We start from the raw sequence: 72,089 nt of genomic DNA, 5'->3' as shown, positions 1-72,089 counted from the left end.
CCCTATGCTCAACATAGTCATAGTCCAGTAGGATACATAAGTAAATCAAGTGAAGGAAGAAAAACAACCTGGCAATGCTGTGAAATTCCCTCCAACGTCTAAGGTCTAAGTCTTACCTGAGAAGGTAAACCTCATAGTGAGATAAAGAACAAAGTTGCTATTCCTGGGAGCTATTTAAATATGTTTTTGAACTCCTCAACAAGTCAAGTGGAAGCAGGTCATATGGCTGAAGCAGGCGTGGGACTGGGATTTAAGGGTGATGCTGCCGAGATTAGACATTCTGGAAATTAATCACAAAGGGTGTCAGAAAACACAAGACTTCCTTCCTTCAATTCTTTTATCACCTATAAAACTAAAATACTGTGTTACTCTTCCTGCAACTTAGCAAGCCACATGAGATGACTAAGGAGTATTACATAAACCTAAGATTTTACATATGTATATATATATATATATATATATATATATATATATATATATATATATATATATATATATATATATATATATATTTCATTATTATTCTGACACCTGGTTTCCATTAGATGTTGCTCTGAGTAGTTTTTCCTTTGCCTCTATCCTCTTTCTGAATACTTCAGTGTCACTCATTGCTTCTCCTCTGTCCCCACCCTCTTTTTCTACTAGTTTTTAATTATTTACTAGATAAAGAAGATGAAGTTTTGAAATTAGGGATATAATATAGGTTTTTACTAGATAACTGTAACATAGTCATCCTAGCAATTTATTTTATAATGAAACGTGTTTTAGAGACATAATATACCTTTCAGGCTTTAAGATTTATACTTTTTTGATTACTACATTTTAATCACTATTCTCAGCCTCCTTAGAACATGTAGCTACCACTTCTAGGGGAAAATAAATTAAATATTGTTATGTCTAATAAGGGCTACTATCTATGGTTGCATAGATTACTTTGGGGGTGCTATTCACAATCAATTCACATCGTAGTCTAGTGAAAGACACCTTGCACTCATGCAGTGCACAACTTGGGAAGCTATGCATGATAGAAATGTCTAGGCCTACTCAAATATTTTAGTAAAACTCTGCTATAAAATTAAGATTGAACATGATGATATCTAAGCCGATTCCTGATGTCTCAAGCCAGACAAGAAGTAAGTAGCAGTGAGATAAAGTCAGTGGTTCGATTTTGGCTTTGAGAAAGTGAAATGGCATAAGTGAAGTGACTAAGTGGTAAGCAGAATATTCCACTCAGCAGAAGTATTTGCAGACTATTGCTCTGATTGGATTACTCTTCTCTGTCTTTCTCACTAGACTGGTCACATTGAAAGCAGAACCCTGTATTCCTTGTCCTGCAATCTTGCCCTCTTCCTAGCTCTTTCCTCTAGGAGATTAATGATAAACATTAGCATAGTAAGCATCTGAGAAATCCTACAGTGATTAAACTGATCTCATTCTGCTTAAGTCACTGTTTCCAGACTAATAGGACCAGAGAAACACTTCTTCACAGACCATGTATTAATATCTCACAAAACCTCAAAGGAATAGCCTGGACAACACTACTCCAAGTGTTACTCTATTTGCTGCAAGTGAACTATAAATTCCTACAACTAGATCCCATTGGTGTGCAAGGTGATTCATAGATGTAGACATGTAGTTGCTAAGAATAATGATCTTTGTTTATCTCACGTACCAGAACACCAACTAACCGGCAAAATAATCAAGTCAACATTGCAGAAAGGGACTGGAAATCTCCCTACCTGCTCTCCCATTCTTCCCCATCTCATTCTGAATCAGGCTTCAGGCCAAAATCACTCCACCCGGGGCTGCACTTATCCTAAATGACAGTATATGAGAATTTAGACTGCTCTTAAAAAGCTTAGAAGTGGACAGAGAGAGTGAGATGGTTACACATTTCAATGCATTTTCCTCCTCTGGTAACTGTTATTTGTCATTTAGCCATTTTTTTTTTTTTCATTTTCTCTAGTTCTCTTTGCCTGTTCTCCTATACCCAGTTAAACCTGCTATTTAATACTAGCCTTTCTAACTCTCATTCTTAAGGGTCCTACTTCAGTCCCATTACCAAGCTACTTGTGTTCCTCCTCCAAGGCTAAAACAGTCTCTTCAAGCAATTATATATATCATTATCTAGTCGCAGACCTTAACTGATACTTCGTTATGCCTCTCACCTGTTTGAAATCACCAATGTTTTTCATGGAATTGTGAGGGTTTTTTTCTCCCTCCCAATCAAAAGAGGTCAGAAAAAAAATCAGGAAAAATGACTTTCTCTCGAGCCTAGCATGCCAATCACCCTGTAGCATCTTAAAGAAACAAAACCTGCTCATGTCACTCTCTCCCTTAACATTCTTCAAAAACTTTCCAGGGTATAAAGAGCTAATAGGAATGTTATGTTAACCTTTATTGTAAACTCACATGTGTGAAGCTCTGTACTAAATGCTTTAATTCTAAACCTCACAGCAACTCTACAAAATATTAACCCCATTTTATAGGTGGACAAGCTAAGGTTTAGGCTTTCCTACAGCTACAAGCTGGTACATAATGTATCTAACATGCAAACCCCGCAGTCTGACTATCAACTGGTCTTAACCACTTAGAAATACGGCCTTAAGTCTGGATGAAGTACTAATTCCGTCCTTAACATATTAAGACCCTTTTTATTTAGGTACCAAATTACCTTGCACATACTTTCCAATTGCTCTTACTCATGCAGCCTACATTTATTCATCACCAAATATAGACTGAGCACATACTATATGCCAGAAACTAGGCTAAATATTATTATAATAGCCATTGCAATCTGCTTATACACAATGAACTACATTTGTTCTGTGCTTGACTGTGATTTTACATGTACAGTAAAATTCTGTCTGTAATGAGCTTATTTTTCTTCCTTTCACCCACTCCTTCTGGAAGAGTTTCTATATACCTTTCAAGACTCAATTAAAATGTTATTTTCTCCGTGCAGCCTTCTGCAGCTCTTCTAGTTGCAATGTCTCCTAGGGTATCATTGCAGTTGGTACCCACCTCCTATACTCCTTAAGGATCTATCTATCTATCATCTATCTATCTATCTATCATCTATCTATCTATCTATCTATCTATCCATCTATCTATCTATCTATCTATCTATATCAACTATCTACCTATCTACCTCTCTACCTGTCTAGAATGTAAAGAGCTTAAGCCATGTCATGCTAATATTTCTACTTCCTTGAAGAATGTCTGACAATAAATATTCTGGAACAGAATCAGTCTGCTAATCTAAAGTCTGAGACAACTTGCAACTTTGCTTGTGTTTGCAAACATCCTTTACTCTAGTACATTTTTAAGAGATTTAGTCGATAGGAACCGATCTTAAAGGGTCTTCCAGTCTAGTGAGAACAGTCAAACAAACTATTAATTGCCACAATAGAGAGATAAATATCATGGTAAAGGAGAAAGGAGGAGGAAGTCATGGATATCTTCTGGAGGAATCTAAAAATGCTTCTTAAAGAAAATGATAAACTGCTAAGACACAGATGATAAGGAGGTATAACTAGGCCAACAATAGGGTGAGCACCTTTTAGGCACACAAATATCTAAAGACATATGTGAACGAGATCTATTAGGGATCCAGGAAGTTCAAAATTATGGGAATGAAGGTATTTAGAGGAGAGTAAAATGAAATAGGGTTAAAGTTCAAAAAGAAATTATAAAGGGTCTGACATTCCATGCAAAAGAGTTTTGTTTTCTCCACTGAAGTAATGAAAGCATTTTACATTTCAGATGGAGTAATCAGATGTTCAGTCATAAAGATAACTCTCGCAATAATGTGAAGGATAGAATTTTCATAGTAGATTGAGTTTAGCACCGAGAAGACTGTCATCACCCCTCTCCTATATGCACATACAGTTGATTTAAAGGGGTAGAGAAGACTCTTGTGTTAAGAAACACAAAGCCCATGGCCCTTCCCTTGAGTGATATTTCTCTGTGAGTTTTTTGTTCTAAGCCAGTCTCCTATTTGCTCTGCAGTCTCCTCACTTATTTTGCTTCCCAAGGAAACTTTGGGTTTTCTTATGCACACCTTCTATATAAGGAAAGCCTAACCATCCTTATCTGGGTCCCTGAAGATTTCAAATATTTCCAATCTCAGAACAAAAAATATAGATTTCCTATTCTAAGACATTCTTTACCCTTTAAGATGAAGGTTAATTTTGCTTGCAAGTGACAGAAAACTGACTTAAATTAGCTTGTGTGAAAAGTGAATTCATTTGCTTATATAATTAGAAAGTCCCAGAGGGCTGAATATGGCCAGGTAAAAACAGAACAAGGGCCTCAAATTGCCAACAGGACTCTCTCTCTCCACCTCTTGTCTCTACAATTGTCCCACTTTATTTTTACATACTTTCTTCATATGGTAGCAAAAGTGGTGACTAGCAGTTCTATGTTTACATATTCCTCAAAGTCTTCATCACAGAGGGACATGTATGACCTTCTCCCCACAAGCTTCAGTACCAAACCTCCACAATGGTGTTTATCAGCATTGTTTGGATTTATGTACTTGATTCTGAACCAGTCTCTGTGTCCAGAGGGATATAATGTATCAGGATTGGCCTGTGGGCAGTGACTTGATGAAGTGGGCTTACATCAACTTGACAGAGCCAATACTATAATTTTCTCCACAACTCCACATTTAGTGATGTCATGTTGGGAGCTTAAAGTCAGCCATGGTGGGAGAGTGGGAGAGGCTACAAATGCAAATGCAAATATTAGGACTTTCTTGTGTGGAAAGACAGATTATCAGCACACTCCTGCCTATGTGTGTCATATGCTCAACTTTATCTTAGGAAATAAGATGTTACATGCCTGGCTTTTCCATCAGGATCACATGGAATAAGGAAAGTTCTAAAAAGGAAGGCATAAAGGACAGAATAAACCCGAAAAGTAGCTAGTATCTATCACATTTAAAATTTTTTCTTTGTTTTTAGTCATTAGTGGTAAACCCTACCCTTTCTGAGGGGTGAAAATATACTTTTCTATATCATTTCAAATACACACATCCCAGGGATTTGCTTATAATTGTTACTGAACCAAAACTTGGCTCTGCTCACCTGTGCACAGTAAAGGCAATATACTCTCACCAGGTTATGGTGAAGAAACCTGCAGCACTTACTGCAGAGTGCCAAGCAAGGAGTCCAGGATACTTAATGCTCAAAACACTTGAACTCCCAATGGATTTCAGGGAGGCATTTTTTAAAGGCAAGGAGAGGGAGGGAAGTCACAGGGTATGTGATCAGCTTGTGCACAATTCTCTGATTGGCTGATGGTAAGGCAACAGGGGTTAATATTATCAATCCTTAGGCTCCAGTAAGCCTGGAGACTATGTGCTCATAGTAATCAAGTAGTTAACTTCTTCCATTTGGTGGGGGTTTTAGCATCGGTAAAACAACTCAGGAAATATGCATCAGACACTGCAGACCTTGTTATCTAGGTACTTTAGAGAGGAACTAAAGCAGAGGACATGGGAGGGAGGGGTCTGTATCGGAAATGCCCCATAATGTTATGCTCAGTTACAAAGTTACCTTCAGAAAATAAGGGAAGGAGAGAAATAAGAACAAAACATATTCTTCCCACCCTTGGAGCTCTCTCCCTCAGAAGTGATCTACTGGAAAAGATGAAGATCCCCAACAATCATCTTACTCAATAGAAGCACTACTTAACACAGGGTTAACACTGTGTACATTTAATAAATATTTCTTAAAATACCATGACTAATAACCATCTTAGGTCTATCAGCTGTGTTATATTTTAGGCTTTGTTAGCTCAGCCAGAGCTAAATTAGCCATTACGTAGACTAAGGTAAAACCTCTCTCTAAGACATCTTAGAATATCCTAACTTTCAAGCAGTTATGGAAATAGTGAAATCGGTAACAGAAAAATTCATTGCTTTGATTTGGAGCCCAGGAACCATATGGAAAATAAGGTAAAATTTATCTTTAATTGTCGTTCCTTTTGATAAACTGTGTTCTTATTTTTCTTCCACAACTGGAAAAGTGTGCAAACACACAAATATTATTTTAAACTATAGACTGACCTCAGGGTGTCAGCAGTGAGTGGTGGCTTGAAATGAGATCTTAATTCCCTGCTTGGGAATTGAACCTGGGCCACCTGGGTGAAAACCAGGAATCCTAACTGCTACACCACCAGAGGCTAGAAGCAGAGACCTGGCTCTTGTCTTCTTTGAAAAGTGAATTTTACAAAGAGGTAGATCGTTGTAAAACAATCATGGAGTTTATTAGAAGCATAGTACATATAAGAGAGCACACAAAGAAGCAGTTTATTTAGGACAGAAGCAAAGCAGAGCACAGAGAGTAGAAGTCAGAGAGAAGAAGAGTATGGGCGTCCTCACTAATGAGGAGCACTAAAAGGATGGTTTAAATTGCTTATATAGGGGCCGTCTTCCAGGTCTTTGTTTTTCTGGCCAATCGTCTTGTTTGTTCCCGTATCTGATCTGACTCAGGGCCCTTCCTTATGTGTGCATGCATCCTTCAGCCAAGATGAATTCCAGTGTGAGGTTTCTGGGAGGTTGACAGAACATATCACAGAAGATATTATGGGCTAGCACTCCCTCTCTTTTTTACCCCTGAGGAGGATTTCTGTGCATGTGAAGTCGGGGAGGTCTCCTTGACCTCAATGAAAGATATGGCCATCTTATCTTCTTACTCCATCAGAGCTTAGTTCCTCTCTGCTCCTGCCTTTATTGTTTTTCTTGAAATGTCAGGAGGAGACAAGCTCCAATTGCATATCGTCACAAACTCCATCTGCTCAGCCTGAAGCTCATCTACCTTCTACCTCAAGACTGTCAGGATCAGGCAGATTCACTTCCCTGGCCTGCATTACTACACAAGCTTATGCTTATTCTCTGACTAGCCCTACCATTATAAGTGTTTGTGCACTCTTGAAACCACACATCACATGGGACTTGAATGCAGTCATACCTCAGATGGGACTCGAACCCACAATGTTCCAACTGAAACCACACAACTTGTCTCAGGACTTAATGAAGTTCAGGTTCTTTATGTCTTGGCACAGAAGGAATTCAGCAAGAGGTAAAGTGATAGGTAAGAAGTAGATTTATTAATATAGGATGTTTGTGAGGGATACAAGTTGGCAGGTAAGAGGGCTCTACCCTGAGAACTAATTTTTATAATTAAAGGAAAAGTGGGGAGGGAAACAAGACCAATTTCTCCCTCATTCATTGAATAGATGGCAGGCTTACATCATTAGCTCCTCCTTCACATCAAGTGGGAGAGTTTTTGACCCTAAATGGTCAAACCAAGACTGTCATGGTACTATTTAAATCAGCAGGAGGGTGCTTACATATACTAAAATATGTTAAATCATCTCAAGTTTCACTGTAATGAGGGTCTTCTACTTTGAAATGTCACCTTTCCCTTATATTCCTGTCCTTGTTATGTGCAGAAGTGCATGTCCTTAGGATCATTATCTTGCTGACCTCAACCAGCAGGATGCAGGTCCTATTTTTTTACTTAATGATCTGGGGCATATCTTGTGCTTTTATTTATGACTTTATTGTTGAGCAAGCCTGATTCCTTTCATGATATTCTGATAGCTTTCCCAAGTAATCATTAACTTGGGAACAGGTTAATGGTTTAACAGTTGTTTCCCCAGATTCCCTAAATTTCCCTCTCTATCTATAATCCCTTAGTGTGATTTCTAAAACTACCTGTGTAACTATTCTAATCTACCCCTATCACTCTGAAAAGAGAATAACTCTCACATGCAAACATAACTGTCCTTAAGAAAGCAGATTTGCTGTTGCACCCCTCAATGAAAGGTAGACAGAAATGGGAAAGAATTTGGTGATACAGAGTGAGCACATCTGAGGACTGCTTGGGGATAGCAGTCTAGGGAAGACAGCAGTGATGGGGAAGATGGTCTGAAACCAGCAAAGTAGCACTGGGCATATGATCAGAGGAGCCATAGAACACCAGTTAGCAAGACATCCCTATGGTGTTAACCAAACACCAGAGACTGCAATAGAAGGAAGTAGCCTTAGCTAGTTACCAAAATTGGGGAAAATACCTAAAAAGCCCTCTGGATTATCAAGATTAACAGAAGGAATTTTCTAGAAATAAGGGCCTACCTAATAGTTAGGGTGTACAGATGTGGAACACTTAGATTCAGTTTCTTACTGTAAAATGTGAGCACAGTTTAAATCACCTGCTGTAAAATTTGTAATATTTGAGTTAAAATTAACTTAAATTTAATAAGGCTTAAAGATTGTGAAAACAGTAATTTATTATAAGATTCTCTTCCCTAATTATGAAACTTCATGCTACAAATTTTTATAACTGATTGTGCAACTCTTTTTTTAAAAACCCTTCACAACTTGTGTATTTCTTATTAGGCAAAGGCTTAACTCTGATTTGGTATATCTTTGTGGTCTGACCCTGCATCTCTCTCTAGTCTAATCTCCTTCTTTCTCCTGTATATCCTGAAACATGGTTTTATAGGAATGAATGTATATCAAGGAACATAAGCTGTGTATGCCTCCTATGCTGTTCCCTATGCCTGGGATGCTACACAAGGCCTTGCACTCTCCATGTGGTAACATTTTTAAGAAATAACTCAGTTTTAGATTTTTCTGAACTTATTTCCTCCTTGCTCACTCCCTTCTGCCCCAACCTGTCTATAAGTGGTATTAGGTCTAACCTCTCCTCTCTCCTCCTAAGTAACCTAATAAAAGTATTCACCATGATGTTGACATTTTGAATTTATGCATATCTTACTGACTAGACCATGAGTTCCTTGATAGTAGTGGTTTCTGTATAATCCTTTTTTTTTTTTTTTTTTTTTTTTGCATTTCTGGAGCCTAGCACACTGTTAGGTGACGAATACTAATTTATTAAACATGAGTTAATTTGAAGAATCAACTATATGATGTTTAAACTTTGAAAATATTAGAAACTCTACCAAGAAATATTTTAAAGTTCTATTTTTAAAAATAATTATCAGTATCCAGACTTTTAAGATTCATGTTAGAATATTATAATTTTTGCAAAGCCCTACATAAGTAGACATTATATAAAAAAACATAAATTATTTTGTTTTTTACACCACTACTCATCAAGCAGGAAGAACATCCCAAAGTAGAGTAAAACAAACACATTACCAAATACTATAATTAATTGATTCTAGATAAAGGAGACATATTGAATTGTTAATTATGATATTCACATCAACAGAGCAATGGACATTCAGTAGATAAGTAGGAAAACATATCTTGTTACATGAGGAAAACATGACCAAAGTAATTCCAGGTGCACCAACAATTAATCACAATAATTTGCAAATCATTTCAAATACCAAAAGTGCAGTCATTTTTTTCCCAAGAAGAATAATATTTTCATTGTGGAAACTTTCTTGTAACAAAGGGGAACGTTAAAGCATAATTAATTTATCTTGAAGAAATACATATACATATGTATATATATAATTGGTATTTACCCAAGAGTTACATTCATCTTATGAAAGATAGTTATGAGACTGTACTGATCTCACTGACATTTAAAAATCATAGTGTTAATTTTCAGAAGCAAACTATGCTGAAATTAGAGGCCTTGAATATTTATTTGCTAGTATTATTGTCCATTAAATGTTATGACTAAATATTGAATGTGGGAGGAGCATGAAATACAGTAAATTAATGGCTCACTGAGGCATTGTTGCTGAATATTTAATCAACACTAATCAATCAGAGTGAAAAAGAGGTGGAAGCTCACTAGTCATATCTGATGGCCCAAGAACTACACCTCCCCAATTTGATCACTGTCAGACTTACTTGCTAAATTTGAATTAAATGTTTGCCAAGATTCTAATATGAGCAAAGCATTGTATAGAGCTCAAAAATGAAACAAGACACAGCCTTTACTCTCAAGAGGCAAATAATGCAAAAGAAAATATGAATACATTTACAAGTTCATTCCAATAAACATGTTTTAAGCACCTATTGTTTCTAAGTCACTGTACTAGGATCCATACCAGAGAGGTAAAAATGACCCGATTACTAGAAATGTTACTCTCATCAGGATACCTAATTTCTAGAATGTGCCCTTGGGTAAAACTGACTCCTTTTTTCTATACTGTTTCTTTTTTCTTTCAATGGCAATGAGAGAATTTCTCTTAAAATTTGAAAATAGAGTCACAGAAGGCAGCACTCAGTAAAGACATGGAGGAGCCCAGATAAACAAAAAGAAAGAAGTTTTGTAACCAATGCTACAGTCTACATGGGCTTGGACAAGGCCTAATATGATCCTAAATGACTACAAGTCTTAGTCACTAGAAATACCTTGTAGACAGGTTATGTCTCGTGAGTTCAAAGTCAAATGGTCAATAAAGAGAGAAAAAACTCATCTGTATCACAAACTCACTAGAACCACAAAGCACAATGTGGCAAACCAAATAAATTCATATGTACACCAACTATGTTAAGGAGTATACGTTAGACTGAGTTGTAATAACCTTAGTCCTGTAATCTCTGTTCCTTAACACAATAAAGATTTATTGCTTGCTTATACAAATTCTGATGTGAGTTGGAAGACGAGATCTCTAGTGATGTTGCCCTGTTTGAAGTGATTTTTTGATTCAGGCTGCTTTGAATTTGTTAGTCTGCCATACCAACATGTTGCTTCTATAGGAAAAGGAGAAAAGAAGAGTTGAGCATCAACTATTAAATGTTTCATCCTGAAAGTGACATTTATTATTTCCCTCACAGTCTATTAGCCAAAGAAGTCACATGACCATACCTAACTGCAAGGGGGCTGAAGAATATAGAGGAGTATATATAGCTATTCAATAATCAGTAAATGTCTGTGCAGCACTGACAATTAATGCCATCTCCAGTAAAGAGATGGAGATGTCACCAACACTTACTAAGATGAAATAGCAGAGACCTGTTAAAGTAGAGCATACACTGTGTGAAACAAATTGTAACCAAGGAGGACTGTATGGGACCTTCTTGGAACATAACCTTCTCCTATATCCTCTGCTTTAACTCCTCTATGAAGTACCCAGATAATAGTATCTGATGCACATTTCCTGAGTTGTTTTACAGATGTTAAAACCCCCACCAAATGGAAGAAATTAACTACTTGATGACCATGAGCACATAGCCCCTAGACCTGCTGGTACCTAAGGATTGAAAACATTAACCCCTTTGACACCACCCTATTACCTCACCATCAGCCACTCAGAATTGTGCATGAGCTGATCACATACCCTGGGACTCCTCTTCCCTCACCTTGCCTTTAAAAATATTTTGCTGAAACCCATTGGGGAGTTCAGGCTTTTGAGCATTAGCTGTCCTGGACTCCTTTTATGGTGCCTTACAGTAGATGCTGCACTTTCCTTCACCAGAACCCAGGGTCAGTGGATTGGCTTTACTGCACATGGATGAGCAGACCCAAGTTTTGGTTCAGTAACAATTTTTGTGCCCAACATGAAGCCCAGTTCCAAGTGGGCATCTCACCCATAGCACACCAGCCCTTGTCCAGCAGCTGCCTGAGCACATTTGTGCCAAGGACAGTTCCAAGTACTCACTGCTGACTAGGCATTGTTGGCCATGATGCTTTTGATTTTTGTGGTAAAGGGAGCAAGGCACTGGAATTGGCTGTTTGAGACTTTTTTGGTAAGTAACACAGCTCATGTGTGACAACATTAGGGTATCCTTCCATATTGCATTGACTTTGCCTATGATGGAACATTGGTTGCTATTTTCTTTTTTGGACTAAGGCTTAGTCATCAACTTCATCTCTGATGGGGGATTGATTGGGGTTCTCCACTTTGGACTCAAGCTTTGTTTTTGGTTTTGCTTCTGACTGATGAGGCACTGATTGGGAATCTCTCTTACTGAGACTAAGGAACTGTGACCCTGAGAGACAACTTTGCATTGCATTGGTTTGTTTGTTTGCTTGATATTTGACACCAGCCCTAAGTAATTAATTATGGGTAATCAGAGCTCTGTTCCAGCTGCTAGTCCCCTTAAGGTATATTTTGCAAAACTGGGAGATCTTAGCTATACTCCCATAAATGAAAGAAAATGATATTTTTATTGTAACACTGTTTGGCCTCAGGACTCTCTGAGATCTAGAGAAAAATGTCCCCTAATGGCTCTGCTATTATATCAGAATGAGCATTTTGGTGTGTGTGTGTGTGTGTATGTCTTGTTACCTGAGTCCAAATCCTGTTCTCTCTTCCTGGTTTTGACCTTCATTAAATGGTCTTAGTAACTTGAATGCTGATTCATGTTTCTCTGAAAGTGAGGCATGTGAATGTGAGTGAATAATATGTATTATTTTCTATTACCGTTTTTTTTTTTTTTTTAATCCCTGAAAATGACCATGATGGCTGGTTTTAACATATGTAGTTAGAGGAAGCATGTTTTCTGGGAGGAACTTGCATTTCCTTCCCCATGCCTTTAAAATGTAAATGTTCTACCTGGGGTCTCAGGAACTCATCTGATCTTGTGTAGTCCCTAAGACAGAGAAAAACAGAGAGAGTCTTTTAAACTTACAAATTAAATACTTCTAAATATAAAAGAAACTGGCCAGAACAAATTTCAGGTTCACTTGATCTAGGAAATTCTCAATATTAAATTAATATCTGATATTAAACCTTGTTTAAACTTGTTGGTTTATTTAACAAAGACATGTCTTACTTTTATTGAACCTAGGTTTACCAAAGACCAATAAGTTCATGTTATTCCTGTTACAGAGTTTGTCAACAAAAACCAAAAAAAAAAACCCACAAAAATTAAATTGGTATGATTTTCATAAGTCATAAAATAAAGGTATATGAGACATGATTTTTCAGGTGAACTCTTTTAGGAATAATTATGTTTTGGGTATGTCTATTTAAAATATTTTCTGTGATTTTTGGTAACTTGAGTTTTGCTAAGTTAGGTTAAATGATGAGAATTCATTGAACATCTAGGTCATTTCAAATAGAGGTTATAGAATATGTTCATAAGTTCCAATCAGGAAGTGGTGGTATGACAGAGAGTTCACAATTGCTTGCTTCTTGGTGTTTGCTAGAGATTAAGGTTTTTAGGGGTTAAAATTATATGTAATTAAAGCTACTAAAATAATAAGGGAAATATTTTAGTATGCCAAGAAGGTGGGATGTGTGTTTTTGGTAAATGAAGGTGTGAGGAATGAAAGTGCATTTTTGTCAAAGGAAAAAAATGGTAGATTTATCCTAAATCTGGTTGTTTCTGAATGGAAAAATAAGGGACAAACTAATATGGATACAGAAAGTTGTGGAAGGTTTGTGGAAAGGGAGCACTGATAAAGATGTTTTGTGCATGGTTGGGCTGTGATTAGATTAAATTTATTAAGTAAATGGATTTCGTTATTGAAAGTACGCTGATGCAGAACTAGATTTGATTCCGCTCTCTGTTAAGAGAACAAAGTTTTCTTAGAATAATGCTTTTGATAACAGATTGTGTGAATTTTCTTGCTTTTAAGTGATCTTGCTTAAAAGCAAGTTTTCCTTGCTTTTAAGTGATATTTGCTTTTGAAATCTTCTGTCACTTTGGTTAAGTGAATAAATATTCACAGTGACCTATTATCCTATTTGATGAAGTTTTGAATCTTTTTGATATTTTTGGCAAACTTTCTATCAAATTCTAATTAAAGTTCTTTTGACCTCCAGCTAACTTTGGGATGCTTCAGAGGACCCCTAAGTCATCTCAGGGAGAAATAATAAACTAGGTTTTTTTTGCTATGTTAAATTACACAGGAAGCATTGTCAAATGAATGATAGCCTTCTCAGATTATACTGTATGGGTAAATGTTATTAATATAGACAGTCTAGAAATTATATTGTTTCCAAAATTTGGAAATGCCCTGGTATAATTTTATCAGTCATAATTCTAGTTATCTTAAAATGTATGTCACAGAAACTTGGTTAAGCCTCTTAGTCAAAAACATTGTAATCATATATTTAACCTTGCCTTTTAAAGTATTTTGTCATTCATAGACAGTTAAGCTGATGCTCTGCAAAAATGCTTCATCTTCAAGAAGATTTATAGAAAGGATTTTGGACAACTACAGGTTTCTGATAACTTTCAGATCATACTTCTGAACTGGGTAAGAACTTTAAAAAGTCTAATAGAAACTCTGATTTCATAAAACTGTTAGCAGAAAGGATTAGTTACATGCAATTGAGTAAACTGATAAATGTGTTTATAATTATTGGGTATTGTCTGAAATCTTACTGGCTTTTAATCTGTGTCTTCCAAATGCAGGGAGACTTCCCTTAAGCTAATTATGATTTGCAGCAACTTTGTAAATTTTACCTTCATAAGTAGAATTGAAACATTTTTCTTTTCTCTCTACCTAATCTCTCCAGGTATTGGAAACTCTTAGGTTCCCAGCAGTACCAGGTAAATAAGGAATGCCACCTCCTAACAGGCTCAAGAATCTCAAGGTATTTTGGGAACCTCAGAAAGAGAGAAATTCACCCAAATCTATAAGGCAAAATCTGTGACAAGCTCTTGGTGTGACTTTAAGAGTTCAATCTGAGATTCCTATGAAAAGTTCCAGCACAGTGAATTTAAAAGAGCCTATGTGCAGACAAATTAGCCTGAATTTGATCATATGGGTAAAAAGGAGGGTAATTTTAGAGGGAAAATAATTATGTTTCAATGGATGTTAAATTCTAGGTTTGTTAATTGAGGTCAGTATTTACTGCCTAAGACTCACTTCCCAGATGGCCCTTTGTTATATTATTGCAAAGTTTAGTTGAGCTACTAAAAGAATTCTCTAAGTTTGTTTCTGAAGATAATCACAGCAGTCTATCTTTGGATGAGGATCAGATGTCCCATGACCGGCAGCCAGGGGATTATGCATGCTGGAATGGGCATTTAAAGGACTGTCTCCAACCTAGATCAAAGAACCCTTGTCAGGTACTCTCAACTAGCTTATGTGCAGTGAAACTGAATGGAATTGACTCTTGGACTTATATTTCCCACTTGAGAAGGACTTCTGCATTGGAGTCATCTGTATAAGGGACTGCTGATCCCAAAAAACACCTACACCAGGATGAGAAGAAAACAGCAGTGATGTACAGCGGAACCAGGAGCCTGGACCAAGGCTGTAAGACCTATTATACTAATCTAACTGAACTGTTTGCCAAATATTTTTTCCCTATCAACATTGAAAGTTATTCTTTTACTTTTAACCACACTGTTGTACTGAATGTTTAGGATGTGAAGAGAATTCTCTAGTGGAGTTGTCACAGAGTAACTACTCACGATCTGTAATGTTGCTTGTTTTAAGTCTATTGCTGAAAGCACATGTACAATGCTTGTGTGAAAATAAGGTATAATTGATAAAATGTATAGCCTGTATAATGTTTCCTGGCTAACATACCTCTGAGCTAATTACTATGTATGATTAGTTTTCCCCCAACATGGATAACTAGACAAATATGTATATAAACAAAAAGTAGGCTTAGCACTGAAGGACATGATGTACCCAGGGAAGACAGCAGCCACCCAGGCATCAGGGGACAGATACAGTAATTCCCCTATATACGAACCTTCAAGTTACAAACTTTTAAAGATGTGGATGTGCGTTTGCATGCCCAATCATGTAAGTTAGTTCATGTGTCTTGTGTACATTGACATGTGTGTGCATCCTCCACAAGTGGTTGTGCTTTTGTGTACTTTACTGTACAGTACTGTATAGAGTACAGTAGTACAGTATATTTATTTCAAGCCCAGGATGTCCAGAAGCAAGCATAAAAGCAGTGGTGATGTAACTGGTACTGTTAAGAAGTGCCAAGCAATAACAATGAAAACAAAAGTGAAAATAATTGAGAGAGAGGAGCGAGGTGAAAAGATGGTAGACATTGCTCATTCTTATAACATCAATCACTCAACCATGCCACGATTCTAAAGAACATGGACAAGATCATGGAACATGTGAAGTCTGCTGTACCAATGATGTTGACAATAATACTGAAGTGTGGAAAAGTGTTGGAGGAGATACAGAAACTCCTCAGTGTGTGGATGCAGGATCACCATCAGCATTGAGTCCCACTCACCTTAATGCTGATTCAAGAGAAAGCTGAAAGCCTTTATGAAGACTTGAAGAAGAAACACAGCAAAGAATCAGAGGGTGCAATTTTAATGCCAGCCATGGCTGGTTTCATTTGTTCAAGGCTAGAGCCAACCTTCACAATGTAAAAATAAGCAGTGAGGCAGGAAGTGCAGATATGGTAGCTGCCCAGTAATTTCCTGAAACACTTCGAGAAAATATTGATGAAAGTACATATTTATCTGAGCAGGTTTTTAATGTGGATGAGACAAGACTGGACTGTACCAGAGAGGATGCCAGACTGAGGTTACATCAGTAAGGAGGAAATGTTGATGCCAGGCTATAAAGCAGCAAAAGATAGGCTAACTCGGTTGTTTTGTGGCAATACTTCCAGTGAGATGAAGCTGAAACCTCTCTGTTTATCATTCAGAGAACCCAAGAGCCCTTAAAAACATAGCCAAGGGCTCTCTTCTTGTTGTGGAAGAGAACCCCAAATCCTGGGTTACACAAGCCATTTTCCAGGACTGGCTTTTCTGCTACTTTATCCAGGAGGTAGAGAAATATTGCTTGGAGAAGGATGTCCTATTCTTTTGCTGCACAACAATGCTCTGGGCCACCTCCCCATTCATGGACGTCTTTCATCCTAATGTGAAAGTAGTGCATCTGCCAGTTGAATACTATGTCACTCATCTAACCTATGGACCAGGGAGTTATAACAATTTTCAATAAATATTATTTATGTCACACTTTTCATCAAGCAGTAATGGTGAGTGATGAATCAGAAACAACTTTGTGATAATTTTGGAAGGACTATAACATCTACAAGTCCATAAAAAACATTGACTTTGCTTGGCGTGAGGTTACGGACATCACCATGAATGGGGTTTGGAAGAGTCTTTGCCCTCAGTTTGCTCATGATTTTCATGGATTTGAGAAGGTGAGTGAGGAGTCCAAAGAGGTCTTCAGCAACTTAGTGACCTTCAGTGAGAAGCTGGAGGTAGATCTGCAAGAGGACAACTTCATTGAATTCCTTGCTGTGCAACATGAGGAGCTTACTAATAAAGACCTGATGGAATTGGAGGCCTAGAGAAAGGATGAAGAGAGACAAGAGGAAGAAGAAGTAACCAAAGAACTGAAGACATTCACAATGCAGGAAATAGCAAGGGGATTTTCTTTATTTGAGGAGGCACCATTAGTTTTTGAGCACAGGGCCTGAATGTAGAACAGTACCCGAAGGTTGCAGCAGCTATTCAGAATGCAATCCAGTGCTACCGTGTCATCTATGATGAGAAAAAAAGAGCTACTACCCAGACATCACTGGATTGTTTTTTCAAGAGGGTAGAAAGAATTGAATCCAGCAAGGAGTCAGAACCTGTGTTATCAGTGTCAGGTGTGAGTGAAATTGCAGTTTGCCCTCTGTCTCCTATTGCTGATGGTCCTTTAGCTCTACCATCTCCCACCTCCTCTCCCTCCTCCAGTCAGTAACTTCTTGCTGGTTCACTCGATGCCAGCCCCTGTATGCCAGCTGTTGTACTGTTCTACTATACTTTTCAAGATACTGTACTGTAAGATTAAAAATGTTTTATTTTGTGTTTGTCTTTTATGTATTTTTTGTGTGAAAAGTATTATAAACATATTACGGTACAGTACCTTATAGCCGATTGTGTCAGTTGGGTACCTAGGCTAACTTTGTTGGACTTAGGAACAAATTGGACTTATGAACGTGCTCTTGGAATGGAACTCATTCATATTTAGGGGACTTACTGTACTTCAGTCTATCAAAGATTTGCAATGAGAAGGGGAAATAATGGAAAAATCTTCACATATTGAGGAATGGGGACATCACTCTGCCTTAAACATGGTTTAACGTAAACTTTACTGATCAGATTGGGCTGTTTTGTGGCTTATTAAGCATACACTGTATATCTGCTTTTGCCATTGAGAAGAGGAATGAATTTAAAATTCAAAATGGAGTAGCTATGGTTCAGACATCCAAGGTAAAACTAGGTGGCCATCTGTGGATGTGATTTCAGATGTCTGTGTATTGCTGAGAACTTGAATTTTCCAAACACCAACAGGCATTCTAAAACAATATCTGCTAGCAGCTGCCAACTGCAACCTTATTGTCTGAAGGTCTCCTCTTGTAAGCATGAACTCTTTCTTTTACTTTAGATATAGTAGTGACAAACAAGACAGTTCAGGCTATAGTCTCCCAGCAGAATGCACTAAGTTCTTTAGATATATATTAATATCCCTGGAGAAACTGAAACACAAATAAATAGAATAACTCAAAAGTCTACTTGGTTAAAAGATATTTGTAGGTAGGGGCAAGATGGCGGAAGAGTAAGACGCAGAGATCACCTTCCTTCCCACAGATACAGTAGAAATACATCTACACGTGGAACTGCTCCTACAGAACACCCACTGAACGCTGGCAGAAGACGTCAGACCTCCCAAAAGGCAAGAAAATCCCCACGTACTTGGGTAGGGTAAAAGAAAAAAAGAAATAACAGAGACAAAAGAATAGGGACGGGACCTGCGCCAGTGGGAGGGAGCCGTGAAGGAGGAAAGGTTTCTAGGCACTAGGAAGCCCCTTTGCGGGCAGAGACTGTGGGTGGCAGAGGGGGGAAGCTTCGGAGCCGCGGAGGAGAGCGCAGCCACAGGGGTGCGGAGGGCAAAGCGGAGAGACTCCCGCACAAAGGCTCGGTGCCAACCAGCACTCACCAGCCCGAGAGGCTTGTCTGCTCACTCGCCGGGGCGGGCGGGGGCTGGGAGCTGAGGCTCGGGCTTTGGTGCTAGCCGGGAGGGAGTCCGGGAAAAAGTCTGCAGCTGCCAAAGAGGCAAGAGACTTTTTCTTGCCTCTTTGTTTCGCGGTGCGCAAGGAGAGGGGATTCAGAGCGCTGCCTAAACGAAATCCAGAGACGGGTGCGAGCCGCGGCTATCAGCGTGGATCCCACAGCAACAGGGGCGCAGAGGGAAAAACGGAGAGATTCCCGCACAGAGGCTCAGTGCCGAGCAGTGCTCACCAGCCCGAGAGGCTTGTCTGCTCACCCGCAGGGGCGGGCGGGGCTGGGAGCTGAGGCGCGGGCTTCGGTCAGATCGCAGGGAGAGGACTGGGGTTGGCGGCGTGAACACAGCCTGAAGGGGTTGGCATGCCGCGGCGAGCTGGGAGGGAGCCGAAGAGGAGGTCTGCAGCCGCCGAAGAGGCAAGAGACTTTTTCTTGCCTCTTTGTTTCGCGGTGCGCAAGGAGAGGGGATTCAGAGCGCCGCCTAGAGGAACTCCAGAGGCGGGCGTGAGCCGCGGCCATCAGCGCGGACCCCAGAGACTGGTAGGAGACGCTAAGGCTGCTGCTGCCGCCACCAAGAAGCCTGTGTGCGAGCACAGGTCACTCTCCACACCGCCCCTCCCGGGAGCCGGTGCAGCTCGCCGCTGCCAGGCTCCCGTGATCCGGGGACAACTTCCCCGGGAGAACACACGGCGCGCCTCAGGCTGCTGCAACGTCACGACACCTCTGACGCCGCAGGCTCGCCCCGCCTCCTCCGTATCGCTCCCTCCCCCAGCCTGAGTGAGCCAGAGCCCCCGAAGCAGCTGCTCCTTTAACCCTGTTCTGTCTGGGCGGGGAACGGACGCCCTCAGGCGACGTACATGCAGAGGCGGGTCCAAATCCAAAGCTGAACGCTGGGAGCTGTACGAACAAAGAAGAGAAAGGGAAATCTCTCCCAGCAGCGTCAGAAGCAGTGGATTAAAGCTCCACAAACAACTTGATGTGCCTGCATCTGTTGAATACCTGAATAGACAACGAATCATCCCAAATTCAAAAGGTGGACTTTAGGAGCAGGATATATTAATTTCCCCTTTTCCTTTTTTTTGTGAGTGTATATGTGTATGCTTCTGGGTCAGATTTTGTCTGTATAGCTTTGCTTTCACCATTAGACCTAGGGTTAGGTCCATCCATTTTTTTTTTTTTTTTACTTAAAAAAATTTTTTTTTCCTAATATATGTTTTCTTAATAATTTTTTCCATATTTTCTATTTTTAGAAATTAAAAAAATTTTTAATAAGTTTTTTCATATTTTTTATTTTAAAAAATTAAAATTTTTTTTCTTAATAAATTTTTTTCTTAAAAATTTTTTTCTTATTTTATACTATAAAAAATTAATAAATCTATTTTTAAAAATTAAAAAAAAAATTTTTCTGAATACATTTACTCTTAATAATTTTTTTTCTTATTTTTTATTATAATAGCTTTATTTTATTTTATTTTATCCTCTTTCTTTCTTTTTATTTTTTTCTCCCTTATATTCTGAGCTGTGTGGATGAAAGGCTCTTGGTGCTCCAGCCAGGCATCAGGGCTGTGCCTCTGAGGTGGGAGAGCCAACTTCAGGACACTGGTCCACAAGAGACCTACCAGCTACACGTAATACCAAACGGCAAAAATCTCTCAGAGATCTCCATCTCAACATCAAGACCCAGCTTCACTCAACGACCAGCAAGCTACAGTGCTGGACACCCTATGCCAAACAACTAGCAAGACAGGAACACAGCCCCATCCATTAGCAGGGAGACTGCCCAAAATCATAAGGCCACAGACACCCCAAAACACACCACCAGACGTGGACGTGCCCACCAGAAAAACAAGATTCAACCTCATCCACCAGAACACAGGCAATAGTCCCCTCCACCAGGAAGCCTACACAACCCACTGAACCAACCTTACCCACTGGGGACAGATACCAAAAACAACGGGAACTACGAACCTGCAGCCTGTGAAAAGGAGACCCCAAACACAGTAAGATAAGCAAAATGAGACGACAGAAAAACACACAGCAGATGAAGGAGCAGGGTCAAAACACACCAGACCTAACAAATGAAGAGGAAATAGGTAGTCTACCTGAAAAAGAATTCAGAATAATGATAGTAAGGATGATCCAAAATCTTGGAAATAGAATAGACAAAATGCAAGAAACATTTAACAAGGACGTAGAAGAACTAAAGAGGAACCAAGCAACGATGAAAAACACAATAAATGAAATTAAAAATACTCTAGATGGGATCAATAGCAGAATAACTGAGGCAGAAGAAAGGATAAGTGACCTGGAAGATAAAATGGTGGAAATAACTACTGCAGAGCAGGATAAAGAAAAAAGAATGAAAAGAACTGAGGACAGTCTCAGAGACCTCTGGGACAACATTAAACGCACCAACATTCGAATTATAGGGGTCCCAGAAGAAGAAGAGAAAAAGAAAGGGACTGAGAAAATATTTGAAGAGATTGTAGTTGAAAACTTCCCTAATATGGGAAAGGAAATAGTTAATCAAGTCCTGGAAGCACAGAGAGTCCCATACAGGATAAACCCAAGGAGAAACACGCCAAGACACATATTAATCAAACTGTCAAAAATTAAATATAAAGAAAACATATTAAAAGCAGCAAGGGAAAAACAACAAATAACACACAAGGGAATCCCCATAAGGTTAACATCTGATCTTTCAGCAGAAACTCTGCAAGCCAGAAGGGAGTGGCAGGATATACTTAAAGTGATGAAGGAGAAAAACCTACAACCAAGATTACTCTACCTAGCAAGGATCTCATTCAGATGTGATGCAGAAATTAAAACCTTTACAGACAAGCAAAAGCTGAGAGAGTTCAGCACCACCAAACCAGCTTTACAACAAATGCTAAAGGAACTTCTCTAGGCAAGAAACACAAGAGAAGGAAAACACCTACAATAACAAACCCAAAACATTTAAGAAAATGGGAATAGGAACATACATATCTATAATTACCTTGAATGTAAATGGATTAAATGCTCCCACCAAAAGACACAGACTGGCTGAATGGATACAAAAACAAGACCCATATATATGCTGTCTACAAGAGACCCACTTCAGACCTAGAGACACATACAGACTGAAAGTGAGGGGATGGAAAAAGATATTCCATGCAAATGGAAATCAAAAGAAAGCTGGAGTAGCAATTCTCATATCAGACAAAATAGACTTTAAAATAAAGAATATTATAAGAGACAAAGAAGGACACTATATAATGATCAAGGGATCGATCCAAGAGGAAGGTATAACAATTGTAAATATTTATGCACCCAACATAGGAGCACCTCAATACATAAGGCAAATACTAACAGCCATAAAAGGGGAAATCGATGGCAACACAATCATAGTAGGGGACTTTAACACCCCACTTTCACCAATGGACAGATCATCCAAAATGAAAATAAATAAGGAAACACAAGCTTTAAATGATACATTAAACAAGATGGACTGAATCGATATTTATAGGACATTCCACCCAAAAACAACAGAATACACATTTTTCTCAAGTGCGCATGGAACATTCTCCAGGATAGATCATATCTTGGGTCACAAATCAAGCCTTGGTAAATTTAAGAAAATTGAAATCGTATCAAGTATCTTTTCCGACCACAACGCTATGAGACTAGATATCAATTACAGGAAAAGATGTGTAAAAAATACAAACACATGGAGGCTACACAATACACTACTTAATAACGAAGTGATCACTGAAGAAATGAAAGGGGAAATCAAAAAATACCTAGAAACAAATGACAATGGAGATACGATGACCCAAAACCTATGGGACGCAGCAAAAGCAGTGCTAAGAGGGAAGTTTATAGCAATACAAGCCTACCTCAAGAAACAGGAAACATCTCGAATAAACAACCTAACCTTGCACCTAAAGCAATTAGAGAAAGAAGAACAAAAAAACCCCAAAGCTAGCAGAAGGAAAGAAATCATAAAGATCAGGTCAGAAATAAATGAAAAAGAAATGAAGGAAACAATAGCAAAAATCAATAAAACTAAAAGCTGGTTCTTTGAGAAGATAAACAAAATTGATAAACCATTAGCCAGACTCATCAAGAGAAAAAGGGAGAAGACTCAAATCAATAGAATTAGAAATGAAAAAGGAGAAGTAACCACTGACACTGCAGAAATACAAAAGATAATGAGAGATTACTACAAGCAACTCTACGCCAATAAAATGGACACCCTGGAAGAAATGGACAGATTCTTAGAAATGCACAACCTGCCGAGACTGAACCAGGAAGAAATAGAAAATATGAACAGACCAATCACAAGCACTGAAATTGAAACTGTGATTAAAAACCTTCCAACAAACAAAAGCCCAGGACCAGATGGCTTCACAGGTGAATTCTATCAAACATTTAGAGAAGAGCTGACACCTATCCTTCTCAAACTCTTCCAAAATATTGCAGAGGGAGGAACACTCCCAAACTCATTCTACGAGGCCACCATCACCCTGATACCAAAACCAGACAAAGATGTCACAAAGAAAGAAAACTACAGGCCAATATCACTGATGAACATAGATGCAAAAATCCTCAACAAAATACTAGCAAACAGAATCCAACAGCACATTAAAAGGATCATACACCATGATCAAGTGGGGTTTATCCCAGGAATGCAAGGGTTCTTCAATATACGCAAATCAATCAATGTGATACACCATATTAACAAATTGAAGGAGAAAAACCATATGATCATCTCAATAGATGCAGAGAAAGCTTTCGACAAAATTCAACACCCATTTATGATAAAAGCCCTGCAGAAAGTAGGCATAGAGGGAACTTTCCTCAACATAATAAAGGCCATATATGACAAACCCACAGCCAACATTGTCCTCAATGGTGAAAAACTGAAACCATTTCCACTAAGATCAGGAACAAGACAAGGTTGCCCACTCTCACCACTATTATTCAACATAGTTTTGGAAGTGTTAGCCACAGCAATCAGAGAAGACAAAGAAATAAAAGGAATCCAAATCGGAAAAGAAGAAGTAAAGCTGTCACTGTTTGCAGATGACATGATACTATATATAGAGAATCCTAAAGATGCTACCAGAAAACTCCTAGAGCTAATCAATGAATTTGGTAAAGTAGCAGGATACAAAATTAATGCACAGAAATCTCTTGCATTTCTATACACTAATGACGAAAAATCTGAAAGTGAAATTAAGAAAACACTCCCGTTTACCATTGCAACAAAAAGAATAAAATATCTAGGAATAAACCTACCTAAGGAGACAAAAGACCTGTATGCAGAAAATTATAAGACACTGATGAAAGAAATTAAAGATGATACAAATAGATGGAAAGATATACCATGTTCCTGGATTGGAAGAATCAACATTGTGAAAATGACTCTACTACCCAAAGCAATCTACAGATTCAATGCAATCCCTATCAAACTACCACTGGCATTTTTCACAGAACTAGAACAAAAAATTTCACAATTTGTATGGAAACACAAAAGACCCCGAATAGCCAAAGCAATCTTGAGAACGAAAAATGGAGCTGGGGGAATCAGGCTCCCTGACTTCAGACTATATTACAAAGCTACAGTAATCAAGACAGTTTGGTACTGGCACAAAAACAGAAATATAGATCAATGGAACAGGATAGAAAGCCCAGAGATAAACCCACGCACATATGGTCACCTTATCTTTGATAAAGGAGGCAAGCATATACAGTGGAGAAAAGACAGCCTCTTCAATAAGTGGTGCTGGGAAAATTGGACAGATACATGTAAAAGTATGAAATTAGAACACTCCCTGACACCATGCACAAAAATAAACTCAAAATGGATTAAAGACCTAAGTGTAAGACCAGACACTATCAAACTCTTAGAGGAAAACATAGGCAGAACACTCTATGACATACATCACAGCAAGATTCTTTTTGACCCAGCTCCCAGAGAAATGGAAATAAGAACACAAATAAACAAATGGGACCTAATGAAACCTAAAAGCTTTTGCACAGCAAAGGAAACCATAAACAAGACCAAAAGACAACCATCAGAATGGGAGAAAATATTTGCAAATGAAGCAACTGACAAAGGATTAATCTCCAAGATTTACAAGCAGCTCATGCAGCTCAATAACAAAAAAACGAACAACCCAATCCAAAAATGGGCAGAAGACCTAAATAGACATTTCTCCAAAGAAGATATACAGATGGCCTACAGACACATGAAAGAATGCTCAACATCATTAATCATTAGAGAAATGCAAATCAAAACTACAATGAGATATCATCTCACACCGGTCAGAATGGCCATCATCAAAAAATCTAGAAACAATAAATGCTGGAGAGGGTGTGGAGGAAAGGGAACTCTCTTGCACTGTTGGTGGGAATGTAAATTGATACAGCCACTATGGAGAACAGTATGGGGGTTCCTTAAAAAACTACAAATAGAACTACCATACGATCCAGCAATCCCACTACTGGGCATATACCCTGAGAAAACCATAGTTCAAAAAGAGTCATGTACCAAAATGTTCATTGCAGCTCTATTTACAATAGCCAGGACATGGAAGCAACCTAAATGTCCATCGACAGATGAATGGATAAAGAAGATGTGGCACATATATACAATGGAATATTACTCAGCCATAAAAAGAAATGAAATGGAGGTATTTGTAATGAGGTGGATGGAGTTAGAGTCTGTCATACAGAGTGAAGTAAGTCAGAAAGAGAAAAACAAATACAGTATGCTAACACATATATACGGAATCTAAGAAAAAAAAAAAAAAAAGGCCATGAAGAACCTAGTGGCAAGACGGGAATAAAGACACAGACCTACTAGAGAATGGACTTGAGGATATGGGGAGGGGTGGGGTGAGATGTGACAGGGTGAGAGAGTGTCATGGACATATATACACTACCAAATGTAAAATAGATAGCTAGTGGGAAGCAGCCGCATAGCACAGGGAGATCAGCGCGGTGCTTTGTGACCACCTAGAGGGGTGGGATGGGGAGGGTGGGAGGGAGGGAGATGCAAGAGAGAAGAGATATGGGAACATATTGTATATGTATAACTGATTAACTTTGTTATAAAGCAGAAGCTAACACACCATTGTAAGGCAATTATACTTCAATAAAGATGTTTTAAAAAAAAAAAAAAAAAGATATTTGTAGAGAGGACCCACTCCATAACTTTTTGTCCTGGTTGCCATTTAGAATAGGAAGACTCCTTTGGGAAATACTACAAGGATGCATTTTGATCATTATTCTGATTGTAATATGTCTGCTAATTTTCAAATATCTGTCAGGTACTATAATAAAGCAATCAAAAGTAGAGTAATAGTTTCATAATATAAAATATTGGTGCTAAGCTTGGGACTCAATACTTCTTTGAAATGAAAGTCAACAACTTTCTCTCCTTTAATCCTGAAAACTTGACTTTGTCCTCATTTAGCAAGAAATAACCAGAGAAGTCATCTCCCTTATTCCCCTCAGGATTGAGAAGTATCAAAGTAAAGGGGGGGAATTATAACCAAGCAGAACCTTATGAGGCCTTCCCAGAACAGAACCCTCCCCCATATCCTCTGCTTTAGCTCCTCTCTGAAGTACTTAGATAATAGTATCTAATGCACATTTCTTGAGTTGATTTACAGATGCTAAAATCCCCCACCAAATGGAAGAAATTAACTACTTGATGACCGTGTGCACGTGGCCCCCAGACCTGCTGGTGCCTAAGGATTGATAATGTTAACTCCTTTGACTCTGCCCTGTTACTTCACCATCAGCCAATCAAAGAACTGTGCACAAGCTGATCACATACCCTGAGACTCCTCCTCCTTCACCTTGCCTTTGAACATTCTTTGCTGAACCACAATGGGGAGTTTGGGCTTTTTGAGCATTAGCTGTCCTGGACTCCTTGTCTGGTGTCTTACAGTAATAAATACACTTTCCTTCACCACAACCTGGGTCAGAATGTTGGCTTTACTGTGTGCACACAAGCAGACCCAAGTTTTGGTTTGGTAACAAGGTAGACAAGCAGAAATTTGTCTTAGATCTAGTGAATCAGGGTTCACTGGATTGCAGGAAAAGAAGATGAAGTGCCAAGGATCAGTCCACAAGATCAATGCATGCAATATTGGTTAGAGTTCAGATGAAACTCAAGTTAGGGAACAAGTCTTTTTTTTTTGACTGAGGAGAATGGTACTTCTAAAACAAAATGTAAGGATCTTCCTTGGTGGTGCAGTGGTTAAGAATCTGCCTGCCAATGCAGGGGACACAGGTTTGAGCCCTGGTCCAGGAAGGTCCCACATGCCATGGAGCAACTAAGCCCATGCACCACAACTGAGCCTGTGCTCTAGAGCCCAAGAGCCACAACTATTGAGCCTGCATGCTGCAAATACTGAAGCCTGCATGCCTAGAGCTCATGCTCTGCAAGAATAGAAGCCACTGCAACGAGAAGCCCACGCACCACAATGAAGAGTAGCTCCCACTCGCCACAATGAGAGAAAGCCTGTGCACAGCAACAAAGACTCAATGCAGCCAAAAATAAATAAATATATTAATTAATTAATTTTAAAAAATTTTAAAAAACAAAATGTAAGACACTGGTTTTCAAAATTCCATTGATATTTTGTTCTTCCAAATCAAGAAGAATGTAGCGGAGCCCACCCAGTACCTGAATTTTATGAGTAACAAGATGATTCATATGCAGTTGGTCCATGGATCCCTTATTGAGAAACACTGGCTCAAGAGGTAAGCCAAGCTGGAATTAGTACAGAAATGAAAGCAAAATAATAAAATTAATAATACCAGTGTTGTTAAATTTTGTACAACTGGTTAATATCTGTATTGAATGAGAACTCAAGTTGAGTGTAAACTAAAATTGCCACAGGTCTAAAATGGTGGCATGATATAAGTTTATGGAATAATTGTATTATACGTTTATAATTAGTCTTATATAATGTAGGGTGACTCAAAGGGTTTTTTTTTTCTTTTCTCTTTTTTTTTTCAAAACTGTTTTGCTTTTCTAAATATTTCTAACTCTATTAAGTCTCTACCTCCTTTTGAATACTTATGTTCAACCTTATTTTAAGGACTACATGCTTCCATGTTTGGGGAGTTGAAGATCTAAGAAAGTCAAAAGGAGAATTCTAGTTAAGAATTGTCCATAGTAAGAGTAAGGACGTAGGCGGAAGACATAAAGTTCCAGGACACTGGCCAGAGACGTCACCTACAATTATAAATCCATATGAATGGGGAGAGGCAAAATGTGAAATTTTGGTAGGAATACAAAAATATTCAGGCTCAAACCAGGAGAATAACAAGGTCAGAAGTATGCAATTCTATATACAGGTTAACTCCAGCTGGATTGGAATCCATAAATGAGGGAAATAGGTAGACTTCAATCCATGGCTCTTCAAGTTGTTGTAGCAACTATTTCAGATCTACCTGACACTAGAATATAAAAATTTCCCAATACACATGTACAAGATGAAGTAAATTCTAACCTTGATATTTGAGCCATGCAGTTTGAGTTCTGCTGCTAACTGAAAAATTATATGCCTTGTAGTTTGGAAAGCTAGATATCCACCTGCAAAATAATGAAGTTGAACCCTTATCTTACACCATATACAAAAACTCAAAATGGATTAAAGACCTAAATGTAAGAAAAAAACTACAAAACTCCCTCCAGAAAACATCGAAGAAAAGTTTTATGACATTGGGTTTAACAATGACTTATTGGATATGACACCAAAAGTATAGGCAACTAAAGCAAACATAGGTTAACGGGACTGTAACAGGGAAGAGCCAAATCTGACTACGTATTTGCTCTTTCTTTTACTTTAACTTTTGCTTCCCATTGCTTTTGTTTACTAAAAGGTTACTGTCTATACTTAATGGCCTGCCTCAGGGAACCCTGCCCCTCCGCCTGAAAGTTAAACCAAAGTGCCTTTGTTCATGGAAGTATCCTGAGCCTGTCCACCTGTGAATGGCTGCAAGAAAGAAGAAATTAACACATTCTCTCCCCAAGGCTGGCCATTCCAGGGGATATTTGCAAAAGGTATGGTCTTTTTACTTTACTTCCTCATCTCCTCCCCCTCTGTGTTCTATAAAAAAATTGGCATCCAGACCCTGATAAGATGGTTTTTTGGAGACATTAGTCTGCCATCTTCTTGGTCTGCCAGCTTTCCGAATAAAGTCATATTCCTTGCCTAAACACCTCCTCTCCTGATTTATTGGCCTGTTGTGCCGTGAGCAGAGCAAGCCTGGACTTGGTAACAGGACTACATCAAACTTATAATCTTTTGTACATCAAAAGACACAATCAACAGAGTGAAAAGGCAACCTATAAAATGAAAAGATACATCTGCAAAGCACATTTCTGATAAAGGTTGATATCCAGAATGCATAAAGAACTAGCTGCAGAGCAAACTAATTAGAGAGCTAGTTGTAGAGCAAACAGGATAAATGAGGGAAACAGATACCTTGAATAGACTCTTTCTTTTTCTCTCTTCCCTACCATTATCTACTTACCAAATCTTCTCTCTCTCACACTCTCTCTCTCTCTCTCAATATACATATAGATACATAAACATATGATATCATATGGATATATGATATATGTATATATAATATATATGTATATATACATGTGTATGTGTGTATATATGTATATGTGTGTGTGTATCCTTGTAACAACAGCCCAGTGGAAATAAAAAAAGATATCTACATTTCACAGAGGAACAATAATGCATAAAGATGTACAATACATTTCTTAAGATCATACAGCAGGTAAGCAATGAAACTGGAATTTGAACTGAAGTCAGCTGGATCTTCAAGACTCCCTGTCCTTCCAACGTAACAGTTTGATTCAAAGCAGCAGTGATTTTTATCCCAATGTTATGAAATGGATTAAAGATCTATGACTTTTAAAACCATTAAGGCTTTCATGAAACTCTGGAAGATAATTTTTGAAGTTTTTGAGTTTCTTGAAACAGAGTAGATAATCACTGGTCAAGAGGTTAGGCAATGTGAATTTACAATCCAGGTGGTTCTGAGATACAGTTCAGAATATCTATAGGAGTACAACATGCCCCCTTAGAGTATTTTTCCTGAAACAATATATCTTTTAGCTCATATATACACATGAGATGCAAAGCAGACAATTCAAAGAAAATGAAAAAATCAATATCTATAGCATTTTCTCCGTGCCAAGCACTGTAATAGATTCCTTCATACCTACTTCATTAACTTTGGGTTATGCTTTTTGGTAAGCACTTGTAATGCTGATCTTTGGTGCAATTTACATCATCTTTAGATATTTATCATGCTTGACTTTCTGTTGTATTTGGTGAGAGGGCTGGTCAGTAGTATCTCTGAGGTAGAAGACTACTCAACCATCAGATAAAGGGCAACTGGAAGGATGCTTGGAGATATGAAAAGCTGCGTTGGATATGACTTGCAGCCATAGTATGCACCTGGGCATACTAGTGTGCTGAATTAATGAAGACTTCATCATTGTCCCCTGAACCAGTCAGGCAACAAGATATACCTTAATAAATATTCTAGAATAAATATAAATATACTCTAACAAACATTCTAGAAATTATTTTCAGGCTAAAAATAAAAAGACAGAATAAGAGGAAAACCCATAGATTAGAATTGAAGTGGAAATCATTTTTCCAAATAAACACATGAAATATGTGGTAGGAAATGAGCAACCCCTCCTTCAAAGTGGTTACACATGTGAGTGTAAAAGTTTATTCCAATAAAGCCAGCTATATTTTAGAAAACCGCTTTTGGAATTCCCAATAGCACATTCTCTGGTAATATTTGATCAGTCAAAGAAGGATTGAAACTTAGAGAAACAATCACTTTGCCCTAATGGAAATTTTATTAACTTCGGAATTAAAAAATTCTGAGTGCAACTTTACACTGAGAAGCTTATTGAAATGACAACTAAAAGCTGGGGATTATCTCCAGGATGACTGTTCCGACCTTGAAAATTGTTGGAAAACACATAGCTCAGTGATTTAACATACTTAATAAGTTCTATATATTGTTGTTTTCAAGAAAAAAATAAATAAGTCACATTATTGATAAAGTTGGGCAATACAATTCGGCAATCAAATGTAAGATGAGCCATTTTTTGTTTGTAATTTATAACCTCCTCTGGGACCATACCAAAGGAAAAATCTCCAATATTTTACATGGTGAGAATTAATACAGTGAGTATAACAACAAGGGAATAAGTACTAGCCTCCGGTAGTATCTTTTTTTGAAGGGTACAATTATTTTTGATGCTGGAGTGCTGGACTTGTCTAAAAAGCAGTCTCTCTGCCTTATGCTCATCTCAACCTCCCAGATGCTTACTTTGGGACATGAATCCTATGCAGACTCACCTCTAAGGGTTCTGATCTGAGGACCTTTGCAAATAGGCATGACTTGGCTGACAATATGTTGCCTGAGCACAAAATTCAACCTGCAAGTTTGATTCTTCCCCCAGGCTAACAGGATTTCTCTGCTTTTATTTTCCTTCCCAGGGGCTCAGAAACAGATCTGTCTGTTAAAGGAGACTGTATAAACCAGCCAAGGAGAACTGAGGCCACACTGCTACAAACACAGAACAGGATGGCTTTCTTTCTTTCTTTTTTTTTTTTAAACTACTTTATTGAGGTATGATTGACACGTAAAAACCTGGACATATTTAATGTATACAACTCAATGACTTGAAGCTAGGTATACAACCATGAAATCATCACTACCATCATGTTGCTAAACCATAACTTGGGTCTGCTTGCCTGGACACAGTAAAACCAATCTACTAACACAAAGTTGTGGTGAAGGAAAGTGCAATGTTTATTGTAAAGCACCATACAAGGAGTCCAGGACAGCTAATGCTCAGAAAACCCAAACTCCCCAATAGGTTTCAGCAAAACATTTTTAAAGGCACGGTGAGGGAGGGCAGTTCCAGGGGTATGTGATCAGCTTGTGCACAATTCTCTGACTGGCTGATGGCGATGTAACAGGGTGGCGTCACAGGAGTTAAGATTATCAATCTTTAGGTGCCAGGAGGCCTGGGAGATAGGTGCTCATGGTCATCAAGCAGTCAAATCCTTCCATTTGGTGGGGGTTTTAGCATCTGTAAAACAACTCAGGAAATGTACATCAGATACCATTATTTAGGTACTTCAGAGAGGAGATACAGCAGAGATATGGGGGATGGGGTCTATCCTGGGAAGGCCCCAGAGTGTCCTGCTCAGTTTCAATCAAACCCATAGACGTATACATCACCTCCAAAAGTTTCTTCCTGCCCGATTGATTGATTGATTGACTGATTGATTTTCTCAATGGTAAGAACATTCAACATAAGATCTACCCTCTTAGCAAACTTTAAGCATATTATACTGTATTGTTAGCCTATGCGAGATAAATAAGTTCTGGTGATCTATAGAGCATAGTGTTTATATCTATCAAATTTACTGGCATTCTTGAAAGGCATCCCTTTTTCCTGCTCTGAGTGACTGAGGCTCCTCCCATGTGACATGAGTCTGGTTCATAGGCAGTGGGATAGTGTCCCCTTGCTATTTGGATGCGGCAGGTGGAAAGAGTTAGAAAGGTGGAGATATAAGGATAAGTGACCCACATCTCCTCTGGGAGAATGTATGATGTGACAATAAATTTGAACAAAACCTCAGTGTGGGTCACCACAGCAAGCAAACAGGAAGGCATAGTCAATTTTCACCTTGATGATTATTATCACCCTGGGTAGCAACTCTAAAATTGGCTTCAAAGGTTATAATGGCAGGGAGCTGAGTATGCAAGGGAAAAGGCTGACCAGATTTGCTACAAATAACAAAAAATTATTTGCTTGTATAACAGTTGTTGACTAAAAAAAATAAAATAAAATCATGACTTAAAATTTGAGAGTTATGTTTTATCTGGTGGGAGTTTTTAGGACTTCAAGCCCAGAAGGCAACATCTCAAGTAACCCTGAGAGAAATGTTCCAAGGAGGCAAAGGGAGAGCTAGGATATATAGAAGTTTTGCAACAAAGGGCAGGTAATTGGAAACATCAAAAGATTACTGTTAATTAAAGAAAACCGGACATATCAATTTAAGGAATTTAGCATTTTTCTATGTACGGGAAGATGCAAGAGTCTGAGCTCACTGAAATCATTCCTTTGATATGTACCTCAGCTATCTGGGGCCAGTATCCTCTGTTTTCATATCCTGAATTTCCTCAGGGCTCACCCTAGGGAGTGGCTGCAGTCTGATGGCTGTTAGATGGTAGGTATTCTTTCCTTCCTGAGTTCCCTCAGGGCTTACCAGCTCACCATAGGCTGTGGCTTCAACCGCTGATGACTGTGGCATCCTTTAGTTTACTGATATGGCAGGAAATATTCCATTTCTCACTGTTCAGTATATAAAAGTTTCTATCCAGCCCATAATCTCCCTGGGGCATTTATTTAAAATTTTTCACGCTTCAGAGATAAAGAAATCAAGACCTGGAGAGGGTTGGTGGCTTTTCCAAGATAAATGCACCTGGAAGGTGTTAGGGCTAAAACAGAAACCCAAAACTCTGGAGGTCAGAATCTTGGTTTATTCCCCTCTTCCATCTATATCTGCTGCCAATGCTGCAGCTACACTGTCAATACTGCCAACCCCATAGCTGCTCCAAGAAGCTCCCTAGTTATGATAATAATCCCTAGTAATCATAATAATTTTCATCATTTGCTTTGTGTTGCTTGGGCACCAGACTATATTCAACACTTTACATAAATTATCCCACTTAATCCTTAAACATTGTATAAAATAAGCATGATCATTATCTCCATTTTTTAAATGAAAACTGAATGAGGAAGTTATGCACTTGCCCAAGATCACAGAGCCAAGAGTCAAAATTGGTCTTTTTGATTTCAGGACCCAGGAATGTAAATCTTATTTTCCCAGAGCCAAAAGATCCCCTCAGCCTTCCTCCTGACCCACAAGTTCTAGGATTTCCAACACACCAAGAAGTGTTGCCACTCCCTCTTCAAAGCTTCCCTTTGGGCTTCCTATTGCCTGTAGTTTTAACTTCTGGAAACTAGGAAGAAAATTAAGGAGTAGGCATAGATATAGTGACCTGAGGTTTCCAGATCCTCCCAACAAAAATATATTCCTTTCCTTTATTTTCTCCTTGTGTAGCAAATTTTTTTCTCCTTTTATTTCACCCTTTTGCTACATAACCTGTCTGAGGGAACCATGGGCTTAATAAAATAGCCCCACCTGAAACAACGTGAAAAACACAACCAGGTAAAAGTGGAGTTGTAGGAAACAAAGTACCACTGGCTTTGAGGAATTCCGAGAAATGGTTTTCTTCTTGGTATCTTTAGCACTTATTCCTCTCTATGAACATTTGGTGCCCGGTGGCCAGTCCAATCAATTATTCTATTTCAATCTTTCACAAGTGGTTCCAGATTTTTTCAGAGCTCTTAATGTATCTAATTTCATGGTGTTTCCATATACTTGTCTTCCACACTATCCACGCCTTTTACTAAAAGGGCAGAACTCGCAGTGAATCTTAGGATGAACTCTAGTTTCCTTGTGTGGTCTCAATATTTAGAGACTGGATTTTTACTCAGATATAATAGTTTTGTGAAGAGCCAGCTGAGGGGTAAGCAGAAGAGCATAATGGTCCAGAAGTCAGAGTTTCTGGGTCTAATCTTGTCCCTGTAAATATCTAATTTGTTTCATTCAGAAAATATCTGTGGAGGAGTTGTCGCTTGCCAGTTGCTATGCTGATGACTATATGAACCCTCACTTTCCCTTTCTTTCTCTGCAACATTAGATCGTCAGCCTGCAAAATACCTCAGGTTCCTTTCAGCTCTTACATTCCTAGTGCATAGTGGGAAGCTTGTAAACACGGTAAAACTTTGGTATGTAATCGCTGGTTTAGATGGGGTCTTTACTTATTTGGTGCTGTGAGAAACTGTGGAGGATAGGTTTGATAAGAGTACTACAAAGATAAAGAAACAGATGGATTTCAGACTTCCCACCCTACCCCTTTCTTCTTACACCTCATTTTCTGTGCCCTCCATCACTGACACATTGGGTCTACCCTAGGGACAGAAGTAGAGTAATAATGATGTCAAAATATTGACTCCATGTGCACCAATGTCAAACAGAAATACAGAGACAGAGTTTTGGAGGAAAGAGAAAGAGTAGCTGTATTTCTTTGCCAGGCACAGAGGGAACACAGCAGGCTAGCACCTCCAGAAACTATGCCCCCTTGGAGAGGATAGTGAGAAGTTTTTATAATAATGGTTCAAAGAAGGCGTGATCAGCTCTTGGACATTTTTCTGATTGGTTGGTGGTGAGGTAAGTGGGAGTCAGCATCATCAACCTTCTGGTTCCAGCTTGTCTGGGGTCTACGTGTTTGTGGGCAGCATATATCATTAATCATTAACTTTTCCTACCTGGAGGGGGTTTCAGTATCTGCAAAACTTCTCAAAGATATTGTGTGTGTTCGTTGATGGGGAACAAGGACCTTGCCCCAAGTCTGAACTATTGTTTCTCTTGACTTTGTTTCTTTCTTGTCTCATATCCCCTCCCTTCCCTAATTAAAAACTGCTTGAATCTGCCCGCTGGAACTCAGGGAACGTCATGGAGGCTGAATGAAGGCTATTTCCTGTAATCAAAGAAAAGGGGGACACAGAAAGCCTTTGTGCCCAGGAGCCCCAAAGGGCACTGCTCAGTATGAACCCACCCCCTTTTTTGATACTCCCTCAATCTTGAGGAGAACAGGTGTTGGACAAGGAAGGGAATAATTGTTTTGGATAGAGACATTAATCATAAACTCGGTTTTAGGGAGAATTGGTTTTAATCCTCATTTTGGTTTTATCTTTCCCCAATTCCTTCAGAGAATGGGGTGGTGACTTCTCTAACTACTTCCTCCTGAGGTGAGGTGTAGTCTTGCCTAAATTTTGGGGAATAGATACTGAATTAGAAATATTTGAGTTTCAAGTCCTGGATCCGAGTGTTATATTATTAAGATCTCAATCCCTTGTTCCACCATTTTGGTGCAATAGACCCAGTTAGAGGTAAGAAGAGTGATAACTAGAACTTTAGTAGACTAAATAGATTTCCTTAGGAATTCAGGAGAGTAAGTCTGAAGCCCAGTCTGGAATCAGCACTTCAGAGAGACTAATTGTAGCCAGTTGTTTCCAAACCATTCCCTGTATGGGGAAACCCATCAAGGCAATCCTGAAGATCCAGAAATAAGAAGCTGACTACTTATCTAGCAGTTAGAATTACCAAAAGAATCAGTATATGAATCTATATATAGGTAAAATTTATGAGAAAAGATAAGACAACAGAACTTTCATTCCTCTTGTAAGAACAAATAATTAAGTTTCCCAAAGGGTGAGATGTCTGTTTCTCAAGAGTCTGCTTGCTGGCTGTAGGCAATCTTCTTGCCCTGGTGTGATGTACCCACAGTTTTACTCCATCCAACTTTAGACAGGTGTAAGTAGTAAGAAAAACGTCATAGGATCCCTTCCATTTTTCTTTAAATGGTTGCTTAGGTCATTGCTCTTTTTCACTTTCAGCACCACCCAGTCTCCTGCTTTGAGGGGATGCAAAAGAGCTTCTAGGTGAGGGCGGGACCTGTGGAACACAATCTCATACATAGCGGTTAACAATTGACCAATCTGTTGAACATACTGTTTGATTTTCCTTTTTCCTTCTGTGTTAGAAATGTTTCTCTTTCCTTACTCTTAGGAGCTAAGAATGGTCTCCTGTACATAATTTCATAAGGACTCAATGCTAGCCTGCTTTTAGGAGCCATCAGTATATGGAGAAGAGCAATTGGCAAGACATTGTGCCATTTTGGGTGAGTTTTCTGGCATAGCTTGGTGAGAGTTTTCTTAATAATGTCCTTAAAAGAGTTTTTGTCACTTCCGATGCATTTTCTGTTCTGACTGGAAAGGCCTCTATTCAACCTTGATCTAGGAGTAATCCTCTCAAATCTTTAGCCAAATTTCATTGAAGAGGGTAGGGGAATATTTAAATCCTTGTGGCATAGCTCAGAGAATTCAAGTTTGCAAAAATACAGGAATGAATGCGTATGAAATCATATCCACAATTGTCACCTAGTTTCACCATAGTTACTCCATTTTGACTTTCAAATGTTTTCCCCTCCGCAGTGTTAAAGCAGATGTCACTGTTATTAATTTCAGTGCTTTTCTAGATATGAGAAGATGCAAGAATTTGGACTCATAAGATCTTCCGAAAATATCTAAAGGCCTGTTCTGCCAGTTTTCTCAGAGCATGGAGTGACTCATTTCTGTTCTCCACCCTGAATTCATTTCACGGGGTGTTGAAGGTCAGTGGACACAGTAGCCTTTGACTTAATCCTTGCAGAGGCAGAAGGCAAGTGCCAATTTTCTGCCTGTTGGCAGGGCCCCTTCAGGGTCATAATTTTGACCCTGGTTTGGGGGACATTTAATGACCATTTCATCCCACAGTGCTAAGAACTTTCATTCCCAGGTCTGGTGAAGATTTCATTTATAGGCCACTCAATGTGCTATTATTGGACTTGTCCTTATTAACAGTGCAAAAAGTCTCTGGACCACCTGTCTTACTAGTCTCTTATGGTCCAGGAAAATATTCCCTCTTGTTGCTTCTTCCCATATCTAAAGTTACACTATTACAATCACTGATCTCACATGGAACTATATGTCATTTTACCAGAGGCTCAGTCACACATTTGGTAATGTAAGAAACAACAATTTTCTGAAAAAAGGCAATATAGGAAACAATATAGCTAGTAAGGTCAATATAGTTAGTAAGGTCATAAGTAAGAATGTAATTCAAGAACTTCTATTAGGTGCTGCCCAGTATATCCCAGGTCATCTGACTTAGTCTGTTCTGTACCATCCTTATCTTTCAGGGAAATTATATACTGGCACTGTCCATAAGGCACCCAGCCCAGTTTCCTAGTGTTACTAGACTGATCATCCTTAGTATGATTTAAATGTTCTCAGCATAGAGGTGTCTTTAAACTTAAATTACCATAGCCTGGTGTTAACTACATAAATCCATCACACAATCATGGGAAGTTTTATTTCTTGGCTGAAATGTTGCTTGTTGCTCTGATTGAACTTGAGTAATAGAGGAAAATTCATATTTATGGTCAGGGTCAGAACAGATATTATTAATTGGCCAGGTGAGGGGATCCCAATCCCACTTAGTAATATCAATAGTGGCCTAAGCAGGACAATAATTTCTTTTTTCTAAAATAAATTTCCTAAGAGCCAACCAATTAGAGCCTTGGAGTAGAGAAATCCACCAAGGTAACCCAGAAGTGCTAGACATGGGTAACTGGCCACAAACCCAACAATTGGATTGATTTTTAAAACTAGCATAGAATCATGCCTATAATAGAAAAACATTTGATTCATATGCAAAGGTCCAAGAAGTCAAGAAAACATTATAAAAGATCATTCGAGTCAGGTCCAGGATCTTGGGCTAGCTGTCTACTTCTGATGTCATCTTCTTCTCATCCTGTTGTGAGTGTAGTTTCTTCTCAGTTTGAGCATTGTTTTAAGGTGATTTTGAGGTCAGCAGTCCTCTCTATAGGCCAGTCCAGTGCAGGCGCCCTTTGTGAGTAGAAATTAATCCAAGAGTCAATTCCCTTCAGTTTCATGGTGTATGAGCTAGTTAAGAGTACCTGATAAGAGTTCTTGTGTCTAGGTTGGAGATAGTCCTTTAAATTATTTTTCCAGTATGCATAATCCCTTGGTTGCAGGTCATGAGGCATCTGATCTTCATCCAAAGTTAGATTACTAAAATAAGCTTCAGAAACAGAGTGTCCTTTAATAATTCAATTAAACTTTACAAATATAACACAACAATGGGGAACTATCTGGGAGGTGAGTCTTAGTAAATACAGACTTCCATTAACAAAACTGGAATGTAATATTTACTGAAACATAATCTTTTTCTCTCTAAAATTACCCTAATTTTTACCAAATATAACAAAATTAAGACTAGTTTGTTTGCAAAATAAGTCTGGTCTCAATAAACTTGGCCTGTTGATTTATATAACTGTAATTGACCATATAGGCTTTTTTTTTTTTTTTTTTACTTTGATGAAACTTTTATAAGGAGTTTCAGACTGAACTTTTAAAAGACCTCTCAGGGCTTGGAAAATCACGCCAAGGGCTTGTCACAGATTTTGCCTAACAGAACTAGGTGAATTCCTCCCTTTTCAAGGTCCCCAAAATACTTTGAGAATTCTGTACCTGTTAGTGAGGTAGCTTTCTTAATTTATCTGACAAAGCTGCTGTGAACCTAAGAGTTTCCAATCTCTGAAGGGAGCAGATAGAGAAAAAAGATAAATGTTTCAGATAAAAGCAGATAAATTCTGCTTTTAAAGGTATCATTTACCGAATTACTGTAAACCATAATTAGTTTGAGGGGAAGGATTTCCTTATACCTGGAAAACAAATTCAAACAAGTAATTTTTCAGATACAAACCATAAAAATTATAACCATATTCACCAGTTCACTCAGGCCTATGTAACTAATCCTTTTTGTTAACAGTTTTATGAAGCCATCAGGTTTCCCATTAGAATTCTTCAATTTCTTACCCAGTTTAACATTATGGTCTGAAAATCAGAAACTTGTATTTATCCAAAAGTCCTTTCTATAAATCTTCTTGAAGAGGCAGAATTTTTGCAAAAGCATTAGGGTGAAACCATAAATGTCTATAATGACGAAAGACTTAAGAAGGCACGTTTAAAATCTGATTACAATGCAATTGACAAACTAACTTGGTTACTGCTGTGACATACAACACTTTCAGATAATAACTAGAACTATGACAGATAAAGTTTTACCAAGACATATCAGAATTTTAGAAACTCCATCTAATTTCTAGAATATCTATATTAGTAACATTTACCATACAATATAATCTAAGCAGATTTATTACACATTTGACAATACTGCTCATGTAATTTAACATACCAAGTGAACATAATTAGTTTAATATCTCTCTTTGGGATGCTTCAGGTGCCCCTTTAAGCATCCCAAAGTTAGCTAGAGGTCAAAGAAACTTCATTACAGTTTGATTTGGAAGTTTTGTCAAAAAAAAAATCAAAAAGGATTTAGAACACTTAGTCAGATAGGATTATAGGTCACTGTGAAATAATAGTTATTTTTGTAGCCAAAGTGGCAATAAAAGTTTTCAAAGGCAAATACAGATCACTTAAAAAGTATAGAAACTTAAAATCTGTTATCAAAGGCAGCTCAACATTTTTTTAAAACTTGTCCTTTGAACAGAGAGAAAAGCCACTTTCAAGTTTTGCAGCAGTTTACATTTAAAATTTATTTACTCACTTAAATTTTTTCTAAACTTAGTCAACCCTGACCATGCACAAAACTCTTTCCTTGGCGTCCACTTTCCACAAAACTTTCATCACTTTCTGTATCCATCACTTTATTTTTCCATCCAGAAACAGCCAGTTGTAAGTCAGACCTACTTTCTTTTCCCTTAATACAATGCAATTCCATTCCTCATATTCTCTTTACTGAAAACACACATCCTTCTTTCCTTAAACAACCATGAACTGTCCTTTATATCAGCAATCTGTAGATTGGTAAACATAAAACCAAATAATAATTTCTTGAAAAATGTGCTTTCTTATAGAAAATATCTCAGTGTGACATGAAACAGATTTATAAATCAATCTAAACCTTTGTTTATCTGTGAAAGTAAACCAGTGTTCAGTAATTAATGATTCAGTATCTTATTTTATTTGGAAATGGCCTAGTTATTCAATAAATTTCCATCATTTAACTTAATTTAGCACAACTCTAAAATTTCAAGTTGTCAAATATCTGGAGAGATTATTCTTAAGTAGACATTCCTAAAACATAATTGTTCCTAAAAATTTCACCCAAAGCTCTTATCTGATTTGCATTTTCTTTCCTTAAAAGTTTCTTCACATTGAGTTACTTTCCTTGCTGAAAATTTGCAACAGATATAATAAGATCTTATTTAGCTTATATTAAGCCTAGATACAATAAAATATTATACTTAATGTTGATGACTCTAAAGACATGTCTATATTAATTAGATCAACAAACTTAAACATTAATACCAGGTATTAATTTAATACTGAATATTTCCCAGTTCACATGAACCTGAAATTTATTTAGCTTAATTTCTCTCGTATTTAGAATTGCTTGATTTGTAAGAGCTTACTTTTCTTTAAACCAATTAAATGGAGCTCATTTACAAATTAACCTCAGAAATATTATCCAAATACAAAGACACATACTGAGATATACATATATCCAGACAGACAGAGTGAGAGACCTAGCTTTCTGCTTGAGACTTAAAATGTCTCTCTGTCTCTGTCTCTGTCTCTCTCTTTTTTTTTGGGGGGGGGGGGCTTGAAGTTTTACTAATTTACTCAAGGCTGAAATTTCAGGCAAAATGGGCTGTGTATCTCAAGGACATGATAAGAGTTAACTTCAAGTTTTTCTCCTAAGAATATTTTTGTCCTCTCAGGGTCAGAATTCTGAAAAAGTATTTCAGTAAGCTAGCTTCCTCTAATTGTACATGCAAAAAGAACTCATTTTGTAGTTTTTAAAAAAGTTTTATTTTAACCAATTTTCTCCAGAGTCTAAAGAATACTGTGGCCATCCTGTGTCAAAAACAAATCTTTCTTTTTTTCAGTGGATCATAACTATAGGTCAACCAGTCATTCAAAATTTTTTTCCCAAGGGGCTCCCAGGTCGGGGTGGAACCTCAGAGGAAATGTTTCCCATTTTGGCTTGAGCAGTTGGCTATAAACCTTAGATGTTAACGTGCTCAAATCAAAACCTAAACATTCACCTTGACAGCTGGAAGCCACACATAAAACATAAACCATAAGAGGAAACAGCAAAGAGATGCTCAAAAAGAAAAAGAAAAACATATGGTGGAAACCCACACAAACTTGACTTCCAAGTCCCACTAGACCTGGACCTTTGCCCTAAGTGGTGTCTTACATCAGAATTTCCCTTTGCTAAGAGAATTCCACACTGGGATTTCCCTTTTCAGGGAAATGTGCAAATTGAAACTGAAGTTTCTGTATGGGTACAGTCAAAGTCTCTGGTGTGCACTCCAGGAGACTCACCAGAGGTGCTGACAGCTGCATGGCAACTTCTGTATACCCTCTTTCTGGTCCTCAAGAAGTTGGTGTCTTTCTCAGAGTGAAAGTTTGGACTGGCATGGACAAGAGAAAATGTCCTCAAGCAAAGAAAGCCTCAGCAGCTGCTAGGCCAACCTCTCCCTCATTCTCCACCCCAGCCTTGGAGATCCACAACCGAGTCAGCAAGTTTGGTGTGATTGGGGCACCGTCCTCCAGCAAGGAACCCTGGCTATCTGGCCTCAGAGAAGTCCTCCAAACCTCCACTCTCCAGGAGGAGGTTGGCATGGAGAGAAATCCCCAAGCATTCAATCAAGCCAAGGGGCCCTGTCGGGCCACTTGCCTGCGAGCAGATCCTGGATGAGCCCCCCAAAATTTGATGCCAAAATAGTGGCTCTCTGTGCACAAATGCTGAACAGAAACACAGGGACAGAATTTTGAGGGAAAGATAAAGAGTAGCTGTATTTCTTTGCCAGGCAAAGAGGGAACACAGCAGGCTAGCACCTCCAGAAATTGTGCCCCTTGGAGAGGGTAGTGAGAAGTTTTATAAAAATGGTTCAAAGAAGACGTGATTAGCTCGTGGATGTTTTTCTGATTGGTTGGTGGTGAGGTAAGTGGGAGTCAGCATCATCAACCTTCTGGTTCCAACTGGTCTGGGGTCTATGTGCTTGTAGGCAGCACAGTATTGTTAATCATTAACTTTTCCTGCCTGGAGGGGCTTTCAGTATCTGCAAAACAGCTCAAAGATATTGTTGTGTGTGTCCGTTTTTGAGGAACCAGGATCTTGCTGCAAGGCTGAACTATTGTTTCTCTTGACTTTGTTTTTTCTTGTCTCATATCCTCTCCATTACCTAATTAACAACTGCTTGAATCTGCCCATTGGAACTCAGGGAAGGTCATGGAGACTGATGGAGGCTATTTCCTGTAATCAAAGAAAAGGGGGACACAGAAAGGCTTTCTGCCCAGGAGCCCCACAGAGCCCTGCTGGGTATCAATCACCATCAACACATGACATCTGATAATGTAGGCAAAGAAGCTTAGGGGTCCACTTTCTTCACTTAATTAAGGTACCCCACAGCAGTATGGATAAAGGGTAACGTTGGTGCAGAGTTATCCTTAGAATGATTTGTGATCTTCATTTTTGCTGTCATTAACTTAACTCAGGCTCTTATCAGTTTATTCCTGTATTAATACAACAGAGGAGAAATTTATCTGGGTTTCCTGCCTCAGTTCCATTTACTGTCCCCACTCCTTTTAAACCACTGTGTGCTTCTGCTTTTATCTTTCAATTCTAAACACGCAACTATAGACGTTCTCAGCTCCCTGTTTCCTCCCACACCTGGACCATTCTCTCCCCTGGCTCCACACCACAGACTAGCCCACACTGTACACTTTCTATTTATAACTCGAGTCATTTCCACCTTCCTCTCTTCCTTTATACCAAGTGGCATCCTATGTATTCCTCAAAAACCAATCCATGTCTTTGCTTCATCATGAGGATTATTCAGACTATACAAAACTTACTCATCTTACTGTCTCTACATCCCAGTTGAAATAAACAAGTATTAATTTACCTATCAGTTGCAAAAACATGTTTCAGTAGCTGACAGCATGTGTATGAATAAGCAAGATTTTAGCCTTCTTTCAGTATAATACAGTAAATCGTCAAATACCCTTTACTTTGACCTCAGTATTTATATTGTGCATCACAATGTTTTTTCATGAAACAATATTGTTAGTGGTTAACTCCCTGTGATGTTTTTTATTGTATTCTATGTGTGTAAAAGTGATGATTGCCAATTGACAAAATTGATTTCATATCTCACTAATAGGTCAAGAAAGAAGTTTGACAGCATTGATTTATAAGAGGAGAAAGAAATCTAAACCCTTGCTACTCAAAGTATGTTCTATGGAACAGTAACCCCAACATCACTTACAATCTTTATCTTTTTTAATATCTTTATTGGAGTATAATTTCTTTCCAATGTTATGTTAGTTTCTGCTGTATAACAAAGTGAATCAGCTATATGTATACATATATCCCCATATCCCCTCCCTCTTGTGTCTCCCTCCCACCCTCCCTATCCCACCCATCTAGGTGGTCACAAAGCACCAAGCTGATCTCCTTGTGCTATGCGGCTGCTTCCCACTAGCTATCTATTTTACATTTGGTAATGTATATATGTCAATGCTACTCTCTCACTTCGTCCAAGCTTACCCTTCCCCCTCCCCGTGTCCTCAAGCCTATTCTCTACATCTGCGTCTTTATTCCTGTCCTGTTCCTAGGTTCGTCAGAACTACTTTTTTTTTTTTTTTTTTAGATTCTATATATATGTGTTAGCATACCACATTTGTTTTTCTCTTTCTGACTTACTTCATTCTGTATGACAGTCTCTAGGTCCATCCACCTCACTACAAATAACTCAATTTCATTTCTTTTTATGGCTGAGTAATATTCCATAGTATATATATGTGCCATATCATCTTTATCCATTCATCTGTCAATGGACACTTAGGTTTCTTCCATGTCCTGGCTATTGTAAATAGTGCTTCAATGAACATTGTGGTACCTGACTCTTTTTGAATTATGGTTTTCTCAGGGTATATGCCCAGTAGTGGGATTGCTGGGTCATATGGTAGTTCAATTTTAAGTTTTTTAAGGAACCCTCATACTGTTCTCCATAGTGGCTGTATCAATTTACATTCCCACCAACAGTGCAAGAGGGTTCCCTTCTCTCCACACCCTCTCCAACATTTATTGTTTGTAGATTTTTTGATGATGGCCATTCTGACCAGTGTGAGGTGATACCTCATTGTAGATTTGATTTTCATTTCTCTAATGATTAGTGATGTTGAGCATCTTTTCTTGCATTTGTTGGCAATCTGTATATGTTCTTTGGAGAAATGTCTATTTAGGTCTTCTAGAAATGCAGAATCTCAGGCTCTGCTTCAGACTTACTGAATTAGAGTCTACAATTTCTATGCTTATTAAAGTGTGAAAAGTACTGATAAAAACAACCACATATAAAACATGAGAAGTATTAAATGGATGTATGCTTGGAGGATGGGAGAAGAAAAGGTACAGACACAAGGCTAACTTTTATTGAGCCAGGCAGTGGACTGGGTTCTTTCATATAACTTGTCAACTCCATCTATTAAAAAAAAAAAAAATGTAAGTTGGATATTGCCATTCTCATTTTCTGAAGGGAGGATATTAAGGCTGAGAAAGGTTAAGAGTTTTAGCCTAGATCACACAATTAATAAGAGGCAGAGACACAGACAGCAAACATATTTGCAAAGCATATAACCTATAAATGACTTGTATCCAAAACTTACAAAGAATCTTAAAACTCAACTATAAGAAAAAAAGTTTTAAAAATTAGTCAAAGGATCTCAATGGACACTTCAACAAAGAAGACATACAAATGACAAATAAGCATATAAAGATATGCTAAATGTCATATATCATTATGGAATTGTAAGCTAAAACACCATCTAGATACCACTACACACCTCTTAGAATGGCTAAATCCCCAAATAATGACAACACCAAATGCTGACAAGGATGTGGAACAATGGAAACTCTCATTCTTTGCTGGTGGGAATGAGAAAAGGTATAGTCACATTGTTGCCAGAGTTGCCAACAGACCCTTGCTCAAAACCCACCAACCTCTTCTTTAATTAGGACTTAACATATGTCTTTAAGTCACAGAATCTGAACACAGAGAAAGGAAGCTATAGGAAGAGAAAAAGAAAAACTGGATAAAACCAGGTGAAATCAAGATGGTGATGAATTGTATCCTATGTTCCTGGATTGGAAGAATTAATATTGTTAAAATGGCCATACTACCCAAAGCAAACTACAGATTTAATGTGATCTCTATCAAATTACCCATGACATTTTTTACAGAACTAGAACAAAAAATCTTAAAATTTATATGGAAACATAAAAGACACAGAATTGCCAAAGCAATTCTGAGGAAAAAGAACAAAGCAGGAGGCATAACCCTCCCAGACTTCAGACAGTACTACAAAGCTACAGTAATCAAAACATCATGGTATTGGCACAAAAACACACATGCAATGGAACATAAAATGGAACAGAATAGAGAGCCAGAAATAAACCCACACACCTATGGACAATTAATCTTCCACCAAAGAGGCAAGAATATACAATGGGGAAAAGAGAGTCTCTTCAGCAACTGGTTCTGGGAAAGTTGGACAGCTGCATGTAAATCAATGAAGTTAGAAAACACCCATATACCATATCCAAAAATAAACTCAAAATGGCTTAAAGACTTAAATATAAGACAAGACACCATAAAACTCCTAGAAAAAAGCATAGGCAAAACATTCTCTGATATAAATTGTAATGATATTTTCTTAGGTCAGTCTCCCAAGGCAATAGAAATAAAAGCAAAAAATAAACAAATGTGACCTAATCAAGCTTATAAGTTTTTCACAGCAAAGGAAACCATAAACAAAACAAAAGACAACCTATGGACTGGGAGAAAATATTTGCAAATAATGCTACTAACAAGGGCTTAATTTCCAAAATATACAAACAGCTCATATAATTCAATAACAAAAAACCAAACAACCCAATCAAAAAATGGGCAGAAGACTTAAATAGACATTTCTCCAAAGAAGACATACAGATGGCCAATAGGCACATGACAAGATGTTCATCACCACTAATTATTAGAGAAATGCACATAAAAACTACAATGAGGTACCACCTCACACAAGTCAGAATGGCCATCATTAAGAAGTTTAAAAATAATAAATGCTGGAGAGGGTGTGGAGAAAAGAGAATCCTCTTACACTGTTGGTGGGAATGTAAATTGGTGCAACCACTGTGGAAAACATTATGGATGTTTCCATTAAACTAAAAATAGATATGATCCAGCAATCCCACTCCTGGGAATTTGGGTAGATCCAAACAAAACTGTGATTTGAAAAGATACATTCACCTCTATGTTCATAGAAGCACTATTTACAATAGCCAAGACATGGAAACAACCTAAATGTTCATCAACAGATGAATGGATAAAGAAGATATGGTGTGTGTGTGTGTGTGTGTGTGTGTGTGTGTGTGTAATGGAATATTACTCAGCCATGAAAAAGAATGAAATAATGCCACTTGCAGCAACATGGATGAACCCAGAGATGGTCATACTAAGCTATGTAAGTCAGAAAGAGAAAGACAAATACTGTATCATATCACTTATATATGGAATCTAAAATATGACAAAAATGAACATATCTACAAAACAGAAAGAGACTCACAGACATAGAGAGCAGACTTTTGGTTGCCAAGGGTGAGGGGGATGGGGGAGGGAAGTACTGGGAGTTTGAGATTAGCAGATGCAAACTCTTATATATAGGATGGATAAATAACAAAGTCCTACTATGTAGCACAGGGAACTATGTTCAATATCCTGTGACAAACCATAATGGAAAAGAATATGAAAAAGAATATATATATGTTTGTATATATATATATATATATATATATATATATATATATATATAATGTCTGTATATATGTATTTGTATATACAGTCACTTTGCTGTACAGCAGAAAGTGTTAACACATGTCAACACAACACTGAATCAACTATACTTCAATATTTTTTTTAAAAAACATGATGAATCTGACCTGCAACAGACCCCGAGTCTCATTTTATACTGATTTTACTACATTAGCATACTAAATGACACACCAACTGGTGACCACGACAAGAAGTCACTGACAGAGAAAGACAGAGAAGGGGGGGGCACCCCATTTCCAGGAAAACCCTGCCTCTTACCCAGAAAACTATTTATATATCTCCCCATCATTAATCTCTCTGCTTCCCTCCATTGTCCTTACTCCTTAAAAGGAAATTCCTCTCTCCATTAAGGTGAGAAATGTATTTGTGAACCATGACCTCACTTCTCCATCCTCTGGCCATTGATTGAAGCTTGTGGTGCTTCAATCTCAGCTTCAGTTTTGTTTTCAGCTATATGAACTGGAATGGAAAAATAACCTCCCCACCAAGGCAGAGGGCCTCAGCAGGTCTAAGGCCCAAGCAGAAATACGTACAACTTAATTCAGTAACAACATTGGAAAGCACAGTTTCTTACAAAGCTAACCATAGTCTGATTATATAATCCAACAATCACACTCCTAGGTGCTTACCCAAATGAGTTGAAAACTTATGTCCATGCAAAAAACTTATGTCCATATAGCAACTTTATTCATAATTCATAATTGCCAAAACTTAGAAGCTACCAAGACATCCTTCAGTGGGTTAATGGATAAATAAACTGTGGCACACTCAAACAATAGAATTTGAAAAGATACAAATTCTCTTCTACGGAAGAGAGCAGTGTAGTTTCGAACAGCAGCACCACCAGGTCCTTGACGGCCTTGTCATTCTTGTCTGCTTCTGCCTTCTGCCGCAGGGTCTCCACAATGGGGTAGCCAGGATTGATCTCCAGATGCTTTTTGGCCATCATGTAGCCCATGGTCGAGTTGTCCCGAAGTGCCAGGGTTTGCATGATGCGCTCCATGTTGGCAGTCCAGCCTTTCAATGTTAAAAGGAAATGAGTTTATCAAGCTATTAAAAGATATGGAAGAAATTTAAAAGTATACCACTAAGTGAAAGCAGGCAGTCTGAAAAGATTATATTGTATTATTTCAACTATATGACGTTCTGGAAAAGGAAAAACTATGGAGATAGTAAAAAGATCAGTGGCTATCAAGGGTTCAGGGGCAGAGAGGACAGGATGAATAAATGTATCACAGCATATAACATGGTGGTAAAACTTCTATATGATTCTGTAATGATCAATACATGACATTTTACATTTTTCCAAACCCAAAGAGTTGTACAACACAAAGAGTAAACTCTACTGCAAACTATGGACTCTTGTTTATAATTATTTATCAATATTGGTTTATAAGTTCTACCAAATGAACCACACTAATGCAAGATTGTGAAAATAGGAGACATTTTGTAGGAGGGAGAAAAAAAGGGAACTCTCTATACTTTCCATGCAATTTTTCTGTAAACCTAAAAATTGTTCTAAAAAATAAGTCTTTTAAAAAATCAGAAGCAAAGCTAGAATTTGGACCCAAGTCTGTCTGATATGAAAGACTGTGCTCCAGAAAGATACCAAAAGGGCACTTGGAGCTGTAAGGAAATGGGAGTAAGGTTTCCTCAGGTGGAAAATGGTGAAGAATGTTGAGTGGTTCTATCTGACTATTAGAGATTCTGCCTTATGGAAAACAAATTTCCTCTGCAATAACAGTGATGTAAACAGTGAGTCAACACCCATGAAATAAATTCCAAAGAGAAATAAAGAAACCCATTCCACATACATCCTTCTAGAATATAGAAGAGGGAACACTTCCCAACCCATTTTATGAGAACGGCATTACTCTGATTCCAAAATCAGACAAAGTCATTTCAAGACCAAAAAAAAGTCCAAAAGAGAATTCTTGTGTTTCAAGTGAGCATAAATTTTCCCATTTTTTCCTACAAATGTTTAGCCATAACTCAGAAAGACCCTCATACTTGGACTCATGCATGAATTCACAACAAAATAAATTCATTTACCAACAAAGAAGCCAGGAGAAGAAACAGCAACAGTGGACTAAGAATGCTGCCTGCCATACAGTAAACAAATGATGTCACAGCCATCAGCGATTGCAGCCACCCCTGACAGTGAGCCCTGAGGGAACTCAGGATGAAAACAAGGAATGCCTGCCATTTAGCAGTCATCAGATTGCAGCCACCCACAATGGTGCAGCTTGAGGAAACTCAGGATGAGAAAACAAAGGATGTTGACCCCAGATAGCTGAGGTGCATATCAAAGGAATGATTTCAGTGATCCCAGACTCTTGCATCTTCCCATACATAGAAAAGCACTAACTTATTTAAATTGAGATATCTGGTTTTCTTTAATTAACAATCATCTTTGACGTTCCAACTACCTGGTCTTTTTTGCAAAAACACTGGTGTATCCTGGCTCCCCCCTTGCATCCTTGGAGCAGTTTTCTCAGGGTTATTTGAGATGCTATCTGATGGGCTTGAAGTCCTAAGAATGTCCACTGAATAAAACATAACTCTTAACTTTTAAGTTGTACATTTTTTTTCAGTCAACAGTTTTGAATACCATGAATAAAGGACCCAGAGCAGATGTATCTCCTTCACCTGAACTCTATGATGAACTGGATCCTTGGTACCAGCAGAGGTCTCTTGTGCCCATCTGCCTCATTGGAGAGTCCAGAAGAATTGAGTCTCTCCTGGTTCTCCCAATTTTTGGTTGATGATCCTGAGTTTTATTTGATAATGTCTAACATGTACCTGGCTCCCCAATTGAAAGATATAGGGGAGTGACCCTCTAATTTAAAGGTATTAGGGGAGCCCAGTTGAAAAAGGAGAAAATGCCCCCTAATTGAAAAAGATTAGGGGAGCCTGGTTGAAACACATTCAGGCTCAGTTTAGACACTGAGTGGTTTTATCCTCAGTCAAAAAACTTAGGAAGACTTTGCTCAGTTAAACACTGAATAGGGTTGGACTGGGTAATTAGGGGGAAGACTGGCCTATCATTTTTCCTTGAATTGTCTACATTAATATAGTTTGTTGAAATAAAACTTAAATCTTATGAAAACTTCTTATCTCTGAAGAAGGGACCCTCTCATCCCGGCTGGCAATGGCTTTCTCAGGGGACTGAGAAACTTTGAAGAGTGGTGAAGTCAAAGGCCTCACGCCTTTGTGTAGCCGTCCCTGTAGGGAAACCCACTCGTTTTAATTAACAACCTGCTCAACCAGGGACATGAATAAGAACTGGCCATTCCGTGATCTGAGCACCTGTGCTTGTCTTACGCTGCCACCGGGAAAACCCGAGACACGTAAAAGGGAGCTAAAACAACTCTGGAAGAATAAAAAAAAAAAAAAAAAAGGAAAAAGAGGAGTTAAGCTCTTAAGCAGCACATTGACCCACCAAATGATCAGCATTAGCAAGTTTATCAATCAACAAACCGACCTCAGAATGAGAAATAAAGCTTTCAAAACAAACAACAAAAAAGGAACGACAGATTGTCAGCCTCCAACTAATACCCCAGCCAGGTTTATGTACATACATACTTACACTTACAAATACTTACTTAATTGGGAATTAAAGGAAATCTCATCCTAAAAGAAGGGGCTCTGTTATTGCGAATGCAGTTAAGTTTTAAAAGCCAGCTTGATAAAAATATATTTTCAGAATTCTGACTTTAAACAAAGGCCTTCTAGGGGGAACTTGCATTTCTCTTCTTGTGTCTTTGAGATGTAAATATTATACTGATCTTCTTAGTATGTTGTGTGTGTGTGTTTAAAAAAAAAAATTGATCTCTGTCACGCTATTTTGGGGAGTACACTTTCTGGATCTTTTATTTAGGTGGCATCCTTCCCACGCTCTTATGTGAAAGCCACTTGCATCTTATTGGTTAATAGCCAAATGATGGATCTTTTAAATTGGAGAATCTTCTAAATTGGTAATTTTTTTAGAGAGCACTCATTATAAACAACTGTTTTACTGGTACCTATATAAACAAAAATCAAACTAAAAGTGGAAAAAAAAAAAGAAGTATATCTAATGGTTAACCTAAGAACTCCATTAGTTTAAATCAAACAAACAAAAAAATAAAACAGTTTGAGAAGCTTTATTTGTGGTCTTTGCTTCCCCTCAATGGATCTTACATGTTGACTGGGGAAAAAAAAGCACAGTGTGAGAGCTAAGTTTTATTTGGGGCAAAATGAAGACTATAGCCCAGGAGAGAGCATTTCAGACAGCTCTGAGAAACTGCTCCAAAGAGGTAGGGGGGAAGGTCAGTATACATGTGATTTTGGTGAAGGGGGAGTACATGCAATCAATCATGTATTTTTTACAGAAAGTTTCTGCTAGGCTCGTGAAGGTTACTGCTAGTTACAAGCAGCAGACATCACCATGAAGGATTTTACTGCTTTTCTAGATATGAGGAGATGCAAGAATTGGACTTATAAAATCATCCCCTGAAAATATCTAACTATCTGAAGACCTGTTCTGCCAGTTTTTCACAGAGCAAAGAGGGCCTCATTCCTGATCTCCCTGGTGGTCAGCAACTGCAGTGGCTCATAATTTGATCCTTGTAGAAGTAGATGGCAAGTGCCAATTTGTAGGTGACATACAGATGCTTAAAAAAAAAATTAAAAGTAACTAATGTTAACAGGAAAAAAACCTGTAAGAAAAACTTAGATACTTTTTCCAACAAGGTAGAAATTTTTAAAAAGACATCCCAAATGGATAAAGAAATCTTTAGATTATTATTTAGAGTGGAATAAATAAAATGGACATTTATGTGATTAAAACACAAGGCTTTGATATTACATTACCTAAGGTTAAATGGGCCAAAAGGGAACCCCTACTGGTCCCCAAGATTAAAAGCCAAACAAGCCTGCTTTATTTACCCCAATTTAATATATATGTATTTATTATATATATTATTATATATATATATATATATAGGTGGCTGGAAAAAGAAGTTACACTGAGATACCTGACCAACAATTACTTGGGGCAAAAATTAGGCCAATTAATCAAGATTGATAAAAGGGCCTGTGCTCCTTAGCTCATCTCCTCTCTATGGGGATCCCAGAACATTTTATATAAAAATAAAATGGACAGGGAATAAAAAGAAAGAAAAACTTCTAAGACTCCTCTGGTAAGATCAAAGCTTGTTGATTGGATCCTAGTGAAAACTAAAGTTAAAGGTATAAAAGTTGACAGAATTGAGAAGAAAGCATATAAAATTGGTCTATTTAAGTGGGCTTTATTTAAGATGGTTACATTTCTTTTGCTTAATTATGTTGTGAGATAGACATGTTTCATTGGGGAATGCTTCCCCTGTATGATATTGTAAGACAAGGCATATAGATCTGCCCCTCAGGAAATAGTAAACATACTAAAGGAAACCAATAGGGTACCTGAGCCATACAATAAAGTGAAATAGGCACTCATATTAAGGGACTAATAAAAATAAAAATAGTGATTTTGCTCTGGGTTTAACTCATAAACTCAGAAAGAAGCTCTTTGTTGAATGCCTTATACAAATTGTGAAGGAATGATAAATTAAACTCTAAAACTCTAGAACATAGAACACTTAAATTTCAATTTCGTTGGAAACATTCTCACTGATATCGAAAAGCAACTGTCTTTGTCGTACAAATCTCTACAAATCAGACATGTAAATACAGGCCACAGGGACCTGAGACTGAGTCTAATTAGCTCAATCAGGAAAGACTTGAAACCAAGAAAAACAAATGACAAAGGTGGCAGTTTTAAAATTCAAAGCACTGGAAAGCCTCCCTCTGCTGAAAATCTAATTCATAGCCTCCTTAGAATTTTTCTCAAGAACAAATACAAATCTTAGAAGTCTTTTCCACAAATTTTAAAGCCTTAGTCATCTGAGCAAGCAACTTTAATGTATTCCAACACTTCTTTGTAAACTAGTAAGTTTATATTGTAATGCCTGATTTATAACTGTTTTTTTTTTAAGTAAAGTCATGAGATCTCAAGTTTTGCCTATTTATATATCTGTGAACACATTATACATATGAGATATATCTACCTCTAGAAGTCATTATCAGAATTGAATGTATAGTGCACTCCATTTAACTGACTTAAAAGTAAGTGCTTACAAATTAACTATAAAAGAAGCTAGGCAAAATGACTTTCAGGTTCAAGTGAACTGGGAAATATCCAATATTAAGTTGATACCTGGTATTAAAGGTAGTTTGTTTGTTGATCTAATTAATACAGACATGTCTTTAGAGTCATCAGCATTAAGTATAATACTTTTATTGTACTAGGTTTAATGGAAGTCAAACAAGACCTTATTATATCTGTTGCAAATTTGTCAGCAAGGAAAACAGCTTGATATGATGAAACTTTAAATGTAAATGAGATAAGAGCTTTTGAGTAAACTCTTTAAAAATAATTGTTTTACAAATATCTACTTAAAATGATCTCTCCAAATACTTTATAACTTAAAATTCTAGACTTGCGCTAATTTAAATTAAATGATGGAAGTCTGTTGAATAGCTAGGTCATTTCCAAAAAAATAAGATACTGAGATATCAATTACTAAACAGAGAAACTAAAGGTATTTAGGACTATTAATGAATATATTTGGTGCCAAACTGAGATATTCTCTATCAGAAAGCAAATGTTTTTAGAAATTATCACTGGTATTTATGTTCACCAATCTACAGAATGCTAGTGTAAAAGACAGTTCATAATTGCTTACTTCTTAATTTTCACTAGAAATTAAGGTTTCTTAACAGTTGAGGATTCTATTTTAAATATGTAATAGAAGCCAATAGAAATAATAAAACATTTAAATAGGAAAGTAGGATGTGTGTTTTCAGTAAAGAAGCTATAAGGAATGGGATTGCATTTTATTAAGGGAAAAGATAGTAATTTTGTCTTAGAGATGGTTGGCTTTGGATGGAAAAATAAGGGACAAACTGACATGGATACAAAAAGTGATGAAAGGTTGTGGAAAGGAACCCCCAAGAAAAAAGTTTAATGCATGGATTCGCTAAATTTAGATTGAATTTAATTAAGTAAATGGATTTTGTTTTTAAGTAAGCTAGTACAAGACTGGATTTTGATTTCTCTCTCTGTTAAGAGCACAACATATCTTAGAGTGCTCCTTTTTGATAACAGATTTAGTGAGTTTCTGTGCCCTTAAGTGATATTTTAAAATCTTTTTGTGACTTTGATTAAATGAGTAAGTATTGTTTCACAGTGACCTATGATCCTATTGTGTCTTAAAACCTTTTTGATACATTTAACAAACTTTCCAAAATATCAAATTCTAACTAAAGTTCTTTTAGCCTCCAGCTAACTCTGGGATGCTTCCAAGGAACCCTGAGACATCTCAGAAAGGAATGTTAAACTACGCTTAGTTGGTATGTTAAATTACTTGAGAAACATTGTCAAGTGGTTGCAGATGAACCTTAGGTTATAGTATATAGATAAATGTCATTGATATAGATATTCCAAAATTTATATATAATTCCTAACATCTGATATGCCCTGATAAAATGTTATAATTCTAGTTATTATCTTAATGTATTACATGTCACAGAAATGTCCAAGTTTCTTACCAATTGCATTGTACTCAAACCTTTAACCATGCCATTTTAAGTTTTGCCCTTTATAGACAGTCATTATTTTACTCTGATGCTTTTACAAAATGAAGATCCTCAAGAAGGCTCATAAAAGAAATTTTTTGACAAATATAAGTTTCTGAGAGCCTCTAGATAATCCACTGAACAGGGTAACAAATGACAAAACTCTAATGGAAAACCTGATGACTTCATCCAGGTCAACAGAAATTAATTACAAGGGATTGAATGAGCTGATAAATATGATTTATAACTTTATGACTTCTGGGGAGAAATATACCGGCTTTAATCTTTGTTTTCCAGAAAAATACTTTTCTCTTATGCTCTGACCTACAAGAATTTGATAAAGTATAACTTTGTAAACAAAGATGAAACATTTATCTTTTCCTCTCTATCTGATCCATCCAGAATTTGGCTTCTCCAGCTAGCTCTCCTGTAGACTTGATGGTTTATTGCAACCAGATTACAGCTAGTTATACTAATCATCATTTTAATTTATTCTTTGTTTCCAAATTGTTTATGCTTTGTGTCTCTCTGCTGCACTATGACTTTGTCAATGTTAATAGCTTATATCCTGTCTATTTTATAAGACCATTGTCTCTTACAGTACCCAATGTGCAACCAGACCTCCAAAAAAATTGATGATGGCTAAACATCTTGAGGAAATACATCACACTTATGACTCTTACAGAATAATGGTAATAGTGTGATTCTAGGCATGGAAAGGAGCAACAAGGGAAAAACATTTCCTGGATCACAATAGACTAGTAAGAGAGAGGATCCAGAGAATTTTAAATTATCAACAGGGCCTAATCCAGAAATCAGCACCTGGAGTTGGCATATCAACAAGAATCTTTGCCTAATCTGGGAAGAGACTCCCAGTGCCATGGGACAAAATTGGTCATGAAATGCCTCTCAAACATTGGTCGAATTTATGACCATGAGGGACACTGTGGACTAAATGCTGCCTGTCATATCAGTAAACAAAGGGTGTCACAGCCATCAGTGATTGCAGCCACCCCCAATGGTGAGCTCTGAGAGAACTCAAGCTGGAAATAAGATATGCCCACCATCTAGCTGTCATCAGATTGCAGCCACCCACAATGGTGCAGCTTGAGGAAACTCAGGATTAGAATACACAAGATGTTGGCCCCAGATAGCTGAGGTGCATATCAAAGGAATGATTTCAGTGATCCCAGACTCTTGCATCTTCCCATACATAGAATAGCACTAAATTATTTAACTTGAGATATCTGGTTTTCTTTAATTAACAATAACCTTTTGACATTCTGACGACCTGCCCTTTGTTGCAAAAACTCCTGCCATCATTATTCCCCTTAGTCCCAAGCCCTACAGCTACAGAACCTGATATTCTCCACTCAGGGAATTAGACTAGAGTCAACTGTGCTCTGTGTCTGCTGATGCTGTGGACCACTCTCACATGGCCCCTATTTCTGAGGCCCACTGAAACCCAGTCTAGGTCATCCATGAATGTTCACAAGCTATCTCCTGAAGCCTGGAATTTTCTAGTGCTCCTATTTATTTTGATTCTAGAGCTCATAATAACAATTCAGCCCTGGGTGAATATGCTGAGTTTGGTTTTCTCCTAGAATCTCTCCTAGCCACGTGAGGTAGGAGATAAATTTGGCTAAGGCTTTCAGAGACCCTCCTAGCTTCCAGCATCCTCCTGCCCAATCTAGAGGACCAATAACCAGTACAACAGAGCCCAAGTGTAAGGTTGGTCACCTACAGGGAATATTATGTGAGCATGCCTCCTGAAGCCCTGAGTCTTCAGCATCCCCACACACAGCAGCAGATAATAATAAATCCAAAGATTTAGTCCAATATTTCCCCTTACAATAATGGTATAATAGTGCCCTCTAAGTGACAACTAAACTAACTGTGTCCCAGAAGCTGTGATGTGAACTCAGAGCCTGGTGAGCCTTTCTCTTTTTCTCCACTGAAAATGAGATGGTGATCTGATGCCTGAGGCCTACATACCTGGTTAAGAAGGACAAGTGTTATCTTAATGAGCCAATTGTTCATGTCTTTCAGAGTTCATTATGTTTATTTTTCCTCCACAAAGACTTTCTCTGTTCTTTTTTCTTCTAATAGCTTTATTGAGATAAAATTTACATACCATAAAAATTCATCCATTTCAAATTAATAAGCTAGTGTTTTTCAGTATATTTACAGAGTTCTACAGTAATCACCACAATCTCATTTTAGAACACTTTCACCACACCAAAAGGAAAACTTGTACTCATTTGCAGTCCTTCCCTCTTCCCATCCTCAGCCATATAATAGGCAACCATTAATCTACCTTCTATCTTTATAGATTTGCTTATTCTAAACATTTCATATAAATAGAATCACAAGGTCTGATCTTTTTTGTCTGGCTTCTTTCACTTAGCACGTTTTTAGGATTCATACATGTTTTAGCATGCATCAGTATTTTGTTCCTTTTTATGGCCAAACAGTGTTCCAGTGTATGGATATACAATATTTTATTTATCCTTTTATCCCCTCATGCTCTTTTGGCACAAAACTATTTATGAACTGAGACTTCAATGCAGTCAATACCTATAACCCTTTGATCTGTTCCAAAATTTGACTTTCAGGACATTGAAAATATTAGTGCTGTCCTTATATGGAAAGGTAATAAGGATATTCCAGACTCGTTTTTGCCAGAGAGCTGTGATTCCTTTTAACCTCTGCAATATTCTTGTTAGTTTATAGTACTTGATAGTCAGCACCTTCCATGGCCTATGAGGTTCAGTAGTTGTGAGTTATGTTGAAAAAATCTGACACTGTTTCTATATCTGGTATTTCATGTGTCCTTAATCCAGTCTTTTCTTAATTGTCTTCTGAGAATCACTCCCAGGCCAATACTTAACAAATGGATATCTGAGATCTCTGATGTGCAGTTTCTGGGCCATATCCTGTATTTCTAAGTAGTGCCCTATCTGGCCAAGATGGTATCACTTCTAAAAATGACCTAAAAAATATCAATCTAAAAAAGTCAATCTAGAATTTCCCACATTTTCTAACATATACCAGAATCATATTCAATTTTATATTCTATAATTCATTTTTATATTCATTTTATATTCTCTTAAGAGTCTGAAAACCTGACATAACTGGCCCTCAAGAAAATGGAGAGTTTTATATCATCCATGGAAGCTCCTATAGTATTAAAGTGGTTAAGGATTTAATTCTATCTCAGCCTTATACTGGTATATTTTGATAAAGCCCTACCTTGCATATTTAAGACAGGCCTCTCATTCAGCTTTATTAGCTTTTGTCTCAGAGCAAGACCCCAGTATTCTTGAGAAAGAACATCCACCCTCGTTCTTATCACTGTAGTTCCCTAACAATATTGACTATTTGGCCAGTAATCCTGAAATTATCTGTGCATGGTGGAAAAAATACATGATTCCCCCAGTAATATATATCCTAAAATTTTTGCAGCTTACTTAAGCTAACAAATGACTATAATGTATAAGAAAATATTTATCAAAATGTTAAGAACTACATAATGGTTCTTTCCTACTATTGATACAGCTTCAGTTTGGATCTGAAGCCAAGTTATTAAAAAACTGTATTTGTTTTATGGCACACTGAGATTTTTTAGTGACAAATGAGTAAAGTGGACTCTAAGAAAAAATATTTGAGTGGTTCATGCTTCAGTTCACTATTTTCTAAGGACTGTGTTAAAACAGGAAATTGTCTTTCCAAAACAAAGTCATTGGCAGCACCAGCATTCATCATGGAACCAGCTAAGGCTCTGCTCTACCTGTGTAGTATGATACAGTTGATACATATAAAAGCAAGCTTAGTTGCCTTAACTTAAAAGTGAGAAGGAAAATGTCTCTCTCTGGCATTTATGTTAGAACTGATGAGAAGAAAGATTGATGGATAGAGTTTTAGGGTGACAAGAGACAAAGATTTCAGACACTGGGTTTTACTCTCATGTCAAAAATGACTGAGATAGATGACATTGCTTAGATCCTCTTTGTATCTCAATGAACAGCTTGGGCACAGTAATGGAAAACTACAAGGCCACCAAAGTGCAGACTTTTCTTATGAGGGCAATGATTTTAATGATTTTTAGCTATGACTAAAATCTAACAACAATCAAAAGAAAGTTCCAAGGGGTGAATTCCCTTCCTTCAATGTTGCTGAACAATAGTGGCAACACTTTGGATGCTTGAGAGCTGATAAATGACCAAAGTTGTTTCAGCATTGTATAACTTTTCAAAGCCATTTCTGACATCAGGAAAATCAAGACATGACAAGGAAGCCTAAAAGTAGCAAATGTTCTAAAAGACACTCTAAAAAAATATTAGGAGACTGAGCAGCTGCAATCATAATGTAATACATAAAGAACAGTGAGCCCTTCTCTTATCATCCAATTTCTCAAAGCTCCACTAAAATCCTAACCCAACCCCTCTACCACTGATATACACACCCCTCGCCCTGCTTCCTATCATCTCTGCCTCCAAAAGTAAAAAACAGTGTTATAAAGGAGAAGGTCAGCCTGCATTCATAAATGGCTTTGGTTATCTTATTTGAGACTCGGTTTCCTAATCTGATTTAATTACATAATGAATAATGATAAGTTTTATAATGAAAACCATTACATACTAACAGGTTTTGAAGGTGAAAATTGATGGCATTACCTTATTTGTTTCTTTTTTTTTAAGTATGATTTTAGATATTGTTATGAATACTATTTTACAAATGAGGAAATGGAGTTTCTGAATGGTTAAGTAACTTGCCTGGGGTCATTCTGTCAGTAAATGACAGAACTGTAATTTGAGCCCAAGTGTCTTGACTCCCTGATCGTTCTGCTAACTGACATCTCATAGTTTTACATGAATTTTGCTGACAGCATATTTGATACACTAGCCTCATAGTAGGTGTTCAATAAATGTTTATGTTTCCCTTTTTGCCTCTTTGGTGAACCAAATTTTCCCCTTCTCACCTAAATCTTGTTAGGGTCCTGTATGTTCTGAAGATCCTACTGAAAAGAAACTTAAACAATTGTTTGCAAAACAAACTGTTTCACAACTATCGGGAGCAAATTGCTAAAGGGTTAGCATTGTTTTATCTTAAAGAAATTTTTACACCAAAGAATGACACACTGCCTCTTTAACCCATTGATTTCAGCCATACGCAGCAGTGAGTGGTAGCTTGTGGTGAAGCAGCAGCTGGAAAGGAGACCTTAGTTCCCTGACTGGGAATCAAACCCTGGTTGCCTGAATGGGAACCGGGAATCTTAAGCGCTAGACCACAGAGCCAGCTGCTAAAATCTAAAAGTCCCCAGTCCTTGTCTGCCTTGAAAGGAGGAATCTCACAAGGAGACAGAAGGTATAGAAGGAAGTAAAGTGTTAATTAGAAAAGCAGAGTACATGTGGAAAGACACACATGTGAACTCAGTGAGTTAGTCGCAAGAGTCACACCTTTGGGAAGTTTAAATCCTTTATAAGGGGGTAGTCTTCTAGATCTTTGTCTTCTACTTGGCCAATCGTATTGTTCTGACCCTATGGCTAATTTGTCTCAGGACCCTCCTCTGGGTGCGCACGCACCCCTCAGTCAAGATGGCTTTCATCAAAGACATCTGGGAGGAAAATAGCAAGACTTACTATGGTCTGGCTTCCCCTGCCTTTTTGACCCCGTGAAGACTTTTGCACATGTGTAGTGTCTCTCTTGCCCTAAGGATGGGAAATGTATGAACTCTTGATCTTTTAAAAGGGCTTAGCCCCTCTCTGTCCCTGCCATAAAAGTGTCTAATATCCAGTTATCTACCCTATTCCTATTGTTTCTTACATCGAAGTGCAGGTCTCAAACTGTAGACAGGAGTCAAGTCATAAATATGTTGTCCGGAGCCCATTTATCTCTTGCCTCAGGAAATGTAAACAGGGGGCTGGTAGTGAATGTCCGGCCTGGAGCCCATCTTTTCCTCACCCCAGGAAGTGCGAAAAGGAGGCTAGTTGTAAATTTCTAGCCTGGAGCACATCTATCTCCTGCTTCACCATGGCACATAGTGTTAAGTAAGATGTTGGAAAATTTTTTCCAGAGAAATGTCGTTGTTAGTGATAGAATATCTGAACCCTAGAATCAAGAATTAGGAGAAAGTGGGGTAAGGTCCCTGGAGTTTGGAAGACTTTCATGACCACTGGCACTTACAATCTATAGTTTCTCCAACCTTCAATAATATACTTGTTCTTAAAATTAGTAAAACAAATAAAATCAGAGTTTTAAAAAATTTAATCTTTTCTCTCCACTGTCTTATATTTTAATTTCAGACATGAGAGTCCAAGTCAAGAGTGGTCCCAAGATATAATCAACACTATATTTGAGGATTCAGGAAATGCCACATTCAAAGGAAAATGATAGGCATGACCTGATGAAATATTGATTTGCTCAGTGTGTGCCTCCATCAGAACAAGACTGGACTTGAAGGAGTGGAGTGCAATAAAAAAACTGACAGCTACAACTGGATGGGTCGCCTGAAAACATGCCTCCACACACTGATCTCTCAGGTGCAAAGCCTGAATGGCTTACTTGGTAATATAAGCAGATTTTGGCAGGAAAGATCTCTCTTTCAGGAGACACCCTTTTGTTTTAACCTTAAACTAGGCATCTCCATGCTCTACTCATTTCTGGCCCAAGCACACATTTCAAATCGTTTAATCACACAATGCTTTGCCTAACTTGTCAGTTCTTTCCATAACTTGTCAGTTCTTTCCATAGATCAAAGAAGTAGAAATGAAAAATAAGTACAGTAAGTCCCCTACATATGAATGGGTTCCATTCCAAGAATGAGTTCGTAAGTCCAACAAAATTAGCCTAGGTACACAACTAACACAATTGGCGATATAGTACTGTACTGTAATAGACTTATAATACTTTTCACACAAATAATACATAAAAAACAAATAAACACAAAAAAATAAAGAAAACATTTTTAATCCTACAGTACACTACCTTGAAAAGTAGAGCAGTAGAATACAACAGCTTGCATACAGGGGTTGGCATCGAGTGAACAGGCAAGAAGAGTTACTGACTGGAGGAGGGAAAAGAGGTGGGAGATGGTAGAGCTGAAGAAACATCAGCAATAGGAGACAGAAGCCAAGCTGAAATTTCACTCAAGCCTGACGTTGATGGAACGCACGTTCGAATATTTGAAAGTTCACAACTTGAAGGTTCATATGTAGGGGACTTACTGTAATTAACAGACGACCAGATCTCTTTCCTAGCTTCCCCTTCAGTAATCTCACAAACAAACTGTGTGACCAAACTGTATGAACAAGATAACATCTTGTAGATGTTATCACGAGGAAGATCATAAAATATCAATGAGCTTACATGTGGTGGGGGGAGGCAACAACTCTGAACACCTACCTCAATGATTAACTGAGATTACTTCCCTCCTTCCCTTTAAAAGTTTCATGGCTGAGCAGATAGAAAACCTGGCTCATACCAATCAAACCCACATAGGAAAGCCACATTGATAACTTACCGGGGGTAATCTTGACTGTCAGTATTCCAGCAGTCCACAGCAGCCTATCAGTGCATTCCCTTCCCAGTGGGGAAACCTGCTTGAGAGACCATTTGCACCACTGGCATTTGCTAGAGAACTCAATCATAAATTGATGACAAGACAGTGTCTGCTGAAAAATTATTTAAAACAGATGATATTAGAGAAAATATAAACAGTCTATTCTTATAAATTTGCCAAGTTGTTAAATCATCAGAAAGCAAAGTACTTGAACTATATTAGCTCAAAATTTACCATCGTGGAAGATGTGTTCTACTGTCTCCCAGATCCCCATACTCCCTTTCAATGAGTGATCAAATAGTCTTTGACTCTAGTTATAGGAGGATGTGGGAAGGAGGAAATAAACTTTTGTCTGTGCATTTGAAAATTGTAAATGACAGTGTAATCATTTAGTTTTAGTCAGATTGCACAACAAATATCATTAAGTTCCTACTTCATTAGCTACTCTGCAAGATGCTGAAACTATAAAGTTGAATAAGAAGCAGTCCATATCCTAGGGGAGTTCATAGTCTATGAGGAAGACACACACTTAAAACAGCAAGCATAGACAACATTGGAGGAATGCCCAAAGGGTAGAATAATTAATTCAGCCAGGATGGAGATGAGAAAATAGAGGAATTCACATATAAAGTGGGATTCTACAAATGCATAGAAAGGTATATTTTCACTGATCAGAACTCTTCTGATTGAAAGTAAATACCCAGTACATACTAGGTTGGAGGGGGAAAAAAAGCTTATTAGCTTTTAAAACTAGAATACTCATGGAGGTATCCAATATTCAGTGTTCACAGGTGTGACTGAAACCAGGTGCTCACACTGCATCACTGGTTTCTGTCTCTTTTTCTACACTCATCCATATTGCCTTCATTTTCAGGGAGGTGGTCTCCACATTATGAGAAAGAGAACAATCAGCAATTTCAGATTTGCATGTCCCGTGCATCCTTGATCCTAGAGGATATCAAAGGTTGTCTTTCTCAACAAATTTCTATAAAAGTACAGGAAAGGACTCTAGGTCTGATTTGTACAACATGCCTATCCATAAAATAATTATGGTACCCATTGTTAAGATATGTTCTTAATTTATCAGTGGGGTGATGGGGACTGATGAAGATTATTATGACATCAGAGTTAGGTAGTCCCCATAGGAAGGAAATCATAAACATTTCTTTTGGAAAAATAAATAATATGTGCCCACTACTCTATAAACGTCTGGATATATATTGTGCTCTAGAACTCAAATTTGTGGCTACAAGTGGATACTATTCAGAATATAATGAAAAAATGGATGGGAAAGTAAGGTAATTTCTAAAGAAACTTTTAGAACAGCAATGCATCCAGCAATATGATGTGTAAATATTTCACTGAAGGCTGTTTATTTTAAACATCAGCAGGAAGCAGTTACAACTCATAACTAAAATATGCCTAGTACTTTATAAGCCACATTAATGTACACATTACACTGAATCCCCATAAATTCCTATAGAGTAGATGTCATTAGCTTCATCTGACAGGTAAAGAAAAGAAGCTCAGAGACTGAGTTGTCCAGGATGGATAAGCAGTAGAGTCAGATTAAGGTCTTGATCCAATTCCAAGACTCATATTCTTAATCCCTATACTTTTATATGGTAGTTTAGGTAAATCTGCCACCATGAAGAAGGGTGGTTTGAAAATGGCAGGTGCAAAAATGGAGGGTGGTCTTTACTGAGAAAAACAAAGGAGATTTGAAGACTCCAGCATTGATCCAGGGGTCTGCTCCATGACTATCTTTTGTCTTGGCCAGATTATGTTTAGTGGGAGAGTGTGAATTATTAAATTACCACAACTTGATTATAAAAAACCTATTCCTTAAGGGTCATTCCTTAAGGGTCACAACTTGATTTAAAAAATACCTATTCCTTAAGGGCCACCAAGCACCTTTCCTCTGACCTACATCTAATTGGCCAGCATTCCTGGAACTGGCTGTGCATCTTTGTGTTTGCAGTTTAACAAGCTCTGCAGGTGATGCTGATGCTCAGCCACATTTGGAGTCCATCATACTAAAAATATTTCTATACTAAAAATATCTTTCCTACTATGTGCATTGAGTTTTACCCCCAAAAACAAAGAGTTGAAGGGCTTAATAAAAAATTCCTGGTATTTTACACAACCTATGATTAGGACAGAGGGTAACTGCCCTCTCATTCACTAGAAGATATAGTCCCTTGGATTCAAAATGAGCAAAGCTAATTCCCTTCATTGGATATTTGCCTTAGTTTTCTAATTTTAAAGTTTATTTGAAAATATTTATTCTAAATATTCTGAACATTTTCTGGTTTTATTGAAATAAAATTGACATACAGCACTATAAGTTTAAGGTGTACAACATAATGATTTGACTTACAAGCATCATGAAATGATTATAACAATAAGTTAAGTGACTGGCCATTATCTCATATAGATAGAAAATAAAAAGAAAAAGTTTTCTTGTGAAGAGAACTCATAGGATTTACTCTCTTAGGTGCACTCATATATAACATAAAGCAGTGTTCATTATATTAATCATGTTGTGCACAACATCCCTAGTACTTATTTATCTTAAAACTGGAAGTTTTTACTTTTGACCAGCTTTCTCCCATTCTCCCTTCTCCCCAACCCCCATTATCCATTTATCTCTCTATGGGTACTTAGGTTGCTTCCATATCTTGGCTATTATAAATAATGCTGCAATGACAACAGGGGTGAATATATCTTTTCAAATTAGTGTTTTCAATCTCTTCAGATAAATACACAAGAGTGTAATTGTCGGATTGCATGGTAGCTCTATTTTTAATTTTTTGAGAATCCTTCATACAGATATCCATGGTGGCTGTGCCAATTCACTTTTTAACCAAGAGTGCACAAGTGTTCCCTTTTTTCCACATCCTCACCAACATTTGTTATTTGTGATCTTTTTGATAATAGCCAATATGAAACTTATGTGGCAATACCTCATTGTGATTTTGATTTGCATTTCCCTGATAATTAGTGATGTTGAACATCTTTTCCTGTGCTTCGTTGACCTGTATGTCTTCTTTGGAAAAATGTCTATTCAGGTTCTTTGCCCACTTTTAAATTTTGTTTTGTTTTGTTTTTGTTTTTGTCTTTTTGAATTGAGTGTAAGAGTTCTTTATATAGTTTGGATATTAACCCCTTATCGAACATATCATTTGCAAATAACTTCCATTCAGTAGGTTGTTTTTTCAATTTTTGATGGTTTCCTTTACTGTGTAAAAGCTTTTAGGTTTCATTGGGTCCCTTTTGTTTATTTTTGCTTTTATTTCCTTTGCCTGAGGAGACAGATACAAAAATATACATATATATATATTGCTAAGACCAGTGTCAAAAAGTGTACTGCCTATGTTTTCTTCTAGGAGTTTTATAACTTTGGGTCTTACATTTGGGTCTCTAATCCATTTTGAGTTTATTTTTGCAGATGGTATCAGAAAGTAGTTCAGTTTGATTCTTTTGTATGGAGCTGTTCAGTTTTCCCAACATCATTTCTTGAAAATGGTGTCTTTTCTCCATTGTATATTCTTGCCTCCTTTGTCTTAGGCTAATTGACCACATAAATGTGAGTTTATTTCTAAGCTCTCTATTCATTTCCAGTTATCTATGTCCATATTTTTCTTAAAGTACCATGCTGTTTTGATTACTGTGGCTTTGTACTATAGTTTGAAATCAAGGAGTGTGATACTTCCAGCTTTGTTCTTTCTCAAGATTGTTTTGGCAATTGGGGTCTTTTGTGTTTCCATACAAATTTTAGAGTTATTTGTTCTGGTTCTGTAAAGAATGCCATTGATATTTTGATAGATATTGCATTAAATCTGTAGATTGCCTTGGGTAGTATGATCATTTTAACAATACTAATTCTTCCAGTTCATAGGCATGATATATCTTTCTATTTGTTTGTGTAGTTGTCAATTATTTCATCAGTGTCTTATAGTTTTCCAAGTCCAGGCCTTTGACGTCTATAGTTATATTTATTCCTAGGTATTTTATTATTTTAGATTCAATTGGAAATGACATTTTTCTCAATTTATCTTTCTGAAGCTTGATATTAGTGTATAAAAACACAACAGGTTTCTGTATATTAACTTTGTATTCAGCAATTTTACTGAATTTATTTATTACTTCTAATAGTTGGTGACATCTTTAGGATTTTCTTTAAATATCATTATATCATCTGCAAACAGTTACAGTTTTACTCTTCTTTTCCAATTTGGATGTCTTTTATTGCTTTTTCTTGTCCAACTGCTGTGACTAGGATATCCAGTAATATGTTGGATAAAATGGGTAAGAGTGGACATCCTTGTCTTTTTCCTGATCTTAGAAGGAAGGATTTTCTTTTCACTATTGGTATGATAATGGCCCTAGGTTTGTCATATGTGGCCTTTATTATTTTGAGGAACGTTCCCTCTGTACCAACTTTGTTGAGAGTTTTTTTTAATCACAAATGGATGTTGAATTTTGTCAAAAGAATTTTTTTACATCTATTGAGATGATCTTATAACTTTTATTCTTCAGTGGGTTGATGTGGTGTGTCACATGATGTGCATATATTGAACCAATATTGCATTCCTGGGATAAATCCTGCTTGATTATGGTGTACAATACTTTTAATGTATTGTTGAATTCAGTTTGCTATTATTTTGTTGAGGATTTTTACATTTACGTTCATCAGTGATATTGGTTTGTAATTTTCTTTTTTTGTGGTGTCTTTGTATTATTTTAGTATCAGGGAGGTACTGGTCTCATAGAATGAGTTAGAAAGCATTCCTTCTTGTTCAATTTGTTGGACTAGTTTGAGAATAAGTGTTGGCTCTTCTTTAAATGTTTCATAGAATTCACCTATAATGCCATCTTGTGGGGAAATTTATTTGTTGGGAGTTTTTTGATTACTGATTCTGATTACTTGTAATTGGTCTGTTCATATTGTATTTCTTCATGATTCAGTCTTAAGAAATTATATGTTTCTAGGAATTTATCCATTTCTTCTAAGTTGTCCAATTTATTGGCATATAATTATTGGTAGTAATCTTTTACGATCCTTTGTATTTCTGTGATGTCAATTGTAACTCCTCTTTTACTTCTGATTTTATATATTTTGGCCCTCTCCCTTTTTTTCCAAATGAGTCTGGTTACAGGTTTATCAATTTTGTTTATCTATTCAAAGACCATCTCTCAGATCCATTGATCTTTAAAATTGTTGTCTCTGTTTCATTTATTTCTGTACTGATTTTTATTATTTTCATCATTCTATTAAATTTGGGTTTTGTTTTTTCTTCTTTTTGTAGTTCCTTTGGGTGTAAAGTTAGATCATTTATTTGAGATTTTTATTTCCTGAGGTAGGCTTCTATTGATATAAATTTCTATTTTACAACAGTTTTTGCTGTGTCCCATAGATTTTGTATTGTGGTATGTTGCTTTTATTTGATTCCAGGAATTTTTAAATTTTCTCATTTACTTCTTCAGTGACCAATTTCTTGTTTAGTAGCATATTGTTATTTGCAATTTTATTTAATTGAAATATAGTTGACTTACAATTTTATATTAGTGTCAGTTGTACAACATAGTAATTCAAAATTTTTACAGATTATACTCCATACAAAGTTATAAAATATTGGTTATATTCCCTATGCTATACATTAGATACTTGTAACTTATTTATTTTATACCTAGTAGATTGTTCCTCTTAATCTCCTTCAACTATTTTGCTTCTATCCCTACCACTGTCCCCTCAGGTAACCATTAGTTGTTCTCTGTATCTGTGAGTCTCTTTCTGTTTGGTTATATTTGTTCATTTGATTTACTTTGTAGATTCCACTTATAAGTGAAAACATACAGTATTTGTCTTTCTCTGTCTAATTTAATTTGCTAAGCGTAATACCCTCCAGGTCCATCAACACTGTCACAAGTGGCAAGATTTCATTCTTCTTATGACTCAGTAATATATATACATATGTATATATATATCTCACATATTCTTTATCCAATCATCTATCAATAGGCACTTAGGTTACATTCATACCTTGTCTATTGTAAATAGGGCTGCATGAACATTGGGGTGCTTATGTCTTTTTGAATTAGAGTTTTCATTTTCGTTGGATCAATACCAAGAATGGAATTGCTGGATTATATGTTACCTCTATTTTTAATTTTTTGAGGAACTTCCATACTATTTTTCATAGTGGCTGTACCAATTTACATTCCTGCCAACAGTGCAGGAGCATTCTCTTGTCTCCATATTCTTGCCAAGACTTATTATTTGATGTCTTTTGGAAGATAGCTCTTCTGATAGGTGTGAGGTGATATCTCTTTGTGGTTTTGATTTGCATTGTCCTGAAGATTAGTGATGTTCAGTATCTATTTGCCTACCGGACATTTTATATCTTCTTTGGAAAAATGTTTATTAGGGTCCTATGCCCATTTTGTAATCAGATTGTTAGTGTTTTTGATATTGATTTGTATGAGTTCATTGTATATTTTTTATATTAACCCCCTATTGTACATATTGTTTGCAAATATCTTCTCCTTTTCAGGAGGTTACCTTTTCATTTGGTTGAAGGTTTCCTTTGCTGTCAAAAGTTTTAAAGTTTGATTAGGTACCATTAAAAAATTTTTTTGCATTCATTTCCCTTACCTGAGGAGACAGATCCAAAGAAATATTGCAAAGACCAACATCATTGAGCATAATTCCTATGTTTTCTTCTAGGGGTTTTATTATTTGGGGTCCTACATTTAAGACTTTAAAACATTTTGAGTTTAGTTTTTACATGGTGTGGGAAAATGCCCTAGTTTTATTCTTTTTCACATAGCTGTCCAGTTCTCTAAACACCATTTATTGAAAAGAATGTCTTTTCCCCATTGCATATTCTTGCCTCCTTTGGCATAGATTGATTGACCATATGTGTGTAGGTTTATTCTTGCGTTCTCTATTATCTTCCATTGATAAATGTGTCTTTTTTTGTTCAAGTACCATACTGTTGGGAATGCTATAGCTTTGTAGAATAGCCTGAAGTCAAGGAGCATGATACCGCCAGCTCTGTTCTTTTTTTCCTAAAGATTTCAGTGGTTATTTGTGGTCTTTCATGGTTCTGTAAAAAGTTTAGGATTACGTGTTCTAGTCTGTGAATAATTTTATGGGTATTTTGAGAGGGATTGCAGTAAACCTATAGCCTGCTTTGGGTAGTATGGACATTTTAACAATATTAATTCTTCCAATCCATGAAAATGGATTACTTTCCATTTATTTGTGTCATCTTCAATTTCCTTCATTAATATCTGACACTTTTCAGAATACAGGTCTTTCACCTCCTTGATCAAATTTACTGCTATGTATATTAGTTTTATTAATGCCATTATAAATGGGATTGTTTTGTTGATTTCTCTGGTAGTTCATTATTAGTATGTGTAAACGTAAAGATTCTGTACATTCATCTTGTATCTTGCCACTTTACCAGATTTGTTTTTAGTTCTAACAGTTTTTTGGTGGATTCTTTTTTTTATTTCAATTCTTTCTTTTTTTCTTTTTTAATTTTTTTAAACATATTTATTGGAGTATACTTGCTTTACAATGTTGTGTTAGTCTCTGCTGTACAACAAAGTGAATCACCTATATGTATACATATATCCGCATATCCCTTCCCTCTTGCATCTCCCTCTCACCCTCCCTATCACACCCCTCTAAGTGGTCAAAAAGCACGGAGCTGATCTACCTGTGCAATGCAGCTGCTTCCCCCGAGCTATCTATTTAAAATTTGGTAGTGTATATATGTCAATGCTACTCTGTCACTAATCCCAACTTACCCTTCTCCCTCCCCGAGTCCTCAAGTCCATTCTCTATGTCTGTGTCTTTATTCTTGTCTGGCCCCTAGGTTTGTCAGAACCATTGTTTTCTTTGTTTTTTGGGTTTTTTTGTTAGATTCCATATATATGTGTTAGCATATGGTATTTGTTTTTGTCTTTCTGACTTACTTCACTCTGTATGACAGACTCTAAGTCCATCCACCTCACTACAAATAACTCAATTTCATTTCTTTTTATGGCTGAGTAATAGTCCATTGTATATATGTGCCACATCTTCTTTATCCATTCATCTGTTGATGGACACTTAGGTTGTTTCCATGTCCTGGCTATTATAAATAATGCTGCAGTGAACATTGTGTTTCAGGTCTCTTATTGAATTATGGTTTTCTCAGGGTGTATACCCAAAAGTGGGATTGCTGGGTCATATGGTAGTTCTACTTTTAGTTTTTTAAGGAACCTCCATACTGTTCACCATAGTAGCTGTATCAATTTATCAATTTACCAATTTTTCCCACCAACAGAGCAAGAGGGTTCCCTTTTCTCCACACCCTCCCAGCATTTATTGTTTGTAGATTTTTTAATGATGGTCATTCTGACCAGTGTTAGGCAATATCTCATTGTAGTTTTGATTTGCATTTCTCTAATGATTACTGATGTGAGCATCCTTTCATGCTCAACATCACTAATTGTTTGTTGGCAATCTGTATATTCTCTTTGGAGAAATGTCTATTTGGGTCTTCTGCCCAATTTTGGATTAGGTTGTTTGTTTTTTTGATATTTAGCTGCATGAGCTACCTGTACATTTTGGAGATTAATCCTTGGTCAGTTGCTTCACTTGCAAATATTTTCTCCCATTCTGAGGTTTGTCTTTTCATCTTGTTTATGGTTTCCTTTGCTGTGCAAAAGCATTTAAGTATCATTAGGTCTCATTTGTTTATTTTTGTATTTATTTCCATTTCTCTAGGAGGTGGGTCAAAAAGGATCTTGTGGGGCTTCCATGGTGGTGAGTGGTTGAGAATCTGCCTGCAAATACAGGGAACACGGGTTCGAGCCCTGGTCTGGGAAGATCCCACATGCCTTGGAGCAACTGGGCCCTTGAGCCACAATTACTGAGCCTGAGCGTCTGGAGCCTGTGCTCCGCACCAAGAGACGCCGCGATAGTGAGAGGCCCGTGCACCACGATGAAGAGTGGCTCCCGCTTGCCACAACTAAGGAAAGCCCTTGCACAGGAACAAAGACCCAACACAGCCATAAATAAATAAATAAATTTTAAAAATTAAAAAAAAAAAGGATCTTGCTGTGATTTATGTCATAGAGTGTTCTGCTCTAAGACTTTTCCTCTAAGAGTTTTATAGTGTCTGACTTTACATTTAGGTCTTTAATCCATTTTGAGTTTATTTTTGT

At 37.3% G+C, this 72,089-nt stretch overlaps 1 protein-coding gene across 1 annotated transcript; it reads right to left on the bottom strand.

Annotated features, from left to right (window-relative positions):
• Nucleotides 1-48,374: 48,374 nt before the first annotated feature.
• On the bottom strand, nucleotides 48,375-62,324 carry LOC132354540 (putative heat shock protein HSP 90-beta-3). The gene is made up of 2 exons (XM_059906420.1): nucleotides 62,288-62,324; nucleotides 48,375-48,658 (listed from the first exon to the last, which is right to left on the bottom strand). Exons 1-2 carry the CDS (start codon nucleotides 62,322-62,324, stop codon nucleotides 48,375-48,377), a joined length of 321 nt encoding a protein of 106 aa, XP_059762403.1.
• Nucleotides 62,325-72,089: the final 9,765 nt, after the last annotated feature.

Source organism: Balaenoptera ricei, chromosome 20 (assembly GCF_028023285.1).
Source record: "Balaenoptera ricei isolate mBalRic1 chromosome 20, mBalRic1.hap2, whole genome shotgun sequence".
NCBI lineage: Eukaryota > Metazoa > Chordata > Mammalia > Artiodactyla > Balaenopteridae > Balaenoptera > Balaenoptera ricei.
The sequence above is the reverse complement of the archived record's forward strand: the minus strand, read 5'-3'. Positions and strand labels throughout refer to the sequence as shown.

Bases quoted from the DNA above. Each gene is read 5' to 3' on its own strand.
- LOC132354540 (XM_059906420.1), bottom strand. From the start codon at position 62,324: ATGCAAGCTGTTGTATTCTACTGCTCTACTTTTCAAG. The intron at 48,659-62,287 runs GTAGTGTACTGT...TAACATTGAAAG, and splicing joins CTACTGCTCTACTTTTCAAG to GCTGGACTGCCAACATGGAG.